A 72,089-nucleotide genomic window follows, 5' to 3' on the forward strand; every position below is an offset into this window, starting at 1 on the left:
TGATAAAAGGTCAAAGTTTGCTGTTGTTAAGAAGAAAAAGAATTAGGATTGTCTGTGTATAGTTGGTGACTATATATATATATATATATATATATATATATATATATATATATATATATATATATATATATATATTTCAAGTATAATAAAAATCATATGTATTAATGTAATAATAAAAATAAAATTACAATAATAATATTAATAATAATAATAATAATAATCACTACAAGAAAAATGCACATAGACAACGGTTATTAACCGTTGTGGTAGGGGTATACTTTCTGTTGTTGAAGCCGGTGTTGTTGTAGGTCATGCGCATAGACAACGGTTTTTTAACCGTTGTCTTTTCTACCAACGACAACGGTTTTTCAACCGTTGTCTATTAAGTGTTGTTGAAGCCGGTGTTGTTGTAGGTCCTGCGAATAGACAACGGTTATTAACCGTTGTCTTTTCTACCAACGACAACGGTTTTTTAACCGTTGTCTATTAAGTGTTGTTGAAGCCGGTGTTGTTGCAGGTCCTGCGAATAGACAACGGTTATTAACCGTTGTCTTTTCTACCAACGACAACGGTTTTTTAACCGTTGTCTATTAAGTGTTGTTGAAGCCGGTGTTGTTGCAGGTCCTGCGAATAGACAACGGTTATTAACCGTTGTCTTTTCTACCAACGACAACGGTTTTTTAACCGTTGTCTATTTAGTGTTGTTGAAACCGGTGTTGTTAAAAGTCACGTAATAGACAACGGTTATTAACCGTTGTCTTTTCTACCAACGACAACGGTTTTTTAACTGTTGTCTATTAAGTGTTGTTGAAACCGGTGTTGTTAAAAGTCACGCAATAGACAACGGTTATTAACCGTTGTCTTTTCTACCAACGACAACGATTTTTTAACCGTTGTCTAATAAGTGTTGTTGAAACCGGTGTTGTTAAAAGTCACGCAATAGACAACGGTTTTTAACCGTTGTCTTTTCTACCAACGACAACGGTTTTTTAACCGTTGTCTATTAAGCGTTGTTGAAACCAATGTTGTTAAAAGTCACGTACATAGACAACGGTTTTTAACTGTTGTCTTTTCTTTAAAAGACAACAGTTATAAACCGTTGTCTATTGGGTGTAGTTGAAACACCCATAAACTGTTGTCTTTTGTAAAAAAGTCAACGGTTTCTAACTGTTGTCTATTGTAAAATAGACAACGGTTTTTAACCATTTTTCACCTGCTTAAATTATAATTGTATAAAAAAAACAATTTATCCATTCACCATATGTTGCAAAGTGTAGTTACATAATTGTGCACAAGCTAATAAGGTTCAAAATAACAAGTCAAAAGACAACACATGACCAATTCTAATTATCATCCAAGTCATAATACTACTACAACAATTCCCCGAACCAATTCAAGTCCAGATGATCACAACGTTCGAATGACCAAATCATACCTACTCTATATGCCTTGATAGAATATCGGCCCATTCATATCGCACCAGATCAATAACCTCTTTGTCATAATCAACTTGTTGAAACTACATGTAAAAAGTAAGAAAATAAATTAGTATAGATATAAATAATTTGCAATGAAATGAAACTGTCTTCTTACTCTCACCACATTCATACTCAAGCTGTTCATAACAAGATAATGAGTTCCCTAAAGAGAATCATAACAAGTGTAGCCAACAAGTAAAGAAACACACTTGAAAAAGCAATACAAATGCACTCCCCAAAAAAAATGTTAACAGATCAAATACACATGATTCAGGTTCTTGTCTTAGCTTTCAAGTCTTTGGGAGATTACTAGACACCCAAATTTGATAAACAATTCAGATAAAATCTCATGAGAATATAATGCATGAAACTTAAACACAAACGACAAAGAAATCCCTTATTAATTACAAAACATCAAGCACTAAAATGCCCAAAATTTCGAGCTTTCACACGCACTCTACACCCAAATTTCAGAGCAACAAACTTATTCTAAAAAATAAATAATAAAAATCAAATTTATCATCAATAACTGTCCAAATCAAGTGAAAAAGAGAGAGGCTTAAACCCAAGCTAACAAAGCATTAAAAACCTAGAACCATTCTGCAATTAAATAACAGCGAGAAACAAGGAAGAGAGAGTAGAAATGGAATGTAATACCAGTGCTTGAACATAATTTTTATCATCGAAGTCTGGCATATTCTCAATTAAAGTTTTCATGTACGCCATGACAAAGAAACCACATTGGTTACTATCCGGTTGACGAGGAGCCTACAAATGTTAAATAATATTTGCATTACAATTTAGCTATATACAAACACTTATATAGTTAAAAATATGAAATTACCTTGACAATTTCCCAAGCAGTTTTACTGCGTCCTTTCTTTGCATTCGTAGTGGATTCATGAACCATTTTAATAGCCCTTCATCTTGCTGCTGCATCTTGCTGCAAATATGATTTTCAGATGGCGCAACTCTGGCACGTCGCCAAATCTTGCTGCTGCAAACATCAAAGTCGACACGGCTTCCTTGCAATCCTCAGGGCATTCCCTGCATCAAAGTTAGAATATTCGATCATACAGCTGAGCATTGAAAAGAAAGGCAACAAAGTTATTGTAAACTTGATCTCTTTATTCTGCCATGACAGACAACATGAAATGGTAAACAACAGGCCAAACTATGGGCTTTGAGAAGAAGCATAAAAACATCACTGTCAACTGCCATAATAGGTGCCACACAGTACAATTATCAAACATGTTTTTTTTTTAAAAAAAAAAAACAATAATCAAACATGTTATATACCTCTGTTTACTCATGATTGGAAGATTGGTTGAGATCTGTTCACAATACTGATCTATTAGATCATAACACCTTGAGTGGTTGAGTTCAACCAGAAAATCTTCATACTGTTTCATCATAGACAGAAATTGTAAGTATGAGAATTGCAGTCAAGTAACAAGATAAATAAATTCATATCGCTTAAAAAATTCAAGTAACAAGACCAAATAGTATTCAATCCAAATCTCAATTGTAACATAATATATTATTCTCTGAGTGACTAACGGTGATGCCTTTGGTATATGACAGCAAAACCAGGCACTCCGATGATATGCTATTATGCTTATTTTACACCAAAATAAAATAAAATGAAGTATAAGGAACATGTAATATTCATACATAATCAAACAGGAATTAAGTACAGAACAACTAAGGGATTCAACTTTTAGGCTTTTAGCTAATAATAATAAACACTACAACTACAATGTAAGGTAGACCATGCCACCCTAGTTCATGGTGTAATTTGGCCACCCAAACTTGTAACTCAATCATAATAATTAGACGGTACTAAACTTGCACTTACCCTAGAACTTGAAAACCAATTTTTTCTTTTATAAATGCATCCATTATTCCATTAATCACTTTAATATAGGACTGATCTGATTTTCATTCTATCAAAATATCATTCATAACTAAACTTTTCAATACAACCATAAAGATGGACCTTAGCTTATTCATAACTTGTTGACTAGCAGTGCAGATATTGCATCAAAGGCCTTCTTAGTTTTAGATGAACCTTATTTAACAAGGAAAATGTATATTGCACCAGCAACAGTTGTACTGCAGTATCTAGAGTTCAAGCTCCTTCTCATTTTTAGTCAGAAGTGATTAGATGATCTAATGGAGTGGATAATGGTAATTGGTATCCTGGACAGTAATGAATTGATGGGGGAAAAAGATAATTATTAAAAAAAAGGGAAGAAAAGAGGGCTCATATATATATATATATATATATATATATATATATATATATATATATATCTTACCAAAAAGATTAAACAGATGGACTAAAAATGTTTTTTTTTGGGAATTGCATGAGTATTGCATTTGCAGAAATCACAGAAAAATATCAGCAATCAAGAGACAAAAGAAAACAAAAAACAAAAAAAAAAAAAAAAACAAAAAAAAAAAAAAAGAGCAAAGAACAGAAGAGAACCTCAGAATTCCAAGATTTTTTGGTATTGCATTAGCCAAAAAGTGGATATTTATTCTTGCTTTGATTTACACCCACATATACACACATACCTCTGCCTCAATGCAGTTTGGTGAAAATGCAGGCGGTAATGAGAATTTACCCTTATTGGTCTACTAATCCCATAGTATAATTTACCCTAAGAATACGGATTTTTAGCATAAATGTAACAACACTGAGGCAGACAGAAATTCAAACCCTAATATATGAAGAGCTAAGGTATGTGATGGGAAAATTTGCAAAGAGGGAAATTCCGCGCTAAGTGTTCTCACTAAAAATTTGCAAAGGGAAACGATATAATTGAAGGAATTATTTTGATTTTGCAAAGAGGGAAATAACATAACATATACTATATACTATGTCCTAATATAATTTTGCAAAGAGGGAAATAACATAACATATATTATACATTATGTACTAATATAATTACGAAGATGATCCAGACCTATAACAAAAAAGCACGACTCAATGAGCATAACAAACCTGAATCTCTTTCGGGAAGGTAGCACTGAACAACATTGTCTGCCTTATGCCTGGTGGAGGCATGTCTGTCTGTTGCACAATTTTCCTTATCTGAGGTTCAAAACCGATGTCTAACATTCGATCTACTTCATCCAAGGCCAGATATCTAATCATCTCCAATGAGACTCTTGCCCTCTCCAATAAATCAACTAACCGCCCAGGAGTGGCAACAAGTATATGCACGCCCCTCTCAAGCTCTCGAAGCTGTCATACAAAATTGAGAAGATTAATTACAAGGATAACTAAACAAAAATTTAGTGATGGGCTCATGTGGACTGTTTTGCTAGAAAGCACATACTAGCAACAAAGTGATTGGCATGTCAAAGGTGAAACTAAACAAAAATTTCAACTTTAGCTCAACAATTCTTAAAATATCAAGAGCAGAAAGTGATGGACAATTCTTACATATCCTATTTATGTAATGGATTAAATGGGTTGTCTTTGATAAATCTATGTGACCTATTAACATGTTCATCTTACAAAAGGTTTTATTAAATGAAGATATTAGAAAGAATAGGACCTGTTGATTTATGGGTGCTCCACCATAGGCAACAACCACATTGACACCAGTCTGATATGCAAACTTTCTAGCTTCATCATGAATCTTTACTCTTTAATCTACTGATCTGAATGCCCTTTTGGAGATCTGCAAGAATGTTAACTGCTCAGATTAGTGTAGTTCTAGAAGGGCATTTTTGGCTTCAAATCCCTTTGGGAATTTTAGTTTATTTTTTTTTTTTTGAATTTTTCTGGCCAGTGTTATTACAACATTACTGAGAACTCACATACCAAATGCAAGAAAAGAAAAGCTATAAGAGTATAATATACTGAATTGACAAAGACTGGATATTATAATTCCATTTGACTGAATTCTCTACCACTAAAGATTATTGGATACTTTGTGGCTTTTTCCTAAGATTTGGAATCTTCCATCACAATTTCAATAGTCACCACATGGCCACATCTTCTCCCCTAAGCCACCAGGCTTACTGCCACTTGCCACCATGCAAATTTCTCACACAAATCACCCACCACAAACAAATCCCAAATTCTCCCTCATGGCGTCTCCTTAAACCAATATATAAGCAGCAAAAATGGCACCACAGACAAACCTTGATTAAAAACTATACAAGCAAAAAATGGGTCTCAGGGCTCTGACCTTGACACCTCCACAGAATGGCATTTTCACAAACACTGGGTGTGCACACAAGCTCTCAACTTGTAGCGGCGTTCCCAGCAGAAGAAGCCTCAAGAAATCTTTCGTGGTTTCAGCCAAGAAAGAGAAGAGCGATGAAGAACCCGCCCAGAGGAAGCAATCTTTGTTCACTAGTGTGACGGAAGCCCGCGATTTTTCCCAGGTTAGATCCGCCAAAGATGCCGAGCTTCTTGAAGATGCTAGGGAAGCCACTCAATCCGATTGGAGGCGGGGACGGCGTCGGAGATTGGACGCGGAAAGAGGACGGTCGGCGGAGAGCACTGGGCTGACTGCGGAGATGGCAGAGATGGCGGTGTTTGAGGAGAATGGAGATCGGCGGAGAGCACTAGGTTTGCAAAGAGAGAATGTCTGAGAATGGCGGTAGCGGAAATTTTGTCTTAGAAACTAAAGTGTTTGACGGGAAAATTTACAAAGAGAGAAATTTCTCCCGCTTAAGTGTTCTAACTAAAAATTTTTAAAGGGAAACAATTGAATTGAAGGAATTATTTTGATTTTGCAAAAAGAAAAATAACATAACATATACTATATACTATATACTAATATAATTAGAAAAATAACAAAATTTTATTTTAATTTTATAATAAGCTTTCATTTTTTCAAAATTAAATAAGTATATTCATACCAAGACTATGTGGTCTAATGGTACCCGGGTTGGACTTCCATTTGGAAGGTTGTGAGATCGAGCCAGTAACATTTAAAAAAAAAAAAGTATATTCATGATTTTGTAGGGACCCGATCCACCATAAAAAAATATTAGCTTTATTACCCAGGTTGCTAGACCCAAAATAGTACCAGCGAGTATATATGTACAGAACGCGAGATTCATAATTTATATACTGTAGATTCATAAAATCTTTACTCTAGATTCATAATTTCTAAATCGTAGATTCATAATTTAAATACAATAGATTCATAATTTAAATACAATAGATCCATAATTTTTATACAATATATTCATTATTTCTATACTGCAGATTCATAATTTCTAAACTGTATAGTTATCAAATTATGAACATATAGTTTTATGATTTGTGAATACATAGTTCAACAATTGGGAATATGAACATCATATCGAAAATTATGAATATAGAGTTCAATCATTATGAATATGAATTTCAAAAATTATGAATATATAGTTCGGTAATCATGAACATAGAGCAGTGTGCACCATGCATGGTGCACACGGTTGCACAGCATAATTTGCCCTTTATTACTCGGAGGTTTATTACCCAAACAGCTGGCGGCCCAATTATTACAAAGATCACGGCAAAAGAAATTGGCTATAGCTTACTGTACGATATCAACTATTCTTTCGTATCCATTCTCCACGTGTCCCATGCATGGCGGAATGGTCGATTACCAACATATAGCTAACCTTGTTAGTCATGCGCTAGCCGGAAGGGTCGATTACCAACCCCGGCCCCTATCATACCGCCCTTACCCTCCACACCATACCGCACCATTCGGAACGCCACACCGCACTGCCGGGGCCATTCTAGGCCATGTCGGACCGGCGCGACCGCATAGGGCCCCCAATTTTTGGAAGCCCAATTTTTTAAAAAAAAATATTATAGATATAATCTATTATTTTTTATACTTGATAATTATTATTATTATTATTATTATTATTATTATTATTATTATTATTATTATTATTTTGAATTCCTAGATTGGTCTTAATTGTAATTGAAAATAAAACTTTAATGAATTGAAATTGAAATTTTGGTGAATAATTTTATATTTAAATATTAACGAAAATAGAACTATTAAATTAACTTTTGAACAACCGTTTAGCTTAGTTTGTTATGGCTTGGTAGGTGTAACACTTTAGTAAACAAGAGTTGGTGTGGCTTGGTGGGTTTAGCTTTGTTTGTTATGTTAGAAATCTTAGGTTCTATCCCTCTTAAGGGCATCCTTAACATATTTCATACAATCATTGTCTTGGTTCTCAGAGACAACACAGAACCAAACTGGTTATATCCTAGATGTTGTGCTTAAGTACATAAGTGTTGGTGTGGCTTAGTAGGTTTAACTTAGTTTGTTATGTTTGACTCTTGTTGTTAACATCTTTGTTTATATTTTATAAAATAATGATGCGCAAAGACAACGGTTTTTTATAACCGTTGTCTTTGTAGTGTTGTGTATTTAAATACGCTTAAAGACAACACATCAACGACAACGGTAAAAAAACCGTTGTCCTTTAAATAAAAAAGAGCGTGCAAAGACAACGGTTTTTAAAAACCGTTCTTTATAGTGTTGTGTATTCGAGTGCGCTTAAAGACAACACACCAACGACAACGGTTAAATAAAATCGTTGTCTTTTTTTAAAAAAAGAGCGCACAAAGACAACGGTTTTAAACAACCGTTGTCTTTCTAGTGTTGTGTATTCCAGTGTGCTTAAAGACAACACACCAACGACAACGGTTAAAAAAACCGTTGTCTTTTTAAAAAAAAAACGCACATAGACAACGGTTTTAAAAAACCGTTGTCGTTGTGGTGTTGTCTTTTCACAAAATGCACAAAGACAACACACTTACAACAACGGTTAAGTAAAAACCGTTGTCTTTGACAAAAGTGTTACATCAAAGACAACGATTTTGGACCAAACTGTTGTCTTTTATACAAAAGACAACACTTTTCTTAAAAACTGTTGTCTTTCTAGTGTTGTCTATGTGCATTTTTCTTGTAGTGAATAATAATAATCTATACTATAATTAAAAACAAAATCCTATTTACTTGATTTTTCGCCCAAACAATAGTAAATAGTAAAGGTAAATTAAAAAAGGAACGTAAACTAAAAAAAAATAGAAATATGTCACAATAATATTCTATATCATAAATTAAAAATGAAACAAGAATTATGTAAATGGGAAAATGAAATGAATATTAATAATTGACTGAAAATTAAAAATGGAAAAATGAATGGAAATTATGTTAAATTGATTGAGAATAAAAAAAAATTTGATCCATAATTGACTAAAATGGAAAAAGAAATGGTCAAATTATTACATTTTAATTTTTAACAATAATATTACACAGTAGAATAAATCAAATCACAATTATATCATAAATCTTTCACAATTTCAAATAATGGAACGGAAATATTTCAATAATAATATTCTACATCATCAAGTAAAGGAAAATTAAAAATGGAAAGAAAATATTTCAATAATAATATTCTACATCATCAATAGTAAATGTATATTTTTAAAAATAGTACTGGTAAATTAAAAATGGAACGAAAAAAAAAAAAGAAACAAAAATATTTCAATATATTCTACATCATCAAATAAAAATGGAACAGAAATTAGGTAAAATATCACTGCATCTATATTTTAATTGATTAATTGTTTGAAAATAAAAAAGAATAGTTGACTGAAAATGAATCTAATATTACTAATTGACTAAAAATATAAAAGGAAATGAATATTAATGATTGATTGCAAATAAAAAATGATCCATAATTGACTAAAATAAATAAAAAAAAAAAAGAAATGGTCAGCTCATTGCATTTTAATTAAAAATGGAACAGAAATTAAAAATTGGACGAAAATATTTCAATAATAATATTCTACACCATCAATGGTAAATGCATATTTTAAACAATAGTAAAGGTAAATTAAAAATGGAACGAAAATATTTCAATAATAATATCTACATCATCAATTAAAAATGGAATGAAAATTAGGTAAAAATATCACTGCATTTGATTTTCTAATTGACTGAAAATAAAAAGAATAATTGGCTGAAAATGAATCTGATATTACTAATTGACTGAAAATATAAAAGGATCACTAATTGAGTGATATTCTACCATTATATATTTTCACCCGAGTAACCCGTCCTGATGGACTGAAGGTGTTAGCTCTAAACGATGATGGACAAGATTGTGTTGCCACTACCAATGTCGCCTATGGTGATATTATGTTTTCTTTTTTAAATAAAAAAATTGTTTATATATCTAGACAAAAAATATATCTACCATACAAATGAATTAGGATAGCAATTCATTCCTATAACTGAATTGTTAGAGAACGAGCACATTTGCCTAACTTATGAAAATACTAAACAATGATAAATAAAAATCTTCAAAGTTAAAGCACCGCATGCGTACATCTAGACATTAGCCATTAATTTGAGCAATTATTTGCACAAATTCAAGCAATGATAACATCAAAATACATAAACAATCCAAATCATATCTTTAATTGCACTATATAATATTTGATGTTCTAATTTAAATAATTATATATCGATTCAAATATTCTTTTTTTTTGGTACGATTCAAATATTCTTAATATATTACAACAAATCCATTCCGTGCATCGCACAGGTGAAAATACTAGTTATTTCTAAAAGAAAACGAATTAACTATAATATATGTATTATATGGGATATATATGAATACGAGCTCATCGACTTCCCATAGAAAATAGTAATGCAATGGGCAATGGTCAATTGTATGTGGCTTTTCTCGAATCACCCATCCTGATGGCCTGAAGGTGTTAGCTCTAGACGAGGATGGACAAGATTTTGTTGCTACTACCAATGCCGTCTACAAAGAGATTTTCAATAATGTGCAGTTCCAGCAGCCAATGATATTATGTTTTCTTTTTATGCGAGGATGAAAAAATTGGTATATATCTACACAGAAGTTATATCTTCCATACAAATAAATTAGGATAGAAAATGATTTATATAACTGAGTTGCTAGACAACGAGCAAATTTGCCACTTAGAGTGCGTTTGGAAACTCGAAAAATGATTTCTGGAAATCATTTTTTTGCGTTTCCAGTGTTTGACTAGAGGGGGGAAAATGAAAGTCAATGAAAAATAGGGATGTGGTCAATGAAAAATAGAGAGAATTTTCTGGAAAATGACTTCTCCTTTTTTTATGGGGGGGGGGGGTCATTTTCCGTTTGTGGCAGGCTGGCAGCGGAGCAGCCAATCACCCGTCGCCACCGTCACCACCACCACCCACCACCCCTACTACCACCCCCACCCCCACAATCATTGTATATTTTAAATATTTAAAATTAAAAATAATTATACTCATTTTTCAGAAAATGAACCAAACACACCAAGACAGTTTTCTGGAATGCAACCAAACACTAGAAAGGAAAATGTTTTCCTACTTTCCAAACACACCCTTAATACGAATCATAAACACTGATGTATAAAATTTCTAAATTTTCAGCACCGGATGCGTACATTTACACATTGGTTATTAATTGAGTGTTTATTTGCTCAAATTCAAAAAATGATAACAATAGAAAATACAGTCGATACAACTCAATTCTTCAATTGAACTATATAATATTCGATGTTATATATAATTTATGTAATTGTATAGCGATCAAAATATATTCTTAAAATATTATAACAAATCCATTACGTGCATCACACATGTGAAAATAATAATAATGATAATAATAATAATAATAATAATAATAATAATAATAATAATAATAATAGTTTTAAAAAAATAAAAAGAATAATAATAATTTAATAAAAGAAATAAAATTTAAAAAAAAAAAAAACATATGTGGAGCCGAACGTTCGGCTCCCCTTAGTTTTGCCACGCATGGGAGCCTTGAGGCTCCAATTTAAAAATTAAGCTTGCCCATCCGTTGATGGGCAAGCAATGAGCTAGCAAAACTGGCTCTTGTTATTCAAAGAGTCGAAATGGCTCTACAGTAATTTTTTTTTTTTTTTTTAAGTATAGATGTGTTTTGGGAGAATCATTCTAAAAAAACTGTTAAGTGAAAATATTGTAAATTGCAATGTTTGTATGTTCAGTGATTTGGAACAAATTGTTGCTTCAAACTGTTGAATAACCAAACACTTTCTTTAGCATTTTGATCTTTGGGTTACATCATATTTACCAATCGTCCAATATCTTTGGGTTACATTATAATTAAACAAATTAAATTTTTACTACATCTAAATTCCTTAAATTAAGAATTTCTTTATCCATAATAATTTATTCAACAATAATGGTTGAACTAAATGAACACGGAGCAAAACACCTAAAGGACTGGAATCGTTGATTCATTCATTGATCTTGTATATATGTGCATTCATTAAATATATTAGAACCATTTGCAACAAAAATACTTGGTTACTATTTAAAAAAAGTTTAGTAACAATTATAATGAATCTCATATATTACATTGTATTTATATACTATGAGTTACATGTTTAAATAAACAAATTCGACATTAAATTACTTATGTATGAACTTTGCCGGAAAACTGTTATAGTTAAAATAATGAGGGTATTTTAATCTTTTTGCCTCTCATTTCTTTCTTCCCCATTTCTTCATCGGATTTACTTCAAATTTTGCCGGAGAAAACACACCGACGCTGGTTTCTGGTATCCCGGCTTCAAATCACAAAGAAAAAGAGGAAGAAATAGGGAAAATTCAATGTTTTTACAATGAAATTGTGTATAATACGTGAAGGGTTTCTGGTTTGCTAATTCGGACCGTTTCCATCAAGCAAAGCCATACTTTTACTTGTCAAACCGGAAATTGCATACAAAGCGTCTTTATTTTTGCCCCCAATGCAAATCCCGTATCTGTTGTAATTGCAAACCAGAACTTGAATTAATAAGACCCCTATAATCATAGGACTAAAATTGAAATTTACTCATATTATTATATTACTCCATTCATTTGGAAGAGACCCAATCGATATTTTGCGGACTATTGTCCATATTATAAGGATATCTGGCAAATTATTGTATAGACCATGGTTCATACAATTGTGTAAACCATGAATATCAGGTATATTTTTAATATATTAAAAGTACATTATTTTTATACTGAAGGTACATTAAATAAAATAATGTATCCTAAGTATATTAAAATGTACTTTCAAAAAATGTACCTTACGTACATAAATAATGTACCCTTAATATATTAAAAATGTACTTTTTATTTATGGTCCCCACAATTGTGTGGATCATGGTCCATGTAATAATGATTGAGGATATCTACAATGGTTCTCCCTTTATCTCCCTAATTTGTGAGCTCAACTCTTCCCCATCACCATATAATCTCCTATAATATTTTTTTCTCCAATCCTTCTCTCCTTTTCTCCATTTTGTGTGGGTCATACTTCTTCACACTCCTATACATCATCTATTATTTCATTTACTTATCTATAATTAATAATTTTAACTTTATAATTATAATTTTTAATTTTTATTTTAATTAAAAATAAATTTAGGTAACAATAAATTGAGAGAGGAAAAAAAAAGTTATGAACCTTTGGGAGATTTTCGAAAGGTTACACAGTACCTCTGTGTTACCTACCATTCACAGATTTCCGAAAGGTTAAAAAAATAAATATTTTAATTTGATAAAATATAATTAGTAAATATACTTAATTATTTTATCTCGGAAATATATTATTTAATTAATAAATATAATTAATATAATTAATTATTTTTTATAATTAATAATTTTAACTTTATAATTATAATTTGTAATTTCGATTATAAATATAATTTAATAAATTATGAAATAAAATATATTTTAATTTTATAAAATATAATTTATAACTTTAATTCAAGCAATTAAACTCTCTACGAAATTTAAATTAAACTACAAATTTAATACAATTTTGAAGTGATGATAAACTTCTTCTTCCGACAGCATTAACCCGTTTTTGAAAGGATTCAAACCTACCCGGCCTCTAGTGCAAGAATTATAGGCTCATTTATGGATAGTGGATACATCATTACTTCATTTGTTCATTACGAGATTTTCCTTCAAGTTCTAGTGTAAGCAATCCCCATGGATGCTCGCATATGCCATGACTATTAACAAAAGTTAGGGTCAAACACTAACTCATGTTTGGTTATTACTAAAAAAAATTGGTGTTTAATCACGGTCAATTGTACGTACCTTTTTCCTTAGTCACTCATCTTGATAGCATGGAGGTGTTAGCTCTAGACGAAAATTGACAAGATTCTGTTAATACTACCCATGTCGACATGTCGTCTACAAAGAGGTTTTCAATAATGTGTAATTTGAACCGGTGATATTATTATTTTTTTTTTCAAATACAAATCCTAAACACTAATATAAAAATTCTCAAAGTTTCACCATCGGATGCTTACTTCTACACATTAGCTATTAATTCAACAATTATTTGGTCGAATTCAAGCAAGGATAACATCACAAAACATAATCGATTCATACCATCTTTTCAATTGCACTATATAATATTTGATGTTATAATTTATATAATTATATATCTATTCAAATATTCTTAAAATATTATGGGAAATCTATTTCGTACATCGTACGGGTGAAAATATTAGTATTGTTGAATAGGAATATAAATTTTAATATTGTTATATTGTATTACGAACAGAATTTTAATGTGGAATTCTAGTACGAATAGAAAAGTAGGAAACAATATATTCTATTAGGAGTTTTATTACACTATTTTATAATATTACGTAAACCTTAATAGTATAGGATTGGGCGGATGTTAAAGTGAAAATTAGATTAATAGTATAGATGGATAGTATTGATTGATTAAATTAATAGTAAAATAACGCCCTGTAATTTTAATCTAAATTATTAATAACCGATTCTTTTTCTTTTTTTTTTTTGTAAAATCAGAATTTGATAACCATTTTTCATTTTTAAGTACATATTGACTTTAATTTGTGATAACAATTCATTTTATATATATATATATATATATTAGTTAATTCCCAATTTAGGACATTGTATAACAACTGGCAAACAGGTACATGACGCGTCCATACAATTGACCTCTATCCTCTAAAGTCTTCCCTTCAATTATTTAACACCAAAAATCAATATCTCATAAAATATAATCCTTAATTTCTCCCTCATTTTTTTTTTTTATCTGATATCCATTTCTTTCCTCTTATTTTTCTACTTCAAGAAATCTGCAGTGTTCTTAAAGATATATATTGGATCTGAAATTCATTTCTCTGCTCATTCACTCTTAGATCAGAGGTGAGTCGTTCTTGAAATATTGTATTATTGTTAGTAAAGCTATTTCTTTCATCACTTGTTTGCTTAGTTTTTTCTTTTAATTTGTACTCCGTATATAACAATATATGTATATAGTTGGTCAAAGTGAGGGACTCTTTGTGCGCAGTGAGCACCGGTCTAGCCTCTATGGTTCATGTTCAGTTGAGTCACCATGATTTACATCCTCCCAAATGCTTTATCGGGCCGGAATGTGAGAGACCCTTAAAGTTGGGGTTCAACCTTTTTGGAAGAATGTGTATATAGTTGGTTCTGTAATGTTCATTAAATTAGTTTATGAATGGTTGGTTAGTGCGGATCTGACGATTCTTCCCTTTCATCTTTATCTTTTTTTCTTTTTTTTTTTTTTTCTTTTTTTTTTTTTTTTTTTTTTTTCTTTTTTTTTTTTTCTTTTTTTTTTTTTTCTTGAAGAAAGCTTTTCATCTTTATCTAATTTCGGGAAAATACAGGCAAATTATAATCTTAGCTTCCACGAGTTAGTTCTATCCATCAATTCAAAGTGTTCATCTCGAGATCAAAGCTTGTGCACACTTACAAAGGTTCGTAAGCTCTTGTTAGTCTGAACTTTAGTGAAGTTAATTATCGAGTGAATTCCATTTTTAGTCCTATTGTTATAGGGGTGTTTTCAATTTTAGTCCACCTTAATTTTTTTTTGTCAATTTATAACCACTATTATTGAATGTGTTCCACTTTTAGTATCACCGTTAGTATTTCCATCAAGAGGCCGTGTAATCTAGGGGTATTTTGTCCTTTCTATTCATCCAAGACTATGTTTGACTAAAGAAATGAGAACATTAAACCTAAAACTTAAGAAACTTCGCCGGCCCATGTTGGAACGAACGAAACGATGTAGCTTTGGCTTCACATTCTCGTTGTTCAAAGAGCCATCTTCGAATATCGGAGGAGGAGGACGAAGCGCCTGGATTAAAAGAGAAGAGACAAACATAAAAAGACCAAAATACCCTTTAGTTATACGGTCTCTTGACGAAAATATTAACGGTGGACTAAAAGTAGAACACATTCAATAACAGTGGTTGTAAAGTGACAAAAAAAATTAAAATAGATTGGAATTGGAAACGCCCCTATAACAGTAAGACCAAAAATGGAATTCACTCTTAATTATCACAAGATTAAGTATGCACACAATACTATAATAATGGGTAATTCTCGATCACTTCCCATAAAACACAATTTGAAATTATCTGTTACTGTATAAAGTTTATCAATCTAAAGTAGCTTATTTCTAAAGATACATTTATATTTCTTAAAAAGTCAAAACATTAAAATTAATTTATATACTCTCTGTGCCGACAGTCTTTATCTTTTCATCGTGTCTTTTATCAAGTGCTTTGCCTCTCAAAATTTTATCACTTCCTTACTTTGTTCTTTTGAATATATTTCTAACCAATACAATACAACGTATTTGAGATTAGAAAGATGCCAAACATCTCTGATAAAGCTGTGGGTTTCAAGAAGGAAGCAGAAACAATCATAAATCGGCTTATTTATGGGTCAAAGGAGAGAAAAGTTGTTTTAATTACAGGCATGGGTGGATTGGGAAAGACAACTCTGACTAGGAGAGTGTATGAGGAGAAAAAAGTAGCCAAACACTTTGACAACAGTGCATGGTGTACAGTTTCTCAAGAATATGATTACAAGCACTTGTTGAACAAAATATACAGTCAAGTATGTGGTAGGGGGATAGAGATTGGCAATGTAGCTGAAGAGCTTCGCAAATGTTTGATTAGAAGGAGATATCTCATAGTGTTGGATGATATTTGGAGTGTTGAAGCATGGGAAGAGTTAAATAGAGTCTTTCCCTCATGTGACAATGGAAGTAGAATTGTTTTAACAAGCAGAGAAGAAAGTGTGGTTTCTGATGCCAAATATATTTGTTGTCTTCCTTTCTTCACTATTGATGAGAGTTGGGAATTATTTCAAGTGAAGTTATTTAAAGGGAATGAATGTCCTAAAGAGCTTGAAAGTATTGGCAAAGAAATATCTAAAAAGTGTGGGGGGCTACCGTTGGTTATTGGCTTGGTAGCCGGGCTTCTGGTAGGAGTTGAAGAGAGTGAGCAAATGTGGCAAGAATTTTTTCTTACTTTAAACTCATATGCTGAGTTTAGAGAGGGAATACGGAGCAATGACGCGATAGAGCTTAGTTACAAGTATTTATTAGATCATTTGAAACCATGCTTACTTTACTTTGCAGCATTCCTAGAGGATGAAAGAATTGAAGTTTCCTATCTAATAAAACTATGGATATCTGAAGGGTTCATAGACATTAAGAAGGAGAGAGTAGAAGACACCGCAGAGTATTGTTTGAACCATCTGGTTGGCAGTAACTTAGTAATGATTTCTGAAAGGAAGTACGATGGTGGCATCTTATCATGCATTGTTCATGATTTGATACATGAGTTTTGCTTAGCAAAAGCTAAAGAGGAAAATTTCTTGCACATAATTAAGATGGAAGATAAGTTGAATCCAACTCTGGAATTTACTCCACATCGGATATCTTTCCATAGATATGTTGGTAATGAGATTCCTAATGAATTGGTAGCATGGAATTCTTCTATCCACACACTTTTTGGGTTACCCAAAGGTTATCATAGACTATGATGCAAAGGTTTATAATGGCTCATGGATTGCGAAAAAATTCTTGGATTTAGAGTTCATTGGTGTGGATAAATTAATTTTAGCTGAAATTAACTCACTAATTCATCTAAGATATCTGGCTCTCTATCTATGTGGATGTGGTTCTGTCTCACCATCGTCACTGAAGAATCTTGAGGGTCTCATAACATTAAAGTTGACTTCAGACAAGGATTTACATTTGCCAAAATATTTTTGAAATATGAAAAGTTTGAGACATATGATTATCCACCACTATGATTGTGATTCATACCCAACAGTACGTACTCCAGTTATTGAAACAATTTTTGGTTTCTTACAGACTTTGTTTGAGAATAAAGTCTTACAGACATTAGATTTGAAAACTTGTTTGACTACAAGGGAGGAGCATTTATTGAGGAAGCTTCCCCATCTCAAATATTTGAGCTGTCTGGTCTCGCCATCATGTCCATTTCCTGAAATTCACATTCTCCATCATCTTGAATCTCTTTGGTTATACAATACTTGCAATCATGATCCACATTACCGTGGGAATCCACATCTTCTTAATGATCTTAAACTCACCAAGTTTCCATCAAGTATTAAGGAAATAAATTTGAAGGGTATTACTCTTTCGTCGTCAGCAATTTCAATAATTGCACAACTCTCCAATCTTGAGGCTCTAATACTAGCGTGTTGCAAGTTTGAGGAGGGTTTAGAATGGAATGTGGATGAAGAAATCCAATTCCACAAACTAAAATACCTCCAACTAGACCATCTTAATATTAGAATTTGGAATATTTGCAGTGAAGAGTCTTTTCCTTGCCTTGAGCAAGTAATTTTGGATTATTGTGTGGAGTTACGGGAGGTGCCTTATAGATTGGCAGATATTTTAACATTGGAACTACTCAGTGTGCGTAGCTGCCATAAAAGCAGTAAAAGTCCAGCGAAGAAAATTGAGGAAGATGCACGAGACATAGGAAATGAGCAACTTAATGTCGAGATTATATCAAGTAAGTGAAATGTGCAGACAGACTTCTGGTCTTCAATTCACTTTCAATAGCATCCTAAGCCTATGTATATACAGAAGAATCAATTAAATGCATTTCTATTTTTGGTGTTGTGCGTGGGGTCCTACTAAGTTTCTTCATTTGTTTTTCAAAATTATTGACAGGTAATCTAGCGACAGGGTGTGTTCGAAAAAGACTTCAGCAAGGGTTGGAACTGTTTTTTTTTTTTTTTAACGGAGGGAACTGCTTAAACAATTTAGTTAAGAAGTGTGACTGTCAGACTGTGTGAGCAGTAAAGCAGTTTGATGTGTGAACTACGTAATTACAACTTGTTATCACTTCTATATCATTAGTAGCTCGTAACAACTTGTGAACTAATATCATCCGTTCATATAGTCTAGCATGATAAAAAGTTGAAAATTAAATAAAAATGATGTAAAATTTTTGTAATTATAATGGTTCATTTTGGAAACATTATATAGTGCATCAATGGATAAGTGACACTACACTATTAATTATCTCTAGATGCAAGTATTGTCAAGCGTTTTCAAATGCACTATTGTCATTGCAAAAATGTAACTGCATTTTTTTCATTTTTTATTAATTTTCAGCGCTTAATTATCTTAGATTTATGGATGGGATTAGTCCGCAAGTTTTCATGAAACTAATCTGTTTATTATCACTTCTATATTCTGAAGTGTATGTGACGGATATATTGGGAATCGACCCGAACCGACCCGAGGGCGCGAAGCAAGAACGGGTCCCGGGGCGGCGCCACGTACCCGCCCCGGCCGAGGCCTCGCCACGTGGCCCCCGCACGGGCCACGTTGGAAGCCGGGCCTGCCTCTCCAGGAGGCCGGGCCGACCTCCACATGGGCCCGGCCTGGGCCCATGATGAGCTCGGCCTGGCCCCCGCAGCGCGGCTCGGTCGCGAGACCGGGCGAGGTCAACTCCAGATCCAACTAACCCCCCGTTTTAGGGGGAGGCGGTTGGGGGCTTGGCTTGTATAAAAGCCCCCCTCCTTGTCCTAACAAGGCACATGCTATCTACGCTCTACATTTCCTACATACTTTGTCCTAAAATACTACTGTAATAGCCAATTCTACGGCATTTAATACAATCTACGGTCTCACGGCCTTTACTATATCATTCGTATCATTTATTTATTATTCGTACTCTTATTCGGGTTAGTTAAGTCGGACCCCCGGTTTAATTAATTCCATCAGTATGTATGTTGTTTAATTTTGTTTGCTACATATATTACGTATACAATCAAACCAGCTCTTGCTCCTTTCAAAAAAAAAAAAACAAAAAACAAAAAACAAAAACCAGCTCTTGCTTTTTCATTATTATAAAAAAAATTACTCCGTACTTTTTAAAAAATTGATATTTTATGTTTAATAAATTTTTTAATAATATAGTTTTAAAATATATAAATTTTATTCAATAATACTAAATTAAATATTGTACAAAATTAAACAAGCAATTGCAACGTAAGTACGTAACCATGCATTTTAGAGCAAAGATAGAAACATTCTTATTTCATTTTATATTTAAGATTACTTTCAGGTGGTCGGAAATTTCATAATTTCCAACAGTGAGTATAGTCATTCCAAAGTCCCCTTTGTATTAACTATTCTTAGCCAATTAAGAATATATAGCCATTTTTTATTATTTCGATCAAAATTATTGTCCTTATAAATCCTTCATATAAATACATATATTTCCAAGCATTCTTCAAACTCATACAATTAATTTGTTCGCTTCCCATCATCGTTAAGACATGATAATATTTCCATGCATTCTTCAAACTCATACAATTTCTTCATCTTCTTTTATTTTGATTGATGAATAAAATTGAACAAATAGTTATAATCAAACCCTATATTTCTTAAAGCAATTCAAGGTTCCAAGAGATAAAAAAAGATGCCAAACATCTATGAGATTGATAATGATAAAGTTGTGGGTTTTGAGAAGGAAGCACAAACAATCATAAATCAACTTATTCATGGTTCAAAGGAGAGAGAAGTTGCTTTAATTACTGGTATGGGCGGATTGGGAAAGACAACTTTAACGAGGAGAGTGTATAAAGAAAAAAAATATAGTCAACCACTTTGACAAGCGTGCGTGGTGTACTGTTTCTCAAGAATATGATTGCAAGGACTTGTTGAACAAAATATATAGTCAAGTATGTGGTAGGGAGATAAAGATGGGCAGTAGTGTATCTGAAGAGCTTCACAAAAGTTTGATGGGAATGAGATACCTCATAGTGTTGGATGATATTTGGAGTCTCAAAGCATGGGAAGAGTTGAATAGAGCTTTTCCCTCATGTGACAATGGAAGTAGAGTTGTTATAACAAGCAGACAAGAAAGTGTAGTTTCTGATGCTAGACATATTTGCCTTCCATTCTTCACTATTGATGAGAGCTGGGAATTATTGCAAGTGAAGTTATTTAAAGGGAAGGCATGTCCTAAAGAACTTGAAAATATTGGAAAAGAAATATCTAAAAAGTGTGGGAGACTACCTTTGGTAGTTGGTTTGGTAGCCGGGCTCCTGAGAGAAGTTGAAAAGAGTGAGCAAATGTGGCAAGAAGTTCTTAATACTTTAAGCTCACAAATTGCATTTAGTGGCAGAATACAGAGTAGTGATGCAATAGAACTTAGTTACAATCATTTACCAGATCATTTGAGACCATGCTTACTTTACTTTGCAACAATCCCAGAGGATAAAATAATTGTAGCTTCGAAATTGATAAATCTATGGATATCTGAAGGATTCATAGACATTATAGAAAAAGAGAGAGTAGAAGACGCTGCAGGGGATTGCTTGAATCATCTGGTGGGTAGTAACCTAGTTATGGTGTCTGAAAGAAAGTATGATGGTCACATCTTATCATGTGGTGTTCATGATTTGGTATGTGACTTTTGCTTAACAAAAGCTAAAGATGAAAATTTCTTGCACATAATTAAGAAGGAAAATGTGTTCGATGACTTGGATCCAACTCTAAAGTTGACTCCACGTCGAATATCTTTACATATATGTAGTGCTTATGATGGGATTCCGAATGAATTGGTATCTTTGGAATTTTTCTATCCGCACACTTTTGTGTTTTAGATATTCTAGTTACACTCTTTATGATAGTCGACACAATAGCTCATGGGTTGCTAAAAAATGTGAACATCTCACAATCTTAGATTTAGAGATGATTAAAATGGACATATGAATTATGTTCGAAATTATATTCATTTTATTGTGGACTATAGGCAAATATTATTGCGTGAAGAGAAGGAAAGAAAAGGAACTGAATCACTACATTAGTTTGTTGACTGGTAAAGTAAACTTCATCATCTTTACCGAATAGAAACTGCCACCTTTTTATATACTTAGATGACAGTTGCAATAGAATGAGAAAGGTTATAAGATATCCTTTTTACCCCTTTGCTTCTCCCTCTAATACCCCCCGTAAGCTGGAGTGTGCAGATCCTGGACACCAAGCTTAGATACAAAGGTGCTGAACATGGAGGAGGCTAAGGGTTTTGTAAAGCCGTCGGTTATCTAATTGATAGAGGATACAGAGAGTAACTTGATCAGACCTTGGACAACCCTTTCTCTCACAACGTGGAAATCAATCTCGATGTGCTTCGTTCTCTCGTGGAAGACATGGTTCTCAGCTATTGCTATAGCTGACTTGCTGTCACAAAATACAGCAGCTGGTGCAGTTGAGGTGACATTCAAATCCCGAAGAAGAGAATCCAGCCACTGTAATTCACAAGAAGTCGTGGCTAAGGCCCGGTATTCTACCTCCGATGAAGATTTGGAAACGGTGGCTTGTTTCTTGGAACGCCATGAGATGAGGGATGTTCCTAGGAATATGCAGAACCCCGTGACTGATTTGCGTGTCTCAACACAAGCTCTCAAGTCCGAATATGAAAAAGCTTTGAGTTTGAGGTTGGTGTTTGCCGGATAGAATAAACCTTGGCCTAGGGAGCCTTTGATGTATCTTAATATGCGATGAGCAGCTGCCATGTGCTTGTCAGTAGGCGAGCTTACAAATTGACTAAGTTGATGCACTACATACGTGATGTCGGGCCTGGTTGCGGTAAGGTATAATAACCTTCCTATGAGCCTTCGATAGATGCTTGGATCAGTGAGAGGCACACCATCTTCATGGGATAAGGAAGCACCTGGCACCATGGGCGTGCAAACTGGCTTACAGTTTAAGAATCCTGCATCATCAAGAATATCGAGGGCATACTTTCTTTGGCATAAATTTAGCCCAGTACTGCTGATTTTAGCTTCAATGCCAAGGAAATAACCAAGAACACCTAAGTCCTTGATTTTAAAAGCTGCATGCAGTAACCCTTTTAGCTCTTGTATGAGAATCAACTTACTGCTTGCTACTAGGATAATCGTCTACGTAGACTAGGAGAGCGACAAACTCTTCACCCGTGCCTCTTGTGAACAAGGAGGGATCTGCACTGGACTGCTTGAAGCCAACACATAACAAGGTAGCTGTTAACTTGGCGTTCCATTGGCGACTTGCTTGCTTCAAACCATAGAGGGACCTTGTCAACTTGCACACTTGATTCTGCTTATCTGTCTGGAAACCAGGGGGAAGAACCATGTACACTTCTTCCTCTAGACCACCGTGGAGAAAGGCGTTATTAATGTCCATTTGATGGATGTTCCATCCTTTTGATATTGCCACAGCTAAAAATGTTCGAATTGTTGTTAAGCGAGCTACCGGAGAGAAAGTCTCGATGTAGTCTACTCCTAGCTGCTGTGTGTACCCCTTAGCAACCAATCTTGCCTTATAACGCTCCACCGTGCCGTCTGTTTTCATCTTGACTTTGTAAACCCATTTGCATCCGATGGGTTTCTTACCAGCAGGTAACTCCGTTAATTGCCAAGTATTATTTTCCTGGAGTGCTATTATTTTTGCTTTCATGGCGTCTTTCCAGCATTGGTGTTGAATTGCTTGATTGTAGGTTCGAGGTTCTGCAATAGAGGTGACTGCCATGGTGAAAGCTTTGTGCGATGATGAGAGACCACCATACGAAAGAACTCTGGACAGAGTATGATGGGATGTCTTCTGCGTTACTACTGAATCACAGTAGTAATCATATAGCTTGTTTGGCACTCGCTTTTCTCTGGTGGATCGTCGAGGAGCTAGAGTGGTGGTAGCTTGTAACTGATCATCATTTATAGATAGCTCATGATCACATGGTGGCTGGGGAATCCCATGATCTTGTGATGCACTAGATGGAGCTTCATGAAGGGGTTGATCGCCAAAGGCTTCATGAGACAGCCGATTGGTAGAACTATGATCACCTCTGCTGTCTATCTCATGTGTGAGCTTCTCAGTATACTGTGGGTTCATGATGTTGTGTGTGGGCTGCTCTTCGAAATCCAAATGTGTAGTCAGAGGGATGTTTGGCAAGGGGGGTTGAACAATTGCTCAGTAGCCTTCATATTTTGCTCCAGAAATGGGAACTGCATCTCATAAAACATAACATCACGAGACACAAATATGGATTTATCAGCTAGATCATATAGTATGTAACCTTTGATGTTAGCAGGTAGCCCTATGAACACACATTTTCTGCCTCTCGAATCCATTTTGTTTCTCTGGTGTGGCAAGGTGGATGCAAAGCAAAGACAGCCAAGGACCTTAATGGTTGTGAGGTCCGGATCTCTTCCATACAACTGGTGGTAGGGGCTTAACCCTTCAATTACCGGAGAAGGAAAGCGGTTGATCAGAAAAACAGCGTGTGAGACACAATGCCCCTAGAATTCTATAGGAAACTTGGCTTGAAACCGGAGTGTTTTTGCAACATTAAGGATATGTTGATGTTTTCTTTCAACAACCGCATTCTGTTGGGGGGTGTTGACACAAGATCTTTGATGAAGAATCCCCTTTTCAGCAAAGAAATTTCCCATATCAAACTCAGGTCCGTTATCACTTCGAAGTACCTTGATTAAGACACCAAACTGAGTTAGAATAAGGCTATGAAACTTCTTTATTAAATCCCTGACCTCTGACTTCCTTTTCATTAGATGAAGCCAAGTGATCTTGAATAGTCATCTACTAGAGTTAGGAAATATTGTTCCCCTTTCATGGAATTAACTGGAAAAGGGCCCCATATATCAGCATGAACTATCTCAAAGCAAGCACTCGTTGAAGAAGTACTCAAGGGAAAGGGAGACCGTTTGTGTTTAGCTAGATGGCAGACATCACATGCTCTATTTTGGTGAGTCATTTTTGGCAAATCCTTGATCAAATGCATTTTATTTACTGGAAAATGCCCTAAACGTTGATGCCAAAGCTCAACTCTATTGCATTGCATAACCAAATTTTCATGATTAGAGGCAGATTTTGCAGGTGGCTTTGCCATGAGATACAAACCCCTCTCTTGTTTAGCTAAACCAACCCTCATCCCACAAGGCTCCTGAATTAGGCACAGTTCAGAAGAGAAAATCATATTGTAAGCTGTATCCTAAAGAAGTTTTCTTACAAACACTATGTTAAATTGAAAGAATGGAATATGCATTGCATCTTTTAGCCACAAGCCCTCTCCAAACCGTATAATCCCTTTGTGTTTGACAGCAACTCTTTCTCCTGTGGGTAAGCTAACTTCATTCCCCTCAACAACATAATATTCATCAAAAGATTGGAAAGAACATGCAATATGATCGGTGGCCCCAGAATCTAAGATCCAAGTAGTATTGCATATAGAGATAGAATTAATTTGAGAGCTAGGGAACTTCCCTTTATTCTGATCTTCATTAAATCTGGGAACGGGGGAGATGGCTGCTGATGTGCTTGAGCTGGAGGACTGCCCAATCTGGTTTTGGAGTGCTATCAATGGAGGACTCACGAGAATGAGGTTCGGATTGTCGTTTGAACCAAAGAGAAGAGGGTATTCCAGATCCTCTGTGCTGTATTTTCTCTGACTTTGTGAAGGAAAATTCCACTGCGGAATGACTTCTAGAGCTGGTGGAGTTGTCGATTGACTGATCAGCGATTGGCTAGCCGATGTTTCAATTCGTCCTCCTTGATTGACCTCGCCGGCGCCGGAGACGGCAGCGGCATAGGAGCCAGAACCTGGGACCTGTGGATTATCTGACTCCTCTGCGCTTGAGTTTGTGTTGTTGATTTGATTCCTCTGCGGAATCATTTCTGGAACAGTTTGAGTAGGAGATCCCGAAATCGGAGTCTGCTGCGTCGCTTGGCTGGCACCTCCGACGCCGGAGACGGCGACTGCATAGGAGCGCAGTGGCTCTGATACCATATTGCGTGAAGGGAAGGAAAGAAAAGGAACTGAATCACTGCATTAGTTTGTTGACTGGTAAAGTAAACTTCATCATCTTTACAGAATAGAAACTACCACCTTTTTATATACTTAGATGACAGTTGCAACAGAATGAGAAAGGTTATAAGATATCCTTTTTACCCCTTTGCTTCTCCCTCTAATAAATATAGCTGCTGAAATTGATGGTGATGATGGAATTGAAGATTATACAGTAAATAATTGACTTTACTGCTTTACTACTTTACTACTTTACTGTTTTAATAATCTAAAAGATTATATATTCATTTTGTTGTGGACTATAGGAAAATATAACCGTTCAAAATGATGTTGATGATGAGGATGGTGATGATGATATAGCTGCTGAAATAGAGGGTGATGATGGAATTGAAGATCATACAGTAATTAATTGACTTTGCTGCTTTACTACTTTACTGGTTTATATATCCATTTTGTTGTGGACTATAGGAAAATATAGCAGTCCAAAATGATGTTGATGATGGTGGTTGGCATATTGAGGAACATTGTCCATTTGTTTCTCAATTTGTCAACGACAATGAAAAAGTACTATCTGAAATGCAAATTCATGAGTTACATCTTATTGATTACTGTTTTGTTCATCGTGTATCATCATTAATTGAAAAGTAAGTGAATATTTTAATATATACACTTTTATTTTCATTAAAGTAGTTAGAAGATATTATGAAAATGTGTTTGTATTTGGTGGAAAAAATTTTATTACTTGGAATGACATTGGAACCTTGAATGATAAGAAGATGATATGCAGAACTGTTATTTAGGCTTGGTGTTTATTGATGAATAAGATTCAAGATAGCAGTAAATGCTATTTCTTTGGCCTTGAATTCTCGGTAAGTTCGTTTTTTTTTTAAGTAATATTTTTTCTTTTAAAAAGTATGATAATTATGTTGAAAAATATTGTTGCTGGGAAAGTGTTATATATTGTTTTAAATGTATTGCATTATCACTAAAAATTTCTTCATGTTCTTTCTAATAGTTTTACTTTGAAAATTTTATTGAGAACAAAGGAGATGAAAAGAATAAAATGTCTATTATGGGATGTTGGGATACATGGATGAAATCAAACAGCGTGGACTTGGAAGTAGTTGATTTGGTAATGATTTAATTTTTTAAATTTAAATTTATAGAATAAATTATTTAAGGATCTGAACACTATATTTTATTTGAATTGTAAATATTTTTTTTTCTTGTTTGATTCAAGGTTGAGAAAAGACGGAGATTGAGGGCGCAAATATGTTCAAACATTATTTTGAGTAAATTGAATGAATTGACAGAAAATGTCAAGAAGATGGTAATAGACTTTTGCCGCAAAAAGTCTGCCCGAGAAAAGAAAAATGTTAAAAAACCAAGGAAGAAAAATGTTGTACATTGGTGTTGAGTCTGTTGACTTTAGAGGAAGTAAACTTTGTGTTGGGATTCTCAAAAAAAGAAAAAAAAAAAAAAAAACTTTGTGTTGGTAATTGCCTTTAGATGATTGGTGATTTTAATATATTGGCTACAGTATAAACATTTGGGGGACTAATCTATACTATATATAAAAACAAAATCCAGAAATTTTAACTTCCCGCCCAATTCTTAAAAAATCTCTCTTCCTAATAAAATATGTTGATTTCTACTTTCCATTCATTCGTACAATAATTCTGGGTTAAAATTCTATTCTAATATTATAAAATAGTGTAATACAATCTATCTATACTATATATAAAAAACAAAATCCTGAAATTTTAACTTACCGCCCAATTCCTAAAAAATCTTTCTTCCTAATAAAATATATTGATTTCTACTTTCTCATTCGTACAATAATTCTTGGTTAAAATTCTATTCTAATATTATAAAATAATGTAATACAATCTACGTCTATACTATATATAAAAACAAAATCCTGAAATTTTAACTTCCCGCCCAATTCCTAAAAAATCTCTCTTCCTAATAAAATATATTGATTTTTACTTTCCCATTCGTACAATAATTCTGCATCAAAATTCTATTATAATATTATAAAATAGTGTAATGCAATCTATATCTATCTATACTATATATAAAAACAAAATCATGAAATTTTAACTTCCCGCCCAATTCCTAAAAAATCTCTCTTCCTAATAAAATATATTGATTTCTACTTTCCCATTTGTACAATAATTCTGCATTAAAATTCTATTCTAATATTATAAAATAGTGTAATACAATCTATACTATATATAAAAACAAAATCCTGAAATTTTAACATCAATAATTCTGGGTTATAATTCTATTCTAATATTATAAAATTGTGTAATACTATTCATATTCTAATCTATATCTGTACTATATATCAGTGTTGCAAAAATCGAGCCGTTGGCCGCGGCGAGGAAGGCCGGAATCGGCCTTCTCCACGGCCGCCTCGCTGGCTGAACTGGCGTTTAATTATTTTTTTTTTATTATTTTTTTTTAAGTTGAAGTGTCAAAAGTTCGGCAAGGCATAACTTTTGACTCGGTTGTCCGTTTTGGACAAATGTTTTTTTAAAATCGCATATTTTTTTGAGATCTATCCACCGCAAACTGCCGTAGGCGGTTTGGCCCACCAATTTCTAAAAAAAAAAATACTTTATTAAATAGTTTCTATGAAAAAACTATGAGAAGCGTATGTTTTATTAATGAATTTTTAAAATTTTTAATTAAAAAATTGTCCCGTGCATTATTTAATAATCTTTCTTTATAATTGGTCAAATTATTTAATTATGGTAAATTATGGAATAATTAATTATGGTTATAGAAATCCTAGAAGAATATAGAATTGAAGAATATTTAATTATTGCTATATTATTATTGTGACTCACAGAATACAATACTAAAATATTTAATTATGGTTATATTATTATTGTGACTCACGACCATTATATACTAATGGTACTTGAAAAGATACTAATAATAATAATAATAATAATAATAATAATAATAATAATAATAATATAAGTGGTAATACTAATATCTAAAAGTAATTAAGTGTTAATAATAATAGTAAGAATATTAACGTAAGAATTATAACATAGAATAAATCGTAATAATTAATAATTATAGATTTATAGTCTAGGATTAAATTTGGAATTGTCAGGAAAAATAAGCGACCTCTGGTGAAATTAACTCTTAAATAATTATATATCGATTTAAATATTCTTAATATATTACTACAATTCCATTCCGTGCATCGCACTGGTGAAAATACTAGTTTTGCTAAATTGACAATAATTATTTATTTGTGACATTAAATTTATTATTCATTTGTGCAATTAAATAGTATATTTCCTTAATAAAGTATTGTGTTTGAAGTGTACGTTAAAGTTATGATTATTTATTTGTGAAATAGAGTTGAACATTTGTACTATAAAGTACTACGTATTATATTTAATAATTAAACTTTTGAGTATTAATTTGTATAGGATATTATAAGAAATTAAAAATAGAGTTAATTACTAAAACAGTCCCTTGACTATAGTAAAATTATCAATTTGATCGTCGACTATTTTTTTGATCAATTAAGCCCTCAACTTTAAAAATCTCAACCAATTTGATCCTCCGTTAGTTTTGCCGTTAAACTTCCGTTAACTAGGGGTAATTACGATTCAATTCGAACCAAAAGTTTGAACCGTAATCATACACTGTACAACCGGAACCAAAACTGAACCGTCCGTATGATTCCGATTCTAGTTCCTAATCGGAACCAATAAGATTTCGGTTAAGGTTTTCACAATAAAAAAAATTGTTGTTCCAGTTCCAAACTGTAATAATAAAAAATAATAATAATAATAATAAAAACTAAGTGCCTCAGCCCACTCTCGGCAGTATACTGCAGTAGACTGCCAGAGTAGGCAGTAGCACTTTAGCCAAAGGCCAGCTGGGCTGGGCTTTGGGCTTTGCGCCATGTGAGCTAAGGCTATCCTTATCCCAAAAATTTCTCTCACTTTCTAAAATGGGTCCTACTTCCACATCATCAATTTTGTATATAATAAAATAATATTAAAAAAAATAATAAAAATAAAAAAGACATCAAAAGCTGTGCAGTATGTCCTTTTCAACAATTTATGCAGCTTTTTTTCTCATTAGCAAATTCTCTCTCCTATTTCTATTTTAGCAAATTCTCTCTCCCATTTCAATACACATCAGCATCAAAAAAGAATAAAAAATGTATTCTCTCTCTTCCATGTCATTTAGAAAGGGGTAAAATTTTTGGGATGGGGTTAGCCTTGTAGCTCACATGAGATGACGTGAAGTGTGCTCAGTCCTCACCTTTGTGTCTTATCAAGTCTTGATAAGACACAAAGGTGACTCTATGAGTGAGTCTTAATTGAGTAAGACTCACTCAATTATATATATATATATATATATATATATATATATATATATATATATATATATATATATATATATATAATAAAGATTTCACGGTTAGAATCGGCGGTTCCAATTAGAACTGGAACTTTAATATAAGGTTTCGGTTCCAATTCCGGTTTCACCATTTAAGGAACCGGAATCGGTGGTTTCGAATCGGAATTGGAACTTTGGTCACTCATATCGTTAACTTGGGATCAAATTGATAATTTTTCTATAGTTGATGGATCATTTCAGTAATTAACTCTAGATGTGTGCAATTCAGCTCAATTTTCCCAAACTAAATCGTACCGAATGATTCGATTAAAAACTTATTAAAATTACTGTTTGATTTTATTTAAAATATAATCATAATAATAAAGTAAAACCAAGTCCTTGATGCCTCCTATTTTATATATAGTTAATTATATGCCTCGCTGAGGTTTGAACATATAACCTCTTACTTAAGGGAGTAACTAGGTACCAGTGAACCACAAGGTACTTGGTTTTTTCAATAATTATTACGTATACACAGGATGACCACAGTTCGGTTCGAACTGAACCAAACGCTATAGCAATTGAATTAAAAGTTTTCGGTTATGATTCAAATTCAGAACCCAATATTTGGATGCGTATATTGGGTTGCCTTCTCCCGTTCTCCGGTGAGAAGGCGAGGGGTTTTAGTTTTTTTTTTTTTTTTTTTTTAATTAATAGTTTGATTATTAAATGTAAAATGACATTTTTTTCCCTGTGATATATACATATAGCACTTTTTCCCCATGAATTATTTAACCTGCAGTTTTTCCACCTGATATGTTAAATGGACATATTTACCATTAAAATAAATATTTCATTTATTTTTCTTCTCGAACAAATTATAACCATGATTTGGTTCAAACCGAACACACACTATAGCAACCAAACGGAAAGGTTATGATGACAATTTAAAACCGGAATCCAATATTTAGAGTTTATTAAAATTGCGAAATGAAACTGCTAGTTCATGTTCTGAATTGAAATAATAAAATACATTAATTTTTGAATTTAGAATATTTAAAAAAAATTAAAAGAAAGTTTGAACCAACCGCTCAAATTTGATCTGAAACCATGAAAATCACACCAAATCGCTATTCTATAAGAATTAAAAATATAAGACAACTATAATATAGGACTAATATTTTATTTTGAACACAAAAAAATATAGGACTAATATAAGATTATAAGAATTAAGAATATAGGATATTATAAGAAATTAAAAATAGAGTTAATTACCAAAATGGTCCATTGACTATAGTGAAATTACCAATTTGGTTGTCGACTATTTTTTTTGACCAATTAAGTCCTCAACTTTAAAAATATTAACCAATTTGGTCCTCCGTTAGTTTTGCCGTTAGACTTCCGTTAACTTGGGACCAAATTTGTCATTTTTCAATAGTCAAGGGACCATTTCAGTAATTAACTTTAGGTATGTGCAATTCAGTTCGATTTTCCCAAACTAAACTGTACCGAACGATTCGGTTAAAAAAGTGATTAAAAATACCGTTTGATTTTATTTAAAATATAATAACAATAATAATAATAATAATAATAATAATAATAATAATAATAATAATAATAATAATAAAAGTAAATCCCAGTCCCTTGATGCCTCCTATACCGTTCAACCGAACCGTATTTCCTTTATTATTATTATTATTATTATTATTATTATTATTATTATTATTATTATTATATTATATTTTATATTTTAAATAAAATCGAATGGTATTTCCAATCAGTTTTTAACCGAATCGTTCGGTATGGTTAATTACTTTAATGTTCGGTACGATTTAGTTCGGGAAAACCGAACCGAATTGCCTACACCTAAAGTTAATTATTGAAATGATCTATTGACTATAGAAAAATTATCAATTTGGTCCCAAATTAACGAAAGTCTAACAGAAAAACTAATGGAGGACAAAATTGGTTAAGAGTTTTAAAATTGAGGACTTAGTTGGACAAAAAAATAGTCAATGATCAAATTGATAATTTTACTATAGTCAATGAACCATATTGGTAATTAACTCTTAAAAATATATAAATTGCTCTACTTCGCTGAAATGACCAAACATTTCCATCGCATTTCTTTTACAATTTACACTATGCTATATCCTAACAATCTTTGCATATATGTCTCTCATTTTTTGTCATTTCATCACGTGCCCCTCCCCCTCTCCCACTTTATTTTGGCAAACGCAAATGCCTAGACTATTCTTACCATATAGGCAGTGTAAACGCGAAAAACTTGAATTGTATATATTCAAAATTCAAAGTATCGGTTACAAGTAGTATCAAGTATATATCAAACGGGAAGGGGTACAATCTCTGTATATGAGAAGTCCTCTGATTCTCTACTAGAAGTATGCCTATTAGAACTGTGCCGAATTCGGAATATGCCGAATTGGAAGTGTGCCGAGTTCAGAGTATGCTGAACTTGAAGTATGCCGAGTTCGGGAGTATGGCCGAACTGGAAGTATGCCGAATTCCTTGTTGAAAGTGTGTTGAGTTCAGAGTATGCTGAACTGGAAGTATGCCGAGTTCGGGAGTATGGTCGAACTGGAAGTATGCCGAGTTCCTTGTTGAAAGTGTGTTGAGTTCAGAGTATGCTGAACTGGAAGTATGCCGAGTTCGGGAGTATGCCGAACTGGAAGTATGCCGAATTCGGGAGTGTGCCGAATTGGAGTAGTTCCTTGCTGAAGGGCCTCCGGAGTTGGTAGATTGTTCCTCAATGAAGGGCTAATATGCAGCTTGATCTTCAAAGAAGGGCTTCCGGTGTTCAAGTGGCGTATTCCTCAGCGCAATATACGCAGTTCTGGGGCGTGTTCCAGACGATATCCTGGCGAGATTTCGGCAGAGCTTCGATATGCAGATTTCCAGCTCCCATTCTTTGAAAATGAAACCATTATTTATAGTGGTGAGGGTGAGAGAAAATCTCCAACCAACTCTTAATTCCTTATTTAATTTAATTTCTTTAATTAAATTAAGGAACGTATCGGGACACCATTGTGTCCAGGTTCATGATTTCATTAAATTTTCAAATAATATCAAATATTCAAATTCCTCAAAATTATATAACCCACATATAATTTTAGTGGGCCAAGACCAAGTCAAGCCCGCTAATTTGGCAACCCAATTTATCCAAGCAGCCTGGTCCAACTCGATTAAATATTTCATCATCTCGGGCCGAACAATCCAACATCCAATTACATTTAATTAAGTAATTGAACTAATTAATTATTTAATGGGTCATTTAATTAACCCAATTAAAATAAATATTAATCCAATTAACCTAATTAAAGTAATTAATTTAATGATCAATTATCCACCACGGTCCAACGATATTATTTAAATTTTCAATGCTTACAGGCAGATAACTATGTTTTGTTTAATTTTGGGTTATGAAAATTACTAGTTTTTTATGCGCATTACGTGAATGGGATATTATACAATAATTATTTTTAGATATGTATTTAAAAGTATATCGATGCAAGATTATATAGGATATATTCGTGCAACATTTATTTAGACTAAAATAATTCTCTTTTGGGTAGTATTGTCATTGTTTGCATCTTTAGTACTTGTCATCTTCTTTGAATATTAAACAAGCTTTTAAAAAGATTTCATGTTAGGCCATACCAATTATAGGCTCATGGCTTGAGCCTAACAAAAAGTCTACATACAGGCTCATGCCCAAGATTATGCTTTAGACTTTCGTAACATATCCATGCCTAATTCTCTAAAACTCAGCTTGACTCTGTCTATTTCTACCCCTATATATAGTCAATCGTTATGCTGTGAGCACGTGCCCACCTTGCAAGGTGGGCATTGTTCCATATCCATAATTTATATACTGTAGATTCATAATTTCTAAACTGTAGATCCATAATTTTTATATTATAAATTCATAAAATTTATTCTGTAGATTTAGGAGTGACCGGTTCGATTTGAACTGTAATCGGTACTGTGTTAATAGAACGGAAACCGAAACCCTCCGCACGGTTCCCGTTTCGGTTAAGGTTTTCATAAATAAGGAACCGAACAGTTTCTGTTTGGAACGAAAAAAAATTATAATTAATAGCTGCAGCATAATGCCATCTGCCACACTGCTATCTCGGAACCTTGCTATAAGGTTCCAATTTCGGTTTGGCCATTTGCGGAATCGGGACCGACAGTTCCGAACCGAAATCAAAACCGCGATCACCCCTATTTAGATTTATAATTTCTAAATTCGTAAGATTCATAATTTATATAGAGTAGATTCATAATTTCTATACAGTAAATTAATAATTTTTATATTGCACTAATTTGTGAAAACAAAGTTCAACAATTGGAATCTAAAGTATAAAGTTTAGCTCACGGAAAGTCTAGAAATTATGAATCTTCAATATAGAAATTATGAATTTACAGTATAGAAATTATGGATATAGAATCGTGTCCACCTTGCAAGGTGGGCACGTGCTCACATAATAATTTGCCATTAACAGTTCGCATAATAATTTGCGACAAATTATTGTGTGGACCATGATCTATGTAGCTGTGTGAACCATGAACGCAATATACATTTTTAATTTTTAATATACTAAAAATATATTATTTTTGTAGTGAATGTATATTATTATTTGATAATATATATAAAAAACCATGTACTTTCAAATAGCGTATTTTATGTATGCAAATAATATATTTTTTTAGAACAAAATAATTAATTTTAGTATGTTAAAAAAGTACTTTTTTATTTAAATGATTTACACAAATGTGTGGGTCTGAACCATAAATAAAAAGTATACTTTTAATATACTAAAAGTACATTGTTTGTATATACACAACTACTAGTATGACACCCGGATACAGAACCTATAATTTTGTTAAGATAATATTAGAAAATTTTCATACTTTTTTAAAAAGTAGTTTATGTATATGGTAATATGAAATCTTATTAAGAAATACACATGTTATATATATATATATATATATATATATATATATATATATATATATATATAATGTCAATTATCAATGATACTCTTGAATTATTAGTGGTGGTAAATGTTGCTCATCAATTTTTAAAATGGTACATATATTGTCCCTCCCGTATGGTACGGGGGAGGCAATATATGTACCATTTTGAAAATTAGGGGCAACATTTACACTACGGGAGGATACTATATGTACCATTTTAAAAATTGATGAACAACATTTACACCATTAATAATTCAGAGTGAAATTAATAATTGACTTATTACAATTTTCCCTAAATATTTGTATTATAGAGATTCAATAATTGTGAATATGAAATTCAAAAATTATGAATATATATACAAACATTTATTACAATAACAACAACAACAACAACAACAATAATAATAATGATAATAATAATAATAATAATAATAATAATAATAATAATAATAATAATAATAATCATCATCATCATCATCCAAACAAAACGATATACAAAATAAAATTAAAATTAAAAAAAAAAAAAAAACAAAACAAAAAGGAGCCACGGGCTCCCCATTGTAAATGATGTTGGATCATTTTGATCCCACATTGAAAATGTTTGGAAAATGAGTTCTTCAGCTCCTCTATATAATTGTTTGTCCATCAATGTGGACAAGTATTGAGATGTCCAAAGGCAAATATTTTATTTTTTGAGTATTATTGATACGTCAAATTATGCTGTGGGATCGTGTCCACCTAGCAAGGTAGACACGGTTCTAAAATTGCTCATAATTATGAATATATAGTTCTAAAATTATGAACATAGTGTTGTGAACATAATTATGAACATATAGTTATGTAATTATGAATATAGAGATTCAATAATTGTGAATATGAAATTTAAAAATTATGAATATATAGCTTTATAATTATGAAATATAGTTTAGTAATTATGAACATAGAGTTTAGTAGTTGTGAATAAATAGTTTAATAATTATGAATATGAAGTTCAAAAATTATGAATATTTAGCTTTATAAATATGAACATATAATTCAGTAATTATGAACATAGAAATGTGTCTACCTTGCAAAGTGGACACGGTTCCACAACAAAACTATTTGATTCAACGTGTTACATGTAGTATCTGTTCATATAAACTTTCTCAACCTATTGAAGCCCAACGTTTCAAAAGGCTCTTATTTAAGATCTTATTTTAATGGCTTTTTATTTTAGTTTTTTTTTTTTAAAAATTATTTATTATGGGGTTTGGCTAAGATTAACCCAAAATGTATATGTGTTGCTTTAGTTTTTAGCAGTTTGGAGCAAATTGCTAAGTTATTAAATAATATTTTTGATGTTTTGATTAAATATAAAATGTTAAACAGGCGAGTTTTTTAAAATTTTGGAGAATTCACCAAATAATCAAATTACCATAACAACAACAACAACAATAATAATAACAATCCAAACAAAACTATATACAAAATAAAATTAATTTTTTAAAAAAAAAAAAAAAAACAAAGAGAAGTCTCAAACTCCTTTTGTAAATGATATAGGATCATTTTGATCACACATTGAAAATGTTTGAAAAGAGAGAGCTCATCTATATAAGATGAGCAAAACTCCTCTTACAAACATAATTACTTGCACATCAATGTGGGCAAATATTGTGAAGTCAAAAGGTTCTTATTTAAGAAGCTTTAGTGTTGTCTTCTTATTTTAATTTTTATTAATTAATTAATTTATTATTGTTATTATTATTTATTTATTTATTTATTTATTTATTTATTTATTTATTTATTATTAGTGGGGGTTTGGAAAGATTAACCCAAAATGTATGTGTTGTTTTAATTTTTAGCAGTTTGGAGCAAATTGCTAAGTTATTAAATAATATTTTTGGTTTTTTGATTAAATATAAAATATTAAACAAACAAATTTTTTTAAATTTTGGTGAATTTGCCAAATAATCAAATTACAACAAAACAACAACAACAACAATAACAGCAACAACAACAACAACAACAATAATAATAATAATAATAATAATAATAATAATAATAATAATAATAATAATAATAATACAAACAAAACAATATACAAAATAAAAATAAGAAGAAGACAAAAGGGAGTCACGTGCTCCCTTTGTAAATGATGTGTGGTCATTTTGATCTCACATTGATAATGTTTAGCTTACAAACATAATTGCTTGCCCATCAATGTAGGCAAGTAACCTGGAGGGTGTGGTTGAGTGTAAGGGACTCATCTATCCTTAACCAAAGGTCAAGGGTTCGATCTGATCTTTGGATTTGGAAATGGAGCAGCCTTAAATCTCTAAGCCAGCTGTCATACCCAAAAGAGGTGCTTACAATTTAGTAGAGGATTAGACACTGTGTCCGACGGTGGAAACCCTGAGTTTACCAAAAAAAAGAATAATTCACTGAAAATGAATCTAATATTACCAATTGCCTGAAAATATAAAAGGAAATGAATAATAATAATTGACTGCAAATAAAAAATGATTTATAATTGACTAAAAAAATGGTCAGATCATTGCATTTTAATTAAAAAATGGAATGGAAATTAAAAATTAGAGGAAAATATTCCAATAATAATATTCTACATTATCAATAGTAAATGCATATTTTAAACAATAGTAAAGGTAAATTAAAAATGGAACGGAAATATTTCAATAATAATATCTACATCATCAATTAAAAATGGAGCGAAAGTTAGGTAAAAATATCACTGCATTTGATAATCTAATTGACTGGAAAAAAAAAAAGAAGAATAATTGGCTGAAAATGAATATGATATTACGAATTGACTGAAAATATAAAATGATAACTAATTGAGTGATATTCTACCATTATATATTTTCACCCAAGTAACCCGTCCTGATGAAGAAGATGTTAGCTCTAGACGAAGATGAACAAGATTGTGTTGTCACTACCAATGTCGTCTACAAAGAGATTTCAATAATGTGTAAATATAATCGGTGATATTAATTTTTTTTAAAATGAAAAAATTGCTATATATCTAGACAAAAAATATATCTTCCATACAAATGAATAAGGATATAGCAACCTTTTGGAAGAAGGATAACAATTCATTTCTATAACAGAGTTGTTAGAGAACGAGCGCATTTGCCTAATGTATGAAATACTAATAAAATCTTCAAAATTATAGGACCGCATGCGTACATCTAGACATTAGCTATTAATTTGAGCAATTATTTGCACAAATACAAGCAATGATAACATCAAAATATATAAACGATTCAAATCATATCTTTAATTGCACTATATAATATTTGATGTTCTAATTTAAATAATTATATATCGATTCATATATAATTAATATATTACAACAAATCAATTCCGTGCTTCGCACGGGTGCAAATACTAGTATATATAATATGTCAATTATCAATGTCACTCTTAAATTATTAGTGGTGGTAAATGTTGCTCATCAATTTTCAAAATGGTACATATATTGCCCCTCCCGTATGGTACGGGGGAGGCAATATATATACTATTTTGAAAATTAGGGGGCAACATTTACACTACGGGAGGATACTATATGTACCGTTTTAAAAATTGATGAACAACATTTACACCATTAATAATTCAGGGTGAAATTTACATCCTCCCAAATGCTATAAATTGGAAGAATAATTCAGGGTGAAATTAATAATTGACTTATTGCAATTTTCCCTAAATATTTGTATTAATTGTTTTATGGAACTCTACGTTATTCTTTTGAATAAGAACTCTACGTTATTCAAAGTTTATTGAATTTGTAATTTTTATTTTCAAAATTTCATTAATTAGATTAAAATTAATTGCTTTATAGAACTCTGCAATATACAATGTTCATTGGATTTATAATTACTCTTTTTTTTTTTCAATTTTTTTTTTTTTTTTGAAAGATCAAAATTTTATTAATTACATTAAAATTAATTGCTTTATAGAACTTTGTGTTATCCAATGTTTATTGAATTTGTGACTTTTTTTTCAAAATTTCATTAATTACATTAAATTTAAATAAATACTTTCAAAACAAACATTAAATTTAAATATCTTTATAGGGTTTTCAAACTGACCCTATATATTTGAAAAGTTATAACATATTAGAATCAGAATTTTTATTTAATATCCCATTAAGAGTATATTTTGCTTTTTAGTTTTTTATTTTTTATATATATACTTAAATACTTAAAAATATGTATATGTATAAATCAGTATTACAAGTTATAAATCATAAATCATAAATACAATTAAAAATGTATATTTTATTAAGGAAAAATGACACTTTTCCCCCTGAGTTATATGCATATAACACTATTTCCTCATGAATTATTTCCGTATGGTACGGGGGAGGCAATATATGTACCATTATGAAAATTAGGGGTCAACATTTACACTACGGGAGGATACTATATGTACCGTTTTAAAAATTGATGAACAACATTTACTCCATTAATAATTCAGGATGAAATTAATAATTGACTTATTACAATTTTCCTTAAATATTTGTATTAATTGTTTTATGGAACTCTACGTTATTCTTTTGAATAAGAACTCTACGTTATTCTAAGTTTATTGAATTTGTAATTTTCATTTTCAAAATTTCATTTATTACATTAAAATTAATTGCTTTATAGAACTCTGCATTATACAATGTTTATTGGATTTATAATTACTCTTTTTTTTTTTTTCAAAATTTTATTAATTACGTTAAAGTTAATTGCTTTATAGAACTTTGTGTTATCCAATGTTTATTAAATTTGTAACTTTTTTTTTTTCAAAATTTCATTAATTATATTAAATTTAAATATCTTTATAGGGTTTTCCCGACCCTATATATTTGAAAAGTTATAACATATTAGAATCAGAATTTTTATCTTTTTTTTTGAAAGCTACTGGTTCTATTACATTGTAGTATCTGTTCATATACTTTCTCAACCTACTGAAACACAAAGAACCAATAACGCCTCCACTGAGGCTTGAACTCATTGGAACCCATTAGACCACATAGTCCTGGTGAATCAGAATTTTTATCTAATATCCCATTAAGAGTATATTTTGCTTTTATATAAATATATATATATATATATATATATATATATATATATATATATATACTTAAATACTTAAAAATATGTATCTATATAAATCATTATTACAAGTTATAAATCATAAATCATAAATACAATTAAAAATGTATATTTTATTAAGGAAAAATGACATTTTTTCCCCTGAGTTATATGCATATAACACTATTTCCTCATGAATTATTCATGCATCCACATTTGACTCTTCAATTATTATAAAAGTGACGGTTCCCCCCCCCCCCCCCCCCCTCCCCGGATATATTAAATAAATATTTCTACCCTTAAAATAATTATTTTATTTATTTATCTTATTCAACAAATTATTGCTTATACATAGGGATGACCATGGTTCGGTTTGAACTGAATCGGTCACTATAGCAATGAAAACGATTATTTTTTTAATGATTTAGAACAGAACCCAATATTTGCGTTTCCGTTCATTAAAATCGTGAATTGAAGAAGATGGATCCTGGACTTTTCTGTGTTGGTTGATTTGAAAATTTCAAATTTTATTTTTTAATTTTAAAATATTCTAAATTCAACAACTGATATATTTTATTTTTTCAATTCAAAACATTAACTGGCAATTTTAATCCGTCATTTTAATAAACGCTAAATATCGGGTTTTGATTCTAAATTGTCATCATAATCTTTCTATTTGGTTGATTTGAATGATCCAAACGGTGATTATAAATTGTTGAAGAAAAAAATAAATTTAAGGATAAATATGTAACTACCTTTTAAATAATTCAAAAGTGAAAAGTGATATATAAATATGTAACACGGAGGAAAATGCCATTTTCTCATTATTAAATTATCTACACATACCACATTAATTTGCCCTCAACCCAATAAATCCCACCGTCTTCCTTCTCCACTCTAGTACTCTACGCCCGCACTCTCTTCTCCTATCCTCCCCCTCCCCTACCCTCCCCTCCCCCCTCTACTCGACTACCCGGCACGCTCTCCGTCTTCTGCCGTTCTCCGTCATCCGAGTCCTTCCACAGTCCGATGCCAACGGCCCCTTCTCAGTTCGGACGCCGGTGACCCCAAGGTAATGTAAGTATTTAGGCTGTGTTTGGAAACTCGATTTTCGGATTTCCCATGTTTGGAAGGAGTTGGAAAACATTCCCCGTTGATCCAGGAAAACCAACCCAAATTTGGCGGAAGTCATTTTTCACCAAATGACCAACCTTAATATTAATACCCAGTTGATGGAAAAGGTAACGGAGGACCAATTTAGAGTAAAAAGTGGGTTATACTTTATTAGTTCTCACTTTGAAATGTTCTGTTTCTTTCCTTGGAATTTCTTCAATTATTTTCAAAATGAAATGATGGGTAGCTTTAGAGTTAAACATAAAGTGAGGGTTAAATTATCAAATTAGAAAATTGAGACAATGAGACCTACTCTAATATTCATATTAAAGTAGTTATCTTGTTGACGTCTATTATATGTATAGAATTATGTGTAGGTGTTTGTGCTCATCTAACTGACATACTCTGTTTTTGTATTTTCGTATGTTCAAGAAAAAATGTTCCTCCTTGCAAGTCTGGTGGAAATGAGCAGCAACTCAAGGTTTCCAATACTAAGAGACTATTGGGAAGCATTTTTATACTTGCCAGGTGAGTATTATTTGCTGATTTCAGCTCTACTATGTTCCCCAATTTTATTTATTTATTTGCAAACTGTTCCCCATTTTTATAGATTGTCTTCTTTTTAAATGTCTTCTGTTATTACTGTCATAAATTATCATTATCATTAATGTTAATTGAAGTTTGTTCAATTTTGAATTCATGGGTGTTTTTTTTGCCAATCCCTTATTTGATTGGTTGAACCGTAGCAATGGTTATGGTACAGTTTGACTCGAATGTTACAAGGTTCAATAGATTTCAAACAACTTATATGACCTAATCTACTATGCTAACCACTCATCATTATCTCCTGAGCTGTTTTCTCTTCACCTATCCTAGACCCATCTAAAGAATAATCTTCCTTGAACAAGACTAGATTACAACATGACTTTTAACGGGATAGTCATTCAAAACAAAGAAGGCTGATACAGAAAAACAGATTTAACACATGTAAAATAGCGTGACTAAGACACTAGGGAGATAAGTTATGTCATTTGAAATCCCTTTTTCTCCAACACTTGAATTCTTGTAATTGCTTCAATTTATACTTGAAATTCTTTGGAAAAAACTCCCAATAGCATTCCTTGAATCATGGAATACCACTCAAACAAATCACCTCCCTAAACTTTCCCACCACTTGTATGAATGAATGATGTCCACACTTTTTAATCTTCAAAAGAAAGTTTTCCTGGCATAATTAATTAATATAACACTAACTAAAACTTTAATAACATAGACTAAGAAATAATATTGTCAATAAACTACTGCACTAACAGAAGGAGCAGATTTGCAGAAGAGAAAAGGGAAGTGCAGAGAGTAAGAGAGAGAAGACAAAGAGGGAATTAAGAGAAGAGAGATGTCAGTTGTTTAATTTCAAAACATAGTATCTAATATAGTCTACCCTCTATTTAAGCAAGAAGAAGAAAATTTCTAATAACTAACAAATCAATTTCTTCTAATTAAAGTCTTGGGGCGTTACAATATCTTTCCCTCTAAAGATCCTTGTCTCCAAGGATTACACAATGAGAATGGTTAGTGACAATGATGATAGGTTCAGTCTCAGCAACCCTTTAGGGGATGTTTAGTTCATGGAAAAGAACTTCCAAGGAAAATGATTTCCTAGAATTTGAGGAAAACAAGAGTTTTTTGATGTTTGGTTCATGGAAATTGTTTTGCAATGGAAAACTAATTCCTTAAATATGAGGAAAACAAAATCTTAGCATAGGGTTGGTATTTTTTTTCCGAGGTTGGAGGGAAGAAAGATTGAGTTGATTGGATTATTTTACCCTTATGCTTTCTTCTTAATTATTATTAAGTATTATTATTGTATAGGACTATAGGGACATTTAGGTCTTTACACGCATTATTTCTTACAATCACAAATCCAACCAAACAATGAAATCCATATTCTCAGTAACTCATTTTTCATCAACCAAACAATGGAATCCATATTCCCAACAACTACTTTTCCATGGAATTTCAATTCTATTTCCTTTCAAATATTTTTCGCGAATTAAACGAGCCCTTAGTGTTTATTAATTTGGTAATTTAACCCTCCCTTTGTGTTTAACTCTAAGCTATTCCATCATTTTATTTTGAAAATAATTGAAGAAATCCCAAGGACGGAAACATAACATTTCAACCGTGAGAACTAGTTAAGTTTAACCCACTTTTTACTCTATTTGAGTTTGATTATTTCAGTAATTACAACAACTTTATCATAGTAAAAATGTTCTATTATTTTTCAGTATATAAATAAATTTGTAATCTACATGATAATTTTTTCTTTCAAAGAGATTGAAAATAATGTGTTGGATATTATTTTGTATAGTTTTAGACTAAAAATTATTAGATTTAATGCTTAAACTATTGATTATTCATTTGTGCAATTAAGTAGTATATTTTCTCTATAAAGTATTGTGTTTGATGATTAAAGTCATATTTGCTCTATAAAATTAGTTATTGAGATTGAAATGAATTCGCTTATGATTTTTTTTTTGGGCGGCATGGAGAATCAAGTCAACCAACAGGAAATAAAATATTTGAATGACTTTGTTTTGTTTTGTTATTTTTAAAATATGTTTAAATTTTTTTAATGTGTTCTAGTTATGTTGTTTCTTTTTCAGACTCTCGCACAACACTTAAATAATATAAAAGATTGACTACCTAACCGTGATATGGTTCATATTTTATTTGGCATGAGTTTTGAGTTTTTTGACCGTCTAAAATATAATATCAATGTTGATCGTGCTCTTATTTGTGCTTTAATAAATTTCTACGATCCTGTAGATGTGGCTTTTAAATTTTTAAATAATGTTACGCTTGTTTTTAGCATGCAAGACATGTTTTATTTAACAGGTTTGCCAATTCATGGCAAAGCTGTTGCTGGATTAGTAAATAAGCTAGAGGATGCAATTAAAGCGGTTTTTGATGTAGATCAAATCAGTGACTTGATATCGAATGACAAGCGGATCTCCTTAACCAAGTTGAGGTCGTACTACCAGAGTAAGCCTTTAATACAAGATGATCGTCACTATTTGCCTCATATTAGAACTTATATGCTTTTCTTGTTGGGCTGCTACATTTTACCTGGGCTCACATCAGACAAGGTAAACATGTAGCACCCCGTGTTGGGCTGCACTGGCCAACATCTATGAATCTTTGAAGAGCTATTAAAATGATAAGATTCAAGTTCAAAATAGTAATGTTCTTACAGCTCTTCAAAAATTCATAGATGTTGGCCAGTGCAACTGCTCCCCGTGCATAGTTTTTAATATCATCCACTTCCTTTAGAAGGGACAAATAATCTGTGTTTACCTTGTCTGATGTGGGCCCAGGTAAAATGTAGCAGCCCAACAAAAAAACATATAAGTTCTAATATGAGGCAAATAGTGACGATTATCTTGTATTAAAGGCTTACTCTGGTAGTACGACCTCAACTTGGTTAAGGAAATCTGCTTATCATTCGATATCAAGTCACTGATTTGATCTACATAAAAAATTGCTTTAATTGCATCCTCTAGCTTATTTACTAATCCAGCAACGGCTTTGCCATGAATTGGCAAACCTGTTAAATAAAACATGTCTTGCATGCTAAAAACAAGCGTAACATTATTTAAAAATTTAAAAGCCACATCTACAGGATAGTAGAACTTTATTAAAGTACTAATAAGAGCACGGTCAACATTGACATTATATTTTAGACGGTCAAAAAACTCAAAACCCATGCCAAATAAAATATGAACCATATCACGGTTAGGTAGCTAATCTTTTATATTGTTTAAGTGTTGTGCGAGAGTCTGAAAAAGAAACAACATAATTAGAACACATTAAAAAAATTTAAACATATTTGAAAAATAACCAAACAAAACTAAGCCATTCAAATATTTTATTTCCTGTTGGTTGACTTGGTTTCCCATGCTGCCAAAAAAAAAAATCATAAGTGAATTAATATCAATCTCAATATCTCAATAACTAACTTTATAACACAAATATGACTTTAACCATCAAACACAATACTTTATAAAGCAAATATACTATTTAATTGTACAAATGAATAATCAATACTTTAAGTATTAAATTTAATACTTTTTAGTCTAAAACTATACAAAATAATATCTTAACACATTATTTTTAATCTCTTTAAAGAAAAAAAGTATCATATAGATTACAAATTTATTTATATACTGAATAACAATAGAACATTTTTACTATGATAAAGTTGTTGTCATTGCGGAGGTAATCCAACTCAATCAGAGTAAAAAGTGGGTTAAACTTAATTAGTTCTCACAATTGAAATGTTATATTTCTTTCCTTGGGATTTTTCAATTATTTTCAAAATGAAATGGTGGGGTAGCTTAGAGTTAAATTACCAAATTAATAAACACCAAGGGGTTGCTAAGACTGAACCTATTATCATTATCACTAACCATTCTCATTGTGTGATCCATGGGGACTAGGATATTTAGAGGGGAAGGTACTTTGTAATGTCCCAAAACTTTAGAAGAAATTGATTTGTTAATTATTAGATTTTTTTTCTTCTTGCTTAAATATAGGGTAGACTGTATTAGAGACTATGTTTTGGAATTAAAAAATTGACATCTCTCCTCTCAATTCCCTTTCTGTCTTCCCTCTCTACACTTCTCATTTATCTTCTGCATATCTACTTCGTTAGTAAAAAATTGGCCTATAGGCTAATTTTGGCTTATTTGACTGCTATTAATTGTTTGATTTAATTAAAATATCAATATAAATGTTTGGTTAATTAGCTTTTTGCAACTCCAAAGGTTAAAATTAAAAAAACTACTACAAGCAACTTTTCAATTAGTTTTTTTGAGAAAAGAAATTATAATAAACAGCTATCAGTTAACATCTAACTTACCAAATAATTTACTACAATAAGCTAATGTTATCAACTATTTATTCCCTCTAAGTAACACAATCAGATAACAGCTAACAATCATTTTACCAAACAAAGCCATAATCTGATGGGGTCGTCCTTGTAGACACTAAGCACTAGTCCTTCGACCTAATTTTTCCTTTTCATATTATCAATAACAAAACATATCTTATAACTTTATTAAATATGCAATTCTACTAAATTAGTCAATATACAAATTTTAAGAAAATTTATCATACTTATCAATATCAGCCAAAAGAATTCAAGAGCATGCAAAGGACATAGGAAATGAGCAACTTTATGTCGACACTTTTTAGTTTTTTTAGTATTTTTTTTACCAACTTTGAGTGTGTTGTATTGGATATTTTAGTCGAGCTAGGGTACACTTCGCTCTTGTATAATAAGATTTTTTTGGCCTTGTTTGGTAAATAGTTAGCCTATTAATTAATTTTGGCTTATTTGACCATTATTAACCAATATGAGTGTTTGATTAATTAACTTTTTGTAACAACTTATCGCTCCAAACCACTAAGGGTCCGTTTGGACAGCAGGGAAATGACTTCTGGAAAATGAGTCATTTTTCAGAAAACATTTTCCTTTTCAGTGTTTGGTTATATTCTAGAAAACTGTTTTGGTGTGTTTGGTTCATTTTCTGAAAAATGAGTAGAATTGTATAATTAAACATTTTAATTATTTTATTTAGAATAATACAACATGTATAATAATATATAATAATATAATAATAATTTTAAATATAATAAAAATAACTAATCAGATATCAAAATAACTCATCAAAGTCTTGTAATTCAAAACAACTATAACAACAACAACAACAATAATAATAATAACAATAACTGGTGGTGGTATGGCGGTGGTGGCAATGGTGGTGGTGTGGTGGCAGTGGTTGCGGTGGTATGGTGGCGGCGACGGTGGTGGTAGTGTGGTCTTGTACTGGTGGTGGTGGTGATTGTGGTAGTGAGGTGGCGGTGGTATGGTGTTGATGGTGTTGGTGGTGGTGTGAGGGTGGCGGTGATTGCGGTGGTGGTGACGACGGGGGTGGCGGTAGTGAGGTGGTGGTGGTATGGTGTTGGTGGTGGTAGTGGTGGTGATGTAAAAGTTGGAAAATGACTTCCCCAAAAAATGAGAAGTCATTTTCTTCCAAAACAAGCATATTTTTCAAAGTCAACGGAAAATGATTTCCGTTGACTTAATTTTTCTGACACATCCAAAAACTGAAACCTGGAAAAAAAATTTCAGGTTTCCAAACACACCCTAAAATTTTTAAAAAAAATTTCAAAGCAGTTTTTTCGATTAGCTTTTTGAGAAAGTCATTTTGTATGTAATAAGCTATCAGCTAACAACTAATTTACCAAACATCTATCTACAATTTGCTAATGTTATCAACTAGTCAAACTCACTAACTCAATCAGCTAATAACTATTTATTAAACACTCCCTTCAAGTACATGAATTATATTCCACACGTTCAGCTCTCTTTTGGAGCACAGTTAAACATCTTTTAGTTAAATATTCTAATGGCTTCTGCAACTTGCAGCACTAATTCAAAGACTAGTATTATTCAATAATATATTTTTAGTAGTTGTATTATTAGTCGTTGTTAGTATTGTAAATAATTAAAAGAGTAAAAGACATTTTTAGTCCTAGACTTATAGTGGCACGGACAATTTTAGTTCTTCATAAAAAATTTAGACAATTTATGGACACACTTATTGTGACAAAGACAATTTTGGTCCCCCGTCTACATTTCCATTAGATGGCTGTTTGAGAAGAGGGTATTTGCGTCATTTCATTATATCTCCCTCTCTTTATTCCATATTTGCGTTATTCTGGTCAGATTGCTTTCTTCTTCAGCTCCTCACTTACTGTCACATTCAATCCATTGCTCTCGGCCTTCTCGATGGCCATCTCGGTTTGTGCTCTAGTGAATTTCCCGATTGGAGTTTGGGCTTCGCTGCAATTCAAGTGGATTCAGATAGAAGGTAAGGAATGCCCGCCGACGCCGACGGTGAGGCAGACCCCGCCAGGAAACCCGTGAACGGGGCTCTTCTTCGCAATCTGTCGCCATATCCACGCCGATAGACCGGAGATTGAACATAAAGCTAGAATGATAAAGCCAAGAAAAACACAATTAAGATAAGCTACAGAACATAAAATGCATACCAGTACATGCAGGAAATCCTATTACAATAGCTCCAGCTGCACTCACGATAACACCCACAACAATGAATGCTAATGAAGAAAAAGCATCAGATATCATCCCAAGAGCATAAGCAGCTGCTGCTGCTGCCCCTCCAAGCATTGAAATGGTAACAAGCAAGTAATTTAATGGTGGTGGCACCTGAATGTATCTCCCAAATGAATGGAAAACAACTCTTGCCTCCGGGCAAATTACAACAACAACCAAAGCAATAGAACCATTCACCGTGTGAATGCTCTGCAACTAGTGGTCATTCTTAGTGACCCACCACAGAGCCCCTCTAGTGGAGGCATACAATTGAAATAAAAAAGGGATGAAGAAAAGAAGAAACAAATCACAAACATCAGCACTGGAGGATGTTGAATAAAGTCTTGTTAAGAATATTATTGGCAAAAGGATAATTGAAGATAAAGTTCAATGATCTCCTAGTCAAACTACAAGTATCATTCAAATCCTAATCTAATTAGGATTCATACTTCAACCAGGATTATGATCAAGAGAACACCTATTTAAAAAGACTCTTAGAAGAAGACCAACAGCGATCTAACCTTAGCAATCTGGTCGAGTGCATATAGATATATTGAGAGAGAGAGAGAGAGAGAGAGAGAGAGTCTATCACTTTGGAGTAGTACGAGAGTTAGGTTTCAATAGATTATGAGAGATTGTGAGATCTATTGTGTAAAATTTTCCTCTTCCTAAACTCTGTATTTTTTAAATTGCTCATAGTGAACTTAGGCTAATTCTCAATACGAGAAGTGCCTCGCAGATTAGGGTATTTCACTTGAACTGCGTTACAATTTCCTGGTGTTACAAACGTACATTTCAACATTACTGTGTGTGTGTGTTGCTCCTTATAATTTTTCAATTGGTATCAGAGCAGGCTGCTAAAACTACTAGCAGGATCCTACACCACCCAAAGGAACAACACAATGGATTTTCCCAGAGAAGGTTTGTCATGCAGCAGACTCGCAGCTTTAAACAGTGCAAATTATTTCTATTGGAAGGCTAGAATGAGAGTCTATATTATGTCCCAAGGTGAGAGAGTATGGAGATCAGTAGAAGAAGGGTGGGTGCCACCTACCAATGAACGAGGAGAAAAGAAACTTAAAAGGGAATGGTCTGAAGAAGAAATCAAAGAAGCTGACTACAATTCAAAAGCCATGAACTCTATTTATGGAGCAGTCAGTGAAGAAACATTCAAACTGATATCAAACACTGAAATAGCCAAAGAAGCCTGGGCAATCTTATGCAATCATCACGAAGGCAACACCATTGTCAAACAATCAAAACTACAGATGATTCAAACTCAATTCGAAACCTTGAAAATGGAAGAAGACGAAAATATCACATAATTCAATGCAAAGATCCTTGACATGGCTGGAGCAGCATATAATCTAGGAGAACCTTTTCCCGAACCAAAATTGGTCAAGAAGGTACTCAGATCTTTACTTGAAAGATTCCTCATGAAAGTCACAGCCATACAAGAAAGCACAAACCTGGACACATACAAACTCAGTGATCTGATGGGAAACCTGCAAACATACGAACTTGAGATGCTTCAAAGAAAACTAAATGTGTCAAACAAAGGAATTGCACTACAAACTACACAAGCTACTGATTCAGATGATGACACACAGACCATGGAAGAAACCATTGCTCTACTCACCAAGAATTTCAATAAAGTGGTTAAAAAATTCAACAAGTTCAGAAATAAAAACAAGAACTTCGCAAACAACAATGGAAACAACTCAAACTCACAACCACGCACATCTGAAAACTAGAAAAAGGGAAAATCTTCTAAAAACATCGATGGGATACAGTGCTACGAATGTAAAGGATACGGACACATCCAATCAGAATGTGCAACATACCTGAAAAGAAAAAATAGAACCTATGTCACCACACTTAGTGATGACTCCGACAGTGAAAATGAAAATTCAAATTCCGTTGCATTCACCATTAGACAAGAAGAGGAAGACACTTCCCAAGAGGACATTCAAGGATTATTCGAAGCATACACATTGCTACAATCAAAATGGCAGGAGCTTATTAGAGTCAATACGAACTCATGCAAAAGAACTGTGATCTACAAATTGAAAAAGAAAGAGAAATTCGAGATCATCAGGAAACAAAAAAAGAACTAAAGAAACTTCAAGAAAAAGAAAAAGATCTTGTAGAGAAAGAAAAATTGCTGAGGGAAAACTCTCAGGGAATCGAACACACTGATGAAAGACAATCAGAAAATCCAGAGATGTTGCAACAACATTTCCAACATTGAAGAATCAGATGCTATTATTGCCACAAACCAGGTCATATTAAAGCACACTGCTGGATTAGACAAAATCGTCTTATGAGGAAACAATCACAAACCAGGAAGGTATGGGTCAGAAAAAATCAAACACAAACAGTTGCTCTCACCTCCAAAACAGAGAAGAATACAGAAATCTGGTACTTCGATAGTGGATGCTCACGCCACATGACTGGGAAACCAGAACATCTGATTAACATACTACCAAAAGAAGGAGGACATGTTACATTTGGAGATGGAGGAAGATGCCAAATTATTGGAAGCGGGACACTAAATGTGACCGGTTTACCAAGACTTACTCAAGTCTTCTTGGTAAAAGGACTTAAAGCAAACCTAATCAGCATTAGTCAACTATGTGATGGTAATCTACAAGTAAAATTCTCCAAAGACAGTTGCCAAGTCTATGATCAAAATGAACGATGTGTGATGCTAGGAAATAGATCATCAGACAAATGCTACGTCTGGACAAATCAATTTTCCTGTCATCTTTCCAAAGAAACTAAAACACAAATTTGGCATCAACGAATGGGACATATAAACTTCCATGACATGAAGAAAGGGATAAAACTAGGAGCATATCGAGGCTTACCACGACAACTCGAAATAAACGAGAACAAAACTTGTGGAACATGTCTTGAGAACAAACTAACAAGAAAAACCCACAAGAAGATATCAGGAATCCACACCACAAGAATTATGGAACTCCTGCACATGGATCTGTTTCGTCCAACTCAAGTTGAAAGCATAGGAGGAAAACGGTATGTTCATGTAACAGTAGATGATTACTCACGCTTTACATGGGTCATGTTCCTGAGAGAAAAGTCGGATACCTTCAAAAGTTTCAAAACTCTCATCAACAAGATTGAAACTGAAAAAGAAGGAAAAATAGGAAAAATCTTACGATTAAGAAGTGATCATGGAAGAGAATTCGAAAATTCGTACTTCAAAGATTTTTGCGAAGAAAAAGGAATACACCATGAATTTTTAGCTCCTAAAACACCGCAGCAAAATGGAATAGTGGAACGAAAAAATAGAACTATACAAGAAATGGCAAGGGTACTGCTAAATCACAAAAGAATTCCTCAAAAGTTTTGGGGCGAAGCTGTAAGTACAGCTTGTTATCTAATCAACCGAGTATATATACGGAAAGAGATAAACATGACGCCATACCAAATATGGAAAGTAAAAACTCCTAATCTAAAACACATACACATATTTGGCAGCACATGTTACATCCTAAGAGACCGAGAACATTTGGGGAAATTCGACATGATCAAGGATTCTTTTTGGGATACTCCACTAACAGCAGGGCGTTTCGAGTTTACAATCTCAGAACTCAAAGTGTAATGGAATCTATAAATGTGTCATTCACTGACATAGATTCAACAGAAATCAAAGATGATGATGAGCAAACCATAAGTGTTGAAACTTTTCAGAAGTTTCAACACCACCTATAGAAACAGAACAGAACGATGACACTGGAAAACCAACAGATGGTGATGAAGAAAACATAGATGAAGCACCCATCAAACAGAACACTAAAATCCAGAAAAATCATCCTACAGAAAATATCATTGGAGACCTAAATCGGGGAATACGGACAAGAGGAAAGAAAAGAGATTACCTCAAAATGTTCGAAGGAGATTCTTGCTACACTTCAAAGATAGAACCAAAAACCATTGAGCAGGCCCTCCTTGACGAATATTGGAAACAAAATGGATATACAAAAAAAGAAAAAAAAAAAAAAAAAAAAAAAAAAAAAAAAAAAAAAAAAAAAAAAAAAAACAACCATGAACCCGTTTTCTATGACCCAAATTAACACACCCGGCTCCAGTTGAAATCCCTCACACAGATCGCTCATCTGCTCCACACACCACCATCCACGATCACCACCACTATCGCCATCCACGACCACCACCATTGTCGAACACCTTCTTCACCACTCACCAATCACAGAACCATGAAGAAAGCAAGAGCCTCCAAAATGCTGAAGGTGAAGAAATCATCTCGTCGGCCTCCACGACGAGGAACCCCCGTCATCAACAAGAATCTCCCACTCAATCATCCACAACACTCCGAAGATATAATCATGGATCCAATACCAATCACGCAAATACCATTCGAGGACATCTACCCACCACCAGGTAACCCATCTCTGCCCCTCGAATCATCCTTAACTGAGAACCCACAATTAGAGTCTCCCTCGGACCCAAATGCAGAAGAAGAACCTACTGGTTCAGAGGGTATCTTTGGGGAGTTAATAGTCGACCTAGACCAAATCACACACCAACAAGGTGAAGATTTATTGACACATGAAAAAACCCCTGCCAGTGAGGAAGAAATTAGAAAATCAGAGTCTAACCCAGAGATTAGGGTTACGAATTCAGACACAATTGACAGTTTTGAAAAGGAGCTAGATGAAATCCCTACCGAAGTAAGAATAGATGATCATGAAACAGCCCCAAATCTCACCCCAAGTAACCTAGATGACCAACCATCAAAAGGAGATAATCCTGATGAAATTCTAAGAAAAAGAAGAAGAGTGGATCCGTATGAAGGAGCTGACCCCAGAGCTAAAAGGCCATGTAATTTTCCAATCTCTGTGGGACCCCCAAGAAGGACCCCTAACATCCCACCTCCAAGAATGACAAGGACTGCCAAAAGAAAATAAAAAGAAACTGATGATGACTGGGAAAACAGTAAAGAAAACAAGAATGAAAGGTCTAAAAAGCCCTAGAAAAATGCCTCAAAAGACCAGGGCAAGTCACAAAGGAAATACACATCAAAGGAAAAGGGAAAACAAACAGCAGAGATTGATGTTGAAACCACACTTCCAACATCCGATCTGCTACCACCTCTCAACAACCAATTCCAAGATAAAGCCTCAAACAATCTGTGGCACAAAATCTCACTACGAAAAATCATCCATCAAAAATTGGTCAGTCTGGAGAATCTCAAAGATGGAGAACACATCATAGAATTCCTGATTCAAGGAAGATTACTAGACATAGTCACAAAGATTGAACCTTTTGAAGAAAAGATGATCCATGGATTCTATTGCAATCTCAAAGGAGAATCATCAGTCCCATCAAGCCCTTTGTATGGAAAAGTATATCTAAGAGAAAAATACTATGATTCTTCCCCCGATGTTATAAATGCCAGTTACAACACCCTTAAACAAGATGATCAGTTCAACCACAATGGGGACATCATAGCTCAGGAGATCACAGCTGGAAATGTAGTTCTTGAAAAGAAGAATATTAAAGCTGCCTGTTTGACAAGCAAATATGCCATTCTACAAAAAATATCTCTGTCAAACTGGATGCCCTCCTTACATGAAAACACTGTGAAATGGAGCTTGGCAGAATTGTTATACAAAGTAGGGAAAAAGGTCAAAATCAACTATGGAGAACTGGTTCATCAACAAGTCATAAACCTAGCTGAAAACAAATCTCCCAAGGCCTCTCTAATCTTTCCAAACCTAATTCAAACCATCCTCACCAGACAAGGTCTAAAGACTACCAAGAAAAAGCTCCAACCAATCAAAGCTCTGAATGTGTCTGTTAAACTGAAAAAGGGATCTCATCAAAATGACCTGAGAACCACAAATCCAGAAGATGACCCCATGAACAATGAAATCCTTCGAAAATACTTCCAGAAAAGACTCAATGAACTGAACACATCTGAAAAGAATATAAAACAGAGACAATTGAAAATCCAGGAAGAAAAAGTTGAAGTACTCAAATGGCTGACAGCCTTAGGAGGAAATAATGAAGAAGAATCTGATCGGGAGGCTAAAAAATCTCAAGGAGTAGATGCTGATGAAGAAAAATCTGAAGGGGAGATTGAAAAGTCCCAAGAAGAAGATGCTGATGCAGAAGATCAAGAAGAAGAGAGTCAAGGAGAAGAACAGGGTATTGAAACCCCATAAAATTTGTCATATGTTTTTGTCAAAAACAGGGGGAGATATATATCATGACTGCTGATCTGCTGATATGTTGCTGCTGATATTGATCTGCTGATATGCTGCTACTGATATTTTGATACTTTGCTGCTGCTGATATGATATTTTGTTACTGATGCATGTTCTTTTTTTGAATTCTGTCTAGCTATTTTTGACTAGCTATTTTTTATGCTAATGCTACTGAGATATTCTCTTTTGAATTCTGTCCAGCTGCTAAGTGGGATATGTTCCTTTTAAGATCAAACAGAATATTTTTTTTTTGTTCTGTCTAGCTACTAAGCAGCATGCTGATGTGACTATGTTCATTATTTGAAGTTCTGCCTAGGCTACTAATCTTTGGACTGTCTAGCTTAGAGTCTTGACTCTATCACCAGTTACTTCAAACCAAAACTGACACCTGAAGTTTGTGAAAAGCAGACAACTAGACAACAAGAACTAAGGGGGAGAAATTTCAAGAAAATCATGAATCAATGTTTTTGCCAAAAATATTGACAAAGGGGGAGATTGTTGAATAAAGTCTTGTCAAGAATATTATTGGCAAAAGGATAATTGAAGATAAAGTTCAATTATCTCCTAGTCAAACTACAAGTATCATTCAAATCCTAATCTAATTAGTATTCATACTTCAACCAGGATTATGATCAAGAGAACACCTATTTAAAAAGACTCTTAGAAGAAGACCAGCAGCGATATAACGTTAGCAATCTGGTCGAGTGCATATAGATATATTGAGAGAGAGAGTCTATCACTTTGGAGTAGTACGAGAGTTAGGTTTCAATAGATTATGAGAGATTGTGAGATCTATTGTGTAAAGTTTTCCTCTTCCTAAACTCTGTATTTTTGAAATTGCTCATAGTGAATTTAGGCTAATTCTCAATACGAGAAGTGCCTCGCAGATTAGGGTATTTCGCCCGAACTGCGTTACAATTTTCTGGTGTTACAAACGTACGTTTCAACATTACTGTGTGTGTGTTGCTCCTTATAATTTTTCAAAGGAGAACATAACCGAATAATGTGAGGCAATATGAAACATCAGAGATAAGAACAAAAGGTTCAGGGTGTGCAAACAACTCTCAAGCTGACCAAGGATTAGACTGTCATTTGGAACCTCTCTGCCAAGGTAACTCACTTCTTGCTTCATCTTGAACGATGATACACGGGGAATCGAGAAAAGCCAATAGAATATGCAATTAAATACCATGAGATAATAAGCCGCATTGATCATACCAATTGTGGAGACTGTTGCCGACGTGAAAATGGTCGAAGCTATTACCGGAATGCAGGCAAACAAAAGCCGCTCAAGAGCAATCACAATGGAAGGATTTTCTATTTGAATCCACTTGAATTGCAGCGAAGCCCAAACTCCAATCAGGAAATTGACTAGAGCACAAATCGAGGTGGTGAGAAGGCCGAGAGCAATGGAATTGAAGGTGACAATGAGGAGCTGAAGAAGAAAGCATTCTGACCGGAGTAACGCAAAGATGGAATAAAGAGATGGAGGTATAATGAAATGACGCAAATACCCTCTTATCAAACTATCATTTAACGGAAATGCAGACGGAGGACCAAAATTGTCCTCGTCACAATAAGTGTGTTCATAAATTGTCTAAATTTTTTATGAACGACTAAAGTTGTCCGTACCACTATAAGTCTAGGACCAAAAATGTCTTTTACTCTTTCAATTATTTATATAAGAAATATCTATAAATTAATACATTATATAACTTCATTGCATAACTCTTTAATTACTTTTCGCTAAGATTAGCAAGCTAGCTCATTATAGACTTGTCATTTTCAACAAAAAATGAGTTAACTTTACCGACTCTTCAATGGTCAAAATCATTTTAAAAATACTTAATTTATTTTAAAATGAAATTGTTAGTACATGATTTTTTTTCTATCCTAATTATCTATAATTAAGACAAGTTGAAAATACTCATTCGATCATATTAAAAACTAACAATCAATTTTATTTTACATTGAATAACTTACACATTTAAAAATTATATTAATTATCTACTTATTTTAATTTTTCATATTGGACATTAGTTTAGTAATGCACATATTATAACTAGTAATTTTATAAGAACGAGAGATTCTCTTGTGATAGATTTCGTGTATACGTAGAGTGCATGTGGATTTGCTTGCCATATGAATTTTTTGTTGCTTTATTAGCTTAGGTTGTATTCCTCCCTTTCATATTATTTTTCAATAGGTTCTGGCTTAATCATAATTCATAAGAGAGCACAATTATTTTTCCTGGTATTCCCCCTTGGCTTTATTTTGTGTGGCTTTCCTGTTGCTTCTTATGCTTCTTTATGTCACAACTTTTAGTTTAGTGTCTTTTAACTTTATACACGGGCGCTTTAATATCTGATTTTTTTTAATGCATCAGATTGACTCTCATAGATTTATGTGTAGGATGGTTCTCATAAGAACATCACACACACACACACACATATGTCGGTAATTTATTGTTTCTTGAGAAATTAACGCTTCAATAACGATCCTAACACCATCGAGATAAAGCGAATCAATTTTAAGAAAAATGTGTATTACATACGTTTTAAATATTTCATATTATTATCGCGACTGAAATTTGAAAATATTATTTCAATTTATTAATTCCATCTATCACCTTACACTTAACAGAATATGTACAAAGATCTATCACAAGTAAATGAATATCCAATTCATTTTCATGCTTCATTTGTTGTTCCATTGTCTTATCAAAAGTCTGTTCTGCTTTGACCACGTTGTCTGAGAGAGACATCAGACATGCTTCATCTCCGATTGTCAGCAACCAATGCCAATCATTTAAAAAGGACTTCAATTCCTTGAGAAATTCTATTCATACCACCTATTTTACTATTTGCACCACCTATTTAATAGGTCAAATCACTTTATAGGTGGTGCTAATTAAAAAATGCTATTTGAAGCACCATCATTTAATGTGGTCAAAAACTAATATTTATTTTATATTTTTTTTTACAATCAAATTATTAATTAAAAAAAAAAAAAAAACCATCACCTTCTCCAGTGAGAAGGCAGCCCAGTGGGTTGGCTGCCTTCTCACCGGAGAAGGCTACCTGGGTCGCCTTCTGCGGTGAGAAGGCAACCCAGTTGCCTTCTCCGGTGAGAAGTCATGTCCATCGCCTTCCCACCGGAAAAGGCGATAGGTTTTTTTTTTAATGAATTAAATTTTGAATTAATTAATTATTACTTAAATCTAATAAATGCAGTTTGACTAGGTGGTACAAATAGCATTTTTACCACCCATTAGGCTATATGCATCATCTATGTATTTATTATAAATTATCACATTTTTATACTTTCAATGCACTTTATACCCCATTTTGGTCAAAGGGTGGTGCAAATAGCAACACCCTTTTGAATTACCTCACTTTAAGTGCATATATCTGACAGTGAAAAACAAGCCATCACCTAGACAGTCGAGATGAGAGATCTGTTTGGTGGCCTAGGGAAGCTGAGTGGGCTCTTACTCAGAATATGGGTAAAAGAGGCAAACATGGGGTAAAAGAACAAGAAGTTGAAATTATCGCTTAACATGTCAATGTCTTAGAATTTCAACCTATGAATGTCTAGATCAAGTGATTCTTGCACCACGGGAAAGAAAACTAAAAGGGCTACAATTTTCAGACCATCAAGCCAAATTAAGATGTTAAAATGGTCAAAAACAGCTAGGAGGTGGTTATGTCAACTTTGCACGGGCATCGCACGAGCACTGCACGAGCGTCGCACGGGCGCTGCACGAGCATCGTAACTGGTTATGTCTTTCTATGTTTGTTCTATTGCTAGTAATTTTCTTGCTATTATGAACATGTTAGGATTATGTTGTGTTATTTATATTAGTCGGTTGTGTGCAATAGAAAAATTGAAAATAGCTACTTTTGCAAACTAAGTATTTTTTTTCATTTATGCTGAACTGACAAAGGATACTGCACAAGCTGCAAAATAAAAGAATTAAATAGCCTAAGGGCTTTCTTATAAATACACTCCTAGTGTCTGTTATAACTGCCTTGATAGTGTATATAGCAGGAGAAGTCAAAGTCTGTAAACTGATTTTCTTTTTCCCAATAGTTCCCTTTCTTTCACTTTTAGCTTTCTGCTCCTCTTTGGCATTTCAACAAACATGTGCTGAGCTTTCATCATAAACAAACAACATAACCACTATAAAAATAATATAAATAAATCTAAAAACTGCATCTAATATCAAAGTGAAAATACCAAGTCCCAAAGAAAAACACAAGCGCACACACAAATTGTTTAATATCCATTTTTCAGAATAAATTATTTTTATAAAATAAATAATAAACAAAGTTCACATATACAAATGGACCACAGTTCACATGTCCAATATTTTATAGTTCTTCCTCTACCATGACACTTCTGTGGTCCACTATACATGGTCCAAAACAATTATATTTGTCTAAAATTAGGCAAATTATGCTATGGACCCGTGTCCACCATGTGCATGGTGGACACGTTGTACATTCAAAATCTCTATACTGTTGATTAATAATTTCTAAATTGTAGATCCATAATTGCTATACTGTAAATTTATAAAATCTATACTGTAGATTCATAATTTTTGTACTACACATTCATAATTTCTGTACTATATGAATCTACATTATAAATTTTATGAATCTACAGTATAGAAATTATGAATCTACAATACAGAAATTATGAATGTACAATATAGAAATTATGAATCTACAGTACAGAAATTATGAATGTGCAGTATAGAAACTATGAATCTACATTATAAATTTTATGAATCTATAGTATAGAAATTATGAATGTACAGCTTGTCCACCATGCACATAGTGGACACGGGTCCACAGCATAATGCGCCCTAATATATATAGACGTAGTAAACTGTGAAATTTTTGTATAATGTATAATAATGAAGGAAAGTAGGAAACTGAGGCATTAATGGTCCAAAAAAAATTGGCTTTTATTCACTATTGGTGTTAAATAGGCTGGATGATCTGGTCCTTCATTTGTTAAATTTTTTTTTAGATTAGGTCGGGCCGATCCAAAAAAATAAAATTAAAAATTATATAACAACTCATTTAAGTTATGTTTTTTTGTTAATGACCTTGTGATCTAGTAGCATGAAATGACTCTTTTAAATAGGAGGTCATAATTTTGAGACCCAATGAAGACGGTATTGACTCTTTATGTTTTTCAAGTAGACAGCTACTTTTTTGAGTTAGTAATACTCAAAAAGTTATGTTTTCTTTTCTAAGGATCCGTTTGGAAAGCAGAAAAATGACTTCTGAAAAATAACTCATTTTCCGGAAAATATTTTCCTTTCTTGTGTTTGGTTACACAATGAAAAACTGTTTTTTTTTTTTTTTTTTTTTTTTTTTTTTGGTTCATTTTCCACAAAATGAATTGAAAAATGAATAGAATGGCACACCAGGGAGAATATTTATTTTTCAGGTGGGCCCTACTTTTCTTGCAAAAATAACTTCTCGGACAAGGAGTGATTTTCTTCTCTCTACTCTCACTCTCTCCTCCATATAGACTTAGCCTCCTCAAAATCACACCAAAATGCATTATATTGATGAGGATGCTCTTACTATGCATGGTAGTGCGATTGATCCATGTATTGGTGGTAACAAAGAATTAAAGAATATGTTATATACGTCAAATTGTTTAACAAATTAAAGCATATAGCATGCAAGGAGTATACGTCACCTTTACTTAATATTCAATTTTTTTTTTTTGGTAAACCACAATGTGGTTCGAGTCTTTCTCTCCGAGAGGGAATCGTCACTTGTGAAAATCGAATTCAGGTTACCCTAAAATTCTCCCCCACAAAAAAAAAAGCTCATTTGCCACTTGAGCTACCCTGTTGGGTTTACTTAATATTCATTAATCTTAACTTGGTTAAAGATATGTCTAGAGTTTAGAGATTGAGAACTAAGTTAAGATATGAGTCACTTGTTTAGGTCACAACATAAATCGAGAAATAATATACTTGGTGAATAGACTAAGCTCTTGGGGTATACTCCGTAGTATATTGCATTTAGATGGAGGAAAAAAGAAAAAGAAAAAAAGTAATAAATGAGAGTTGGCGACCACCTTCAACGCGCCCAAGACGCGTGTAGTACACACGCCCAATGGGCGCTGCTTGTGTGCTTAACATGCACCAATTGTCATTTTTTTTTCATTTTAATTACTTAGTGGAGTCCACAGTATGAAACAAAAACATATTACTCCTGCAAGAACCCAACATTCTCTCTCTCCTCCTTTTCTCACCTCCACATAGGACTCCAAACTTCAAAAATCTCCCCAAAAATCATCCTAAAATCTCTATTAGGGATGCTTGCCTAGTTGACATATATAGTCTACGAGATTGCACAATCATCAACATAACTAGGGCGTAACATCAAGGCCTATAAATTATCATTATACCTAGCCATCCATCCAACCAACCATTTTACCTTGATAATTTGCAATATCAGTATACACCCTTTATTATAAATAGGCAAATCACAATTTGATAAACTCCGCCTTGTGATTATATCTATCAAAGGACTACAAACAAATAAACCAGCCTAGACACCCGCGGATAGAGTGGGCAACTGAGAGTCGAACTTGTAACTTGTGGTTACCAAGTCAACAACATGATTAACTTAACTAAAATTGTCCTGATTTGAACAATTTTCTCCAATATATACAAGGGTGAATTAACAATTTGGTCCCTCAGTTTTTTGTGACTTGTCAATGTAGCCCCTCAATCGCGTATTCATCGATTTGGTCCCCGAAAATAATTATTTTTCGTCAATTTAGTCCCTATGGCCGTATTCCGTCAAGACTCAGGCAAGAGCTCCGATTTGCCCTGGGCATTTTGGTCTTTTCACGTCTTCTTCTTCATTAACTTTGACCAAGCTTCGCCGGAGAAGCTCAAGCTCGTCGGAGGGAACTCCATCTCTTCTCTGCTCGTCGAAATGAGCTCACCGCCGGAGAAGCTCAAAATCGTCCCCGTCATCCACCGACCTCATCCGCGCTCACTCTGGCAAAAAACGAGTGAAATTTACGTTTACAGACGACCCAACTTTGGCCCGGGATTTTTTGGAACCCCTTCTCCTACATCTCTGCCCTCACAAGCTCCGAGCACTGGCAACACACCATATGCAGATTGCATTGAGAAAAAGAAGCTTTGGCAACGATTAACTAAATTTGTTGTAGTGTGTCTGTATGCTGAAAGTATATGGAGAGAGGTAAAGGAGTCTGGCACTATTCCTAGTATTTTCTTTCCATCATCGACCACGTATCCAAAGCTTCATTTCCCCGCCTATGAAGGACATAACCAGCTAAGAAACTATTCCATGAACATAAATCACCGAATGACATAAACTCAAATGCCTTAACTGCATTTTCCAATTCACCACACTTGGCATACATGCTAATTACAGCATTCCCAACGACCACGTCAGACAGAAAACCATGTTTCAAGGCAAGGCAATATAATGGAGATTTTCCCCTAACTTAAGTAACCCTAAAGTTCCACAAACGCCAAGAACAGTAGCTGTTGCAACTTCATCCATGACTAGTAGTCCTTCTAACTGTGTTTCAAAAAATAGAGAAATTGCTTTTTCTGGCTGCCCGTTCTGAGCATATCCACGTAGCATAGATGTCAATGCAATCAATCTGCCATGGTCTAGTGGCATCCTCCCACACCAAGTGCACATGTCAAGCAATGCAGCCTCGATACAATCATTTGGCTCACAGCCATACTTGAGAATAAACCCGTGAATCTATTTACTCGACTTTCTTTCCATCAACAACCCACAGGCATTTGCAATACCAGTCAAGGTAAAATCAGAAAACTCTAGGCGAAAGTGAGCCTAACGGCGGCGTTCCAGTGCGTGCGGATGAGGTCGGTGGACGACAGGGACGATTAGTACGCGTACCAAGCGGCGGTGAATATAGGAGGTCAAGTTTTTGGTTCATCAAGCGACGTCGCCGACAGCAGCAGTATTGGTGGGCACATCGGGTTGTGGTCGACGGAGTTGTGCGATCGTCGGAGTTGAACGCTCGCGCGGAGGATATACGGCAGTGAGCTCATTTCGACGAGCGGAGAAGAGATGGAGCTCCCTCCAGCGAGCTTGAGCTTCTCCGGCGAAGCTTGGTCAGAGTTAATGAAGAAGAAGGCGTGAAAAGACTAAAATGCCCAGGGCAAATCGGAGCTCTCGCCTGAGTCTTGACGGAATACGGCCATAGGGACTAAATTGACGAAAAATAATTATTCTCGGGGACCAAATCGATGAATACGCGATTGAGGAACTACATTGACAAGTCGCTAATAACTGAGGGACCAAATCGTTGATTCACCTATATACAAAGCCACTTACTCATGTAAAATTACAAAAACAAATTTAAATTGTTCAATAATCAAAGGAATTAAATTAATAGTTCAATTTTCAATTAATTTATGAAACGTAATTCAACATCATTACCAACTAAAGACTTTATTTGTTAGAAGGTAAGCTGTGGTTGTAGGTTTGTCTTAACAAAATATTGTTAGCCACAATCATTGAATCTTATAACGGAATTTCATTTTATAATTGAAGCCTAATATTGAAAGTTGATCTTCTAGACTTCCTTCCTACAACCTTTGCCTAAAGTCTATTCTTCGTAACCTAAACTACACTTCTACGTACGCCGGTCTGTAGCCAAGCATCTGTGGACGAATGTCTATTAGTCGCTCAAATTTTTCATTCCTCGATTATTTTATATTTTAATTATTTATGTTTTTTTTTAATCATTTAAAAGAAGAAAAAATAGTATTATTCTTTTAATCTTTGACTTTGATTTACCAAAAAGTCAGTTCGCCTAAAAATTTGTTTCTTAATTGGTTTGATGCAGCTTATAGAGTATACCCACCGATGGATATCTAAGTAGGGTACTCAGTTAGGAACACCCCTCAATGCTCAACTTACTGTTTGACAACACTACCCGACAAGCATCGAATTTGTTGAACCCAACTGACCACCCAGCATAGGCGGTCGGGCTGGCGAGCCCGACTGGGTGCCACATCCAAAGGCGGTTAAGAGGAGATTTTTGAGGGATTTTCTCTGTCGGGCGCCACATCCAAAGGCAATTAAGAGGAGATTTTTGTGGGATTTTCTCTAGATTCTACGCGGGATTTCCATTTTCAATATTAAGAAAGAAGGGTGGCGGTTTGGGAATCTTTCTTAAGACCAAGTTTGTTAATTTCTTCTCTTTTCTTTTCAAGGCATTAAGTCTTGTATAAATACCACTTGGGGCACACTGTAACGGGTTCTGAATTGAATTCTCTGGCAATTACTCTGTTAATTCCATTTTATCCGGCTACCTGTTGCCGTAAAACCAACACCCACATTGATAGAACCGCATACCCCAAATACCGAATCTAAGTTCTCATCCTTTGTTGAGGTGAAACATCACAAAGAAAAATTTGTGTTGAGTATTTTCTAATTTTCCTAGCTATTTTCCTCTTGTTATTTTCAACAACTGTAAAACATTAGAATTAGTATGCAAAGCAAGAAGTTTCATTTCAAAGCTAAAAGGAAAAAGGAAAAAGAAAAAGAAAAAGTATCAGAAATGTGAAGTAAAATCTTGGTAAAATAATGTTCATGCATAGAAATACATGCTCATGAAAAAGTCTTAGGAAGCAAGCATTAAGAGAATTTTGGCAGTTTGATAGGGCAGTGGGTGAACTAAATCTGCCATTGAAGCTGACCTTCATGCTGAGTCAGAACCTAATCTGCCAACCTTCAAGTTAAACACTCTCATTTCCCCCACTATAAAAGAATGCCCTCAATTCTATTCTCTTCACAAGTAAAAAAAAAAAGAAAAAACATAAAGCATCTGCTGTTACCTGATAAGCCCTGAAGTCAAACATGGCAGCTCTCGGTAGCAGCAGCATTGATAAACCGTTTCGCTCTTTCTTGCTCCTTGGCCTTCTGGTGCTCTTTGCAAACGCGTTTTCTTTGGCAAATGCTAAAGTTCAGCAGCATCAGTTTGTTGTATGACACCGATTTTCATCATGCTTCTCCCTATTCCATTTCTTGATTTTTCTTTGGTTGTTATAGGCTTCGGGAACTGGAGGATACTGATGTGAGTTTGTTGTTGTGTGACAGATTCAAGCAACACCAGTGACGAGGCTGTGCAGTACCCGTAACACGATAACAGTGAACGGGCAGTTCCCTGGACCAACCTTGGAAGTGAACAATGGTGATACCTTAGAGATCAAGGTTATCAATAACGCACAATACAATGTCACCATTCACTGGTAGGTTTGTGAAACAAAGCATGCATGCAGTGTATTAGTAAATACATTCGCAAATAAAGAAAATGAGTTTATTGACTTCTTATATGTCCTTGTTATGCACCAAAACAGGCATGGTGTCCGGCAGATTAGAACAGCATGGGCAGATGGACCAGAGTTTATTACGCAGTGCCCAATTAAGCCAGGAGGGAGCTATACTTACAGATTTACAATCAACGGTCAGGAAGGAACGCTTTGGTGGCATGCCCACAGCTCATGGCTCAGGGCCACCGTTTACGGAGCTCTTATCATCCATCCAAGAGAAGGGGAATCCTACCCGTTCCCTAAGCCTACAAGAGAAACACCTGTTGTACTTGGTAATTTTCTTTCTTAACCAAAGGTTTCAACGTAAGACAAGACTGACAAACAGTTATTTGAGCATTCTTTGCTGCAATTTTAGGATATAGTTTGCCTTCAAACAAAGTTTCTGAAATAATCACTGAAAGTTTGACAATAATGATGATCAGGTGAGTGGTGGAATGCAAACCCCATTGATGTTATAAGGCAAGCTCAGAGAACTGGAGCCGCTCCAAATGTATCAGATGCATTCACTATCAATGGTCAACCTGGTGACCTGTACAAGTGCTCCAGCAAAGGTAAGAATTACGAGTACCTCGTTGGCTCTCTGCCTTGAAAACTTTCCATGAGAATTAAAACTAACACATGATAGCCCTGTATTGTATCATAAACAGTAATGATTCCAATAAAACGGCTAAAACTCTTAACAACTAGCAACATTTGCAGCCAAGGTAGTATGCATACCGATGCTAGATGCCAGAGTGGAACAACTTTTAAGAGGATTTTAGACCACTTATATATACCTCTGAGCTATTCTAGCATTGACCAAGCAGGAATTTTCATTCTTCAGAGATTGATTGCTTTAGTATGTTTTGATACAGAAACTGTAGTAGTCCAAGTGGACTCAGGCGAGACCAACCTCCTTAGAGTTATCAACGCTGCACTCAATCAACAGCTTTTCTTCTCGGTTGCCAACCACAAACTCACAGTAGTTGGAGCTGATGCCTCTTATGTGAAGCCCTTTACTACTTCAGTCATCATGCTTGGACCAGGCCAGACTACTGATGTCCTAATCACCGCCAATCAGCCACCGGCCCGTTACTACATGGCAGCACGAGCATATGCCAGTGCACAAGGTGCACCCTTTGATAACACTACAACCACAGCCATCCTACAGTACAAGGCTGCTTCTTCCTCCTCCAAGGGAGGTCAGACAACTCCGGTTCTCCCATCTCTACCAGCATACAATGACACAGCAACCGCCACAGCCTTCACAAAGAGTTTCAGAAGTCTAAGAAATGTTGAGGTGCCTACTGAAATTGACGAAAACCTGTTTATCACAGTTGGTCTAGGACTCAATAACTGTCCCAAGGGCGCAAGTTCCCAAAATTGTCAGGGACCAAATGGAACTCGGTTCACTGCCAGCATGAACAATGTGTCTTTTGTGCTCCCATCCAACTTTTCACTACTGCAGGCACATCACCAAGGTATCCCAGGAGTTTTTTCAACTGACTTTCCAGCCGCTCCACCAGTTAAGTTTGATTACACTGGTAATGTTAGCCGATCACTTTGGCAACCTGCTTCTGGAACAAAGGTGTACAGATTGAAATACGGGGCAAGAGTGCAGATAGTGCTGCAGGGAACAAGTATCTTCACAGCTGAAAACCACCCAATCCATCTTCATGGATATGATTTCTATATCCTTGCCGAGGGTTTTGGAAACTTCAATCCACAAAAAGATACAGCAAAGTTTAACCTAGTGAACCCACCTCTTAGAAACACAGCAAGTGTACCAGTCAATGGATGGACAGTCATCCGATTTGTCGCAGATAATCCAGGTGAGATTAACAATTTTGCCAATTCCTTTTCTTTCCCTTTTCAACTAATGGGTTGACATTTAAAACTAATAATTTTGCATAAAACAGGAGTTTGGATAATGCACTGTCACTTGGATGTCCACATTACATGGGGCTTGGCCACGGCTTTCATAGTGGAGAATGGAGTTACCGAATTGGAAGCATTGGAGGCTCCTCCTGCAGATTATCCAATCTGTTGAGAACACCAGCTGACACCATTCAACAACATCCAAGATCTCCATAAAAGAATTCAACTTTTCCCGCTTTAGCATCTAAATGTAGTCCTCAAATCTATTCCCTGCATTAGGGGCTAGTTACTTTCTAGCGCCCACCTTGTCATGCACTTATTTTATTGTATTTTGTTAGATAAAAGGTGGGGTAGTGCCAATCAAAGCACTGTCCATTTGAATTAGATCCCATTGTTGCAGAATTGTAACTCCTGTATTCTTTGTAGCATTATGAATTGAAGGTCTTAATTGTTTTGGTTTTTAACTATTTGCATTAAATTTACCTAATATTGGACTCTTAAAATACACTTGATGGTGACCTGAAACCAGAACCAATCAAGTTGCAGCAGCTAAATGCACTTTTGATCTTAACAGTTGAAGTGCAGAGAAAATTGAAGAAATATTTCAATAGGACACCGAGAAGTACAAAGTTAGATGAAACAAATTCCCAAAAAAAAAGGAGGAAGAGAAAAGAAATCCAGAAAGATTAAATAAAAACTTTTCTTGTTTTCCAAATAAAACGAAAATCAATTTACAGCCTTCGCATTTAGAAACTAGCAATAAACAAAATCCGCATTATGCAAACTAGGAAATGGGGATTGGGGTTTAATGATCAGCAAAAGATGTAGGATTCGTCGTACCTTTCGGTGTCTACTGGAGCTCAAAAAGAGAATTTGCCTTGATATTCTTCCAAAACAACTCAATTGAAGCCTTAGCTTAGGCTAGGGTTTGAATTTAAGAAAATGTAGTTAATTTAGAGGGTCAATTTGGTTATATCTGAATGCCCGAATGGTTTCCCGCTAAAACTTGACCCGACTTTAATTCCCGGGACACTATTGTAGCCTCTAGGTAAGCCTTTTCAAGTTGGCCAATAAAGTCAATCTGGCAATTTATATCACGGATTGAGGTTTAAATAAGATTATGGAACTTGAATCGAAACGACACGAGATACAAAATTCATATTCGTAAGGTACAAAATTTAATAACACAAGACATAAAAAATTGCAACACAAGATACATACGCATGTTGACTCTGTTTGGCAAACCTAGCCGAAAAGCTATAAGCTAAGAGTTGAAAGCTGAAGAGCGGTTAAGCTAGCTGTTATGATTGAAAGTGTTTGGTAAAAATAGCTTTTTGATAAGTTGATAAATGTAAAAAGACTTAAAAGGACATCTTCATAAAATTTAAATTAGTTTGTTTACATATTAAAATTTAACATTTTTTGTCTTTAAAAAAATTAACATTTTGAAATAAAACTATTAGCATAATCATGATCTAGCATCTCATAATGAAGTAGCAATATTGTTGCAAATCTCACAATAATAATAATAATAATAATAATAATAATAATAATAATAATAATAATAATAATAATAATAATAATAATAATAATAATAATAATAATAATATTTGCGGTGAAAGTTGCGGATAAAGGAGAAGAGAAAATGATTTTAATTGGGAAGGGTAAATTATGTCATTTCTTTAAAATAATAAGGATAAAAATGGAAAAAAAGTTAGGAAGCTAGGAGCTTATTTTAAAACGCTACCTTCCAAAATAAGCTATTATTTTAAGCTAAGAGCTTATTTTGAGAACATTACCAAACAGAGCTTATAGCTTATTAGGAGTTTAAAATAAGCTATAAGCTCCTAAATAAGCTCTGTCAAACAGTGCCGTTATTTATTTATTATTTTTTTTAAATCTGATTTAGGTACATAATTTGTGTTCATATGCACAGAATTTTACAACACAAGATATGGAAATTTATAATATATGACACAATTACTAATTTATTTTAGATACAAAATTCATACTTTTAAAGTACAAAATTTTATAATACAAGACACAAAAACTCACAACATAAGACACAGACATGCATCATCGTCCATAATGCACTGTGAACGACCCTGGTCCATATTATAAGGATTGTACATGGCAATTTATTATGTGGACCATGGTCCACACACTGCTGTGTGAACCATTAAAAAAAGTACATTTTTAATATACTAAAAGTACAATATTTATGTACTGAATGTACATTATATAAAATAATGTACTTTTAGTATTCAAATAATAAATTTTCTCTAAATATAAGATATATTTTGATTTTAATAAACTAAAAGTACAATATTTGTGTATTGAATATATATTATGGAGAAAAGGGTAAAATAGGCCCCTAAACTTTACCTTAAAGGTCAATTAGGCCCCTAAATATTAAAAAAGTCAATTAAACACTCAAACATGTTAAATTGGGTCAATGAAGCCCAAAAACCGGTAAATGACTTGTTATTACAGATCATTTTTATTCCGGCCACCGGCGAAAATTTCCGGCCACCGGCGAGTTTTTCCGGGCGTTCGGTCGTCTTCCACTGGAGAATACGACCGGACGGGCGCCTTCTCAAGTGGAGAAGATGACCAGATCTGGTCGTCTTCTCCACTAGAGAAGGCGGCAGACGGCCGCCTGCCGCCTTCTCCATTGGAGAAGGCGGCCGTCCGGTCGTCTTCTCCGGTGGAAGACGACCGGACGGTCGGAAAAACTCGCCGGTCACCGGAAATTGCCGCCGGTGGCCGGAATTGGTCACCGGTGGCCGGAATTCGTCGCCGGAATAAAAATGACCTGTAATAACAGGTCATTTATCGATTTTTGGCTTCATTGACCCAATTTAACATGTTTGAGTGTTTAATTGACATTTTTTAATGTTTAGGGGCCTAATTGACCTTTAAGGTAAAGTTAGGGGTCTATTTGACCCTTTTCTCTATATTATGTAATTGTATACAAAATAATGTAGTTTTAGTATTTAAATAGCGTACTTTCAAATAATTTACTGTAGTACTTTGTATACAAATAATACAATGTACTTTTTGCCAATGACTTTGTGGTCTAATCGCATGAAGTGACTCTCCCATTAATAATACAAAGGCCCTGTTTGTTAAAATAGTTAGCTTATCAGTCAATTTTGGCTTATTTGACCAATTAATTGTTTGATTTGGTTAAAAAATTAATATAAGTGTTTGGTTAATTAGCTTTTTGTAACTCTAAAAGATGGTTAATTCGAAAAGTTGCTCAAAACAATTTTTTCAATTAGCTTTATGAGAAAAGAAATTATACCAAATAGCTATCAGCTAATGATATTTGGAAGGCTTGAAAGAAACTGCTTAGCTAACATATGAGACGCCTTATTTTAAGATCGCATTGAAAACGTTAAATTAACATGAGCACATACCCATTAAATTTTTAATATCAACTAACACTAAAGAGAGTCAATCTCAATGATGACTTTGGCTCTGTTTGGTAAAATAGTTAGCTTATCAGCTAATTTTGACTTATTTGACTACTATTGAATATAATTTTGACTTATCAGCTAATTGTTTATAATCAGCTAAAAATTGAATATAAGTGTTTGATTAATTAGCTTTTTGTAACTTTAAAATGCTAAAATTCAAAAAGCTGCTCAAAGCAACTTTTCAATTATTAGCTTTTTGAGAAAAGAAATTATACCAAACAATTATCAAACTAACCGTTAATTTACCAAACACCTTTCTACAATCACCTAATATTATCAACTAGTTATATCTTCTAATTAACTCAATCAGCTAACAGTTAACAGCCATTATATTTACTGAACAGAGCCTTTGTCAAAATTATGGGATTTTAGCTTGCAATGCAACTAAGTGATTCCCTGGTTGCTACTGTCTCGTACTCCGATAGATTCCAGCAAGTCTTCGCATAATCACAGTACATTCAACAAAAATGTGGAAGATTGACTCTTTCCCATGCGAACATAGCATGCATCTATCATTGCAATTAACATGTTCCAGTGACAACGTAACAGTACAAATCGTTTGTTGGGAGACTATGATCTTTGTAATATAAGATGAAAGGGTAAGAAGTCACTTTGGAATATAATTAGACATATCTAGCCGGGATCGGAGCCAGTTATCCTCCAGACATGAACTTGATTACCATTTCCAATCCTTATCCTCTATTCGGAATGTTTGAGGATTAGTCTTGAAGAAAGCATAATTGTCATTTGGAAAAAAAAAAATAGGTGACTCAGAGGTGATGCGACTTTTCTAGCAACCGAGATGCCATGTAATTTGCCATCCCTCTCGGAATCTCGTATCAGTGCACTGAAACCGTGTGCCACAAGAATAAATAGGATCCGATATGATCCTCTTGTCTAAGACCCCTTCCCGGTTTGATAGGGCATATCTCCTCCCCATTGTTCAGCACAAAGTAATCCCCCGAGGAAACGCATTCCTTCACCAACGAAACCCAACGTCCTCAAAACCCACTCCAGTCTGTCGTACATACACTTTGCTCATATCAAGTTTTAATGCAGCGTACCCTTCCTTGCTTTGGGTTTTCATTTTTTTCAAATAATGTTGCATTTCAAATGCAATCCTACCAGGTACAAAGGCGCTCTGACTGTCATAGATAATACCATTCAGGAGGAATTTCAGTTTGTTTGCAAGCTAAGGGCCTTAGAGCATCCACACTTGTGCATATTATGGGGAGATTTCAGTATTAATTCTTCTCAATGGAGATAATAACAAATGTGGGGTGGGGATAATTGTGGAGATATTCATTCTGCAAATGAAGGGAGAATGGCAGAAAAAGAAGAAAGAGAAAGAAAAGAAAAAAGGGCTGCTGTGCGGGGCGCGTCAGGCGCGCCTGACAGGGTTTTTTTTTTTTTTTTTGTTTTTTTTTTCGTTTGTTTTTTAATTTTGGTTTTTTAATTTTTTTTTTCTCCCTTCCCCACATTCTCTCTCCTAATCACTCTTACATTATCCCCATATTCTTCCCAACTAATGTGGATGCTCTTAACAAGAATTTTATAAGCTACGGTGTACAAAACTATTGGTCGTCTAAGATCAACCAAAGTTTTTGAGTTTTGTTTCTTGAGAATTAGGACAATTTGGGTAGT

The 72,089-nt window shown here is 33.6% G+C and overlaps 6 protein-coding genes across 8 annotated transcripts; 5 read left to right on the plus strand and 1 right to left on the minus strand.

Moving 5' to 3' along the window:
- Nucleotides 1–1,295: 1,295 nt before the first annotated feature.
- Nucleotides 1,296–6,099, minus strand: LOC109154994 (DEAD-box ATP-dependent RNA helicase 37-like). Its single transcript, XM_019302733.1, has 7 exons — nucleotides 5,687–6,099; nucleotides 5,048–5,131; nucleotides 4,489–4,731; nucleotides 2,778–2,881; nucleotides 2,323–2,525; nucleotides 2,136–2,246; nucleotides 1,296–1,519 (listed from the first exon to the last, which is right to left on the minus strand). The coding sequence occupies exons 1-5, from the start codon at nucleotides 5,708–5,710 to the stop codon at nucleotides 2,390–2,392; spliced, it is 591 nt and encodes a 196-aa protein (XP_019158278.1). The 5' UTR covers nucleotides 5,711–6,099; the 3' UTR covers nucleotides 1,296–1,519; nucleotides 2,136–2,246; nucleotides 2,323–2,389.
- LOC109154992 (putative late blight resistance protein homolog R1B-12) lies at nucleotides 5,721–21,532 on the plus strand. Of its 3 annotated transcripts, none has more exons than XM_019302731.1 (2): nucleotides 5,721–5,725; nucleotides 20,620–21,532. In XM_019302731.1, exon 2 carries the CDS (start codon nucleotides 20,651–20,653, stop codon nucleotides 21,515–21,517), a length of 867 nt encoding a protein of 288 aa, XP_019158276.1. In that variant the 5' UTR covers nucleotides 5,721–5,725; nucleotides 20,620–20,650; the 3' UTR covers nucleotides 21,518–21,532. The 3 variants fall into 3 exon arrangements, with proteins under 3 accessions (XP_019158276.1, XP_019158275.1, XP_019158274.1); XM_019302730.1 differs by lacking the exon at nucleotides 5,721–5,725 and adding an exon at nucleotides 14,546–14,746 and having other exon boundaries at nucleotides 20,300–21,532; XM_019302729.1 differs by lacking the exon at nucleotides 5,721–5,725 and adding an exon at nucleotides 15,228–15,321 and having other exon boundaries at nucleotides 20,300–21,532.
- LOC109154918 (putative late blight resistance protein homolog R1B-14) lies at nucleotides 16,220–17,401 on the plus strand. Its single transcript, XM_019302658.1, has one exon. It carries the CDS (start codon nucleotides 16,220–16,222, stop codon nucleotides 17,399–17,401), a length of 1,182 nt encoding a protein of 393 aa, XP_019158203.1.
- On the plus strand, nucleotides 17,457–18,745 carry LOC109154993 (putative late blight resistance protein homolog R1A-3). Its single transcript, XM_019302732.1, has 2 exons — nucleotides 17,457–18,405; nucleotides 18,567–18,745. The coding sequence occupies exons 1-2, from the start codon at nucleotides 17,637–17,639 to the stop codon at nucleotides 18,689–18,691; spliced, it is 894 nt and encodes a 297-aa protein (XP_019158277.1). The 5' UTR covers nucleotides 17,457–17,636; the 3' UTR covers nucleotides 18,692–18,745.
- A 31,174-nt stretch (nucleotides 21,533–52,706) lies between the features above and the next one.
- LOC109154920 lies at nucleotides 52,707–54,677 on the plus strand. Its single transcript, XM_019302659.1, has 2 exons — nucleotides 52,707–53,331; nucleotides 53,500–54,677. The coding sequence occupies exons 1-2, from the start codon at nucleotides 52,707–52,709 to the stop codon at nucleotides 54,675–54,677; spliced, it is 1,803 nt and encodes a 600-aa protein (XP_019158204.1).
- A 9,956-nt stretch (nucleotides 54,678–64,633) lies between these two features.
- LOC109154921 (laccase-12-like) lies at nucleotides 64,634–67,427 on the plus strand. The gene is made up of 6 exons (XM_019302660.1): nucleotides 64,634–64,759; nucleotides 64,874–65,025; nucleotides 65,134–65,378; nucleotides 65,529–65,657; nucleotides 65,961–66,917; nucleotides 67,005–67,427. The coding sequence occupies exons 1-6, from the start codon at nucleotides 64,634–64,636 to the stop codon at nucleotides 67,133–67,135; spliced, it is 1,740 nt and encodes a 579-aa protein (XP_019158205.1). The 3' UTR covers nucleotides 67,136–67,427.
- The last annotated feature ends 4,662 nt before the right edge of the window (nucleotides 67,428–72,089 follow it).

Source organism: Ipomoea nil, unplaced genomic scaffold (assembly GCF_001879475.1).
Source record: "Ipomoea nil cultivar Tokyo-kokei standard unplaced genomic scaffold, Asagao_1.1 scaffold2662, whole genome shotgun sequence".
Classification (NCBI taxonomy): Eukaryota; Viridiplantae; Streptophyta; class Magnoliopsida; order Solanales; family Convolvulaceae; genus Ipomoea; species Ipomoea nil.

What these genes read in the sequence shown, in the direction of transcription:
- LOC109154993 (XM_019302732.1), top strand. Translation starts at nt 17,637, where the DNA reads ATGAAAAGTTTGAGACATATGATTATCCACCACTATGATTGTGATTCA. An exon ending in TAATGTCGAGATTATATCAA is followed by an intron (nt 18,406 to 18,566) that starts GTAAGTGAAATG and finishes AATTATTGACAG; the next exon opens with GTAATCTAGCGACAGGGTGT.
- LOC109154918 (XM_019302658.1), top strand. Translation starts at nt 16,220, where the DNA reads ATGCCAAACATCTCTGATAAAGCTGTGGGTTTCAAGAAGGAAGCAGAA.
- LOC109154994 (XM_019302733.1), bottom strand. Translation starts at nt 5,710, where the DNA reads ATGCCATTCTGTGGAGGTGTCAAG. An exon ending in CATTCTGTGGAGGTGTCAAG is followed by an intron (nt 5,132 to 5,686) that starts GTCAGAGCCCTG and finishes TAAAGAGTAAAG; the next exon opens with ATTCATGATGAAGCTAGAAA. An exon ending in CCTTCCCGAAAGAGATTCAG is followed by an intron (nt 2,882 to 4,488) that starts GTTTGTTATGCT and finishes ATGATGAAACAG; the next exon opens with TATGAAGATTTTCTGGTTGA.
- LOC109154920 (XM_019302659.1), top strand. Translation starts at nt 52,707, where the DNA reads ATGAAGAAAGCAAGAGCCTCCAAAATGCTGAAGGTGAAGAAATCATCT. An exon ending in CCCCAGAGCTAAAAGGCCAT is followed by an intron (nt 53,332 to 53,499) that starts GTAATTTTCCAA and finishes ATGCCTCAAAAG; the next exon opens with ACCAGGGCAAGTCACAAAGG.
- LOC109154992 (XM_019302730.1), top strand. Translation starts at nt 20,612, where the DNA reads ATGGGCAGTAGTGTATCTGAAGAGCTTCACAAAAGTTTGATGGGAATG.
- LOC109154921 (XM_019302660.1), top strand. Translation starts at nt 64,634, where the DNA reads ATGGCAGCTCTCGGTAGCAGCAGCATTGATAAACCGTTTCGCTCTTTC. An exon ending in TTCAGCAGCATCAGTTTGTT is followed by an intron (nt 64,760 to 64,873) that starts GTATGACACCGA and finishes GTTGTGTGACAG; the next exon opens with ATTCAAGCAACACCAGTGAC. An exon ending in GTACAAGTGCTCCAGCAAAG is followed by an intron (nt 65,658 to 65,960) that starts GTAAGAATTACG and finishes GTTTTGATACAG; the next exon opens with AAACTGTAGTAGTCCAAGTG.